Source organism: Bradysia coprophila, unplaced genomic scaffold, assembly GCF_014529535.1.
Source record: "Bradysia coprophila strain Holo2 unplaced genomic scaffold, BU_Bcop_v1 contig_94, whole genome shotgun sequence".
Lineage (NCBI taxonomy): Eukaryota > Metazoa > Arthropoda > Insecta > Diptera > Sciaridae > Bradysia > Bradysia coprophila.
In genome coordinates this window covers 69,880-138,479 of record NW_023504022.1, presented here as the reverse complement: position 1 = coordinate 138,479, position 68,600 = coordinate 69,880, and the positions used below count along the sequence as shown (strand labels likewise).

Sequence of the window (68,600 nt, the reverse complement as noted above, 5' to 3'; positions counted from 1 at the left end):
CTTCACGAAGAAAATTTATATTCACAAACCAGCATCTCAACGTGTATTGACTGACACTATAATCATTATTCCCCAACAAAAATTACAAAACTCACCATAGTAAGAAGCAGCATTGCCTCCATTCGGATAGGGCTGAAACGAATGCATGGGCGATGGGGCATTGATCATAGGACTTCCATGGTGTGCGCCAGGAATATCATTGTAGCCTAGGAAACATATAACATACGGGGTTTTTTAACATTCTTCGTAGACTCAGTCTTCTCATTAAGAAAGTTTTGAAAGCTTTCACTAAAAATGTTCGTTCTTTTTTATCTCAAATGTCTAAATTGCTGGAGATATGAGGAAATTAGAATGTTTAGAAATTAGTTACTCCAACCGTTTTTTTATTTTTACTAATGTGCAGGTTGCGTACGATAAATAAAAAAAGGAAATACACCTTTTATCGTATGCGGCCCCCGAACGAGATTCGAACCCCAGACCTTTCGCTTATGAGTTGAGCGCTCTACGTATGAAATCACTGGCATGAACAAAATATTTATCTCCAATTTCTGAACCGTTGTTTGCAATCAGTCATGTATAACTGTACGTCAATACCATTTAGCTACGGTGACGTCACCAGCGATTGATGTCACGTATGTGGCCGAATTATCAACAACAGATTTCGGGTTTATTGTCGTCTTTTATTTATTCGCGATTCGGTAGGGATTATAAATAATTTGTAAATGAAAACAAATAAGTATTTATATGCGTTGGAGTCACACATCTTGATCTTCTTAATACATGCTTAGCTTTCAACAGAAGCTAATACGGATAGAAAAAGAAGTTATGCAGTTATACTAAACGGATGAAAATTGAATGATTTGCTGATCATTAACATTTTTATATTAAGATCAAAGAAGTTACTTTTTCCGTTTTGACCAAAATCGAATTGCATTTATGACAAATAATGTCGAACCAATATCTTGGTTGAATCAACTGACTCACTCATATGGACGCCCTTAATTTAATTCTATTCAATCACGAAAAACAAGAAAACGTTGTTTTCAGTACTGTCAGTCAGTATATAAACACTAATCAGTGAATACTTTCATCATGATGTTTTTAGTGAATGTTTGCTGCATATCTGAGCATTCAATTTATAATAAATTGACAATGTCTTCATAATATCATATTTGGGACATTACTTGAACGATACCGTATGAATTGAATATTCTCTGCATTACTTGTATAGCGTTGCTGAAATAAATCGATGAACATCAATTCCCCAACGGCCGAACTGGCTAATGCATCACATCACTACGCAGAAATTGTGTCGCAGTGGTCCGAGTTCGATCCCGGGACCGGACAAAAAAAATTAAAATTGTGCCTTCAATTCTTCATGCATGCAGAATTGCAGGCAAGACAGCCGTGATGAAATAGTGCGTTGGGACGGGATAATTTTTTTTAAAGTTTGATGTAAATGCAGGCAAATTGTATTTTTGAAGAGTTGTAGAGCTTTTCAGTAGTCAGAATATCGGTCGGAATGAAAGTTAGTGTCAAATCTTTAGTGAGAAAAAAAAAATTCTAGCCACTACAACCCGAGCAGGTTTATCTCGTTTTCAATTCAGACGTTAGTTACAAAAATCTAACTTTTATAAGAAGCAGAATTACCTCCGTGACGATCAAAGTAATACGAATTCGTGGATGCATTCATCATCGGACTTCCATTTCTGTATACAGTGTGTGCGTATGACCCAGCGCTATTGTAGCCTACAATAAAGACGATAGATTTTTTGTGAGTTATATTAAATAAGAGGATGTACGCAACGAGGTACACAAATGAAAAGTCTTTTCGTTTTGACACAATGACCAAGAGAATCTGCTTAGTCCTGTGCTATCAACAAGGCATAGACTGGTCACTAAATTGTCATAGACGGAAGTAAAAGACTCACCATTGTAACCAGCAACTTCATGAGGACGGGATTGGAACGAATGCATTGTCATCGGACTTCTACGACCGTAGACGTTTTGCGCGTAGGATTCAGAGCTAAATGCTGGAAGGCCAGGACCATTGCCTTCATGATAACGCTGTGGAAGCGAATGCATAGACGGTGGTTCACTCATCATTGGACCTCCATGTGAGAATACGTTCCGTGTGTACGTTCCAGAATCAGATCTCGGAATATCGGGGTAACCTAAAAAATAAATATTTGTCCATTAGAGGCTCCTCGTATTCATGTCAGAGTATTGTGAAGTTGACGTTGTTCGATTTAAATGTTTCTTATTGCAAAACTAACCATTATTGGTAATGGCTCCTTGAGGTCCAAGAATTTGACGTGATTCGGTTGATGAAGTGGTTGGTGGATGATGGCCTCGACCATATGTTTCTCTACGATAGTATTCTGAAAAGTACAAATGATAGATATTGTCAATAATCAAAACAAGATTTCTAATTCCGATTCATTACTTACGAATATTATTCCCATCGTTGCCTGAAACCGCCTCCTCCCCATAGTAATAGCGCCCATATGTAAACGGTGGATTGTCAGAATCCATTTTCCTTTTTTAATTTTTTTTTTTCAATCAAAGACTTTGATGTCTAAGAATTTGGTTTCAGATTGCTGGGACTTTTATATATTACAAAATTACTCATAGATTACGTTGTTAGAATTTTTCTTTTGATATGTTAACTCACGATTACTTTCAAAGCGTATGGCGCGGAACATTGTACAATTTCCCAACCGGGGAGGTTAAGCTTTACTTTTATTACATCAAAACATAGACAATGAGTTATTCGTGGTCTCATCTATTCAATTTATTTATTCTTTTAGCCTACGGTTAGCATTTATTCAATGAGCATTGTCTGTACATTTTCATTGACGAATTAATCGGATTCTCATTCGTTTCTGATTGCAATTTCAATTTGAGGAAGTCGTTGTAATTTTGATCGACGAAATATAAAACTTCCGTGATATTTTTGAGAAATAATGAAGAAGTTCCATTATTTGTCAAAAGGTAAAGCGAGGTATTTTATTCGAGAATTTGAGGTAAAGTTTGGTCCCGTGAAATAATAGTTAACTTAGCCTTATGTCTGAGTAAATCGATTATTTACGATAAAGACGTAATGCCTCATTGTCATTGTCGGTCATTGTGTCGAATAAAGAAAGATGATGACATTACTTTTCTATATTTGTCCAAAAATTAGCGATCATCTTATCTTTCAGCGAGAAATCGATTTAACTAACCAGGAGGAGAATGTCTTAGCGAAAAGTAAGTAATTGAAAGTTTTATGATTCGGAACAGCCACCCACTATATATATATATACAATTGTTCTGCTTTCAACATTTATCTTAACTTTAACTTGTTTCGCAAGCAATACTTCTACAATATAGACTGTATATAGTTCGTGGCTAATAATTATAAAATACACTCAAACAGTTACAATATTGAGCCGGCTGAATTGAATATTTTACACATTTACCTGGATTGTTCTTGAAATATTTTTTGTCGTATATGCCACGGAAAGGGTTCATTACATGTATGTACATTGCACATGTAATAACAACTTTCCGCTTAGGACTGTAATTAAGATAAGCTACGTTAGATGCTAGAATAATTCGGATAGGACTCGCAAACTAATTGGTGTATTTTAAGCAAACCGCTTTGGAAATATCTATGATGCTGTTTTTGTTCATAGAAATAGTACCAAGAATTCAAAGTTTCAGACTAAGACACATAACTTTTTTCGATGAAATACATCGTCGTTCGAATCGACGACAAGTCCTTTATTTCCTTACTTGTGTGTTGAAAACAGTACTGGTTACGTACAAATTAAACAACAAGCATATTATTATCGGGTTTATGTTTAAAGTAGTTTAAAAGATTATTGTAAAATCTTTTACTTCAATTGTTTTAACATGTGTTTTACTATGTATAAAATTGATATTATTGTTTATATTTGTCGTCCCTGTCGATAACAAATGAATAATAACAAACGTCTGTAACAAGTTACCGTTCGATGAACTTTCACTTCGTCTAATGCACTGCTGCGAAATTATGTGCATATTATTAGTGATCGGCGTGTTTTTTGTAACAAGTTCCGTCTAAAGCTTCCATAAACTCAGTCAAGGAGTCTACCATTCCTGGGAAGTATTATCCTATTGGTTTTGACTTTGTAAATTGTTTTTTTTTTTCCCAAATTAAAAGTCCATTAACGAAGTATATAGTGAGAATGAGGTAGGGCTCTAGAGGGGCGCAACGCTAAAGCATTTTTGAAAATAAAAATCTAGTATGCGTTTGAGAAAATCCGTCTAAAGAGTTTTTCATTTCTCAGTGAAAAATATTTCTTTGTGTGTTTTCGCATAAATAGCGTAGTAGTGCAGAAGATATGGCGCCCGGAAATAAAGATTATCGTTCCATAGTGGCAGCTCGCACAAACAGTCGCAGTGGTGCTGATTACATAGGTGAGTTTTTTATAACTTATACTGCTAACTGCTGAAACCTCAGATCTAGCATTGCAAACAATTTATTAACAATCTTTTATGGTAACTTCTCAGGATACAATTATGTTCCGGGATCTGGATCAGACCCACTATCGATTTATCGTACACCATCGAACGGACCCATAATCGATTACAACGGTGGTGAGTTTTCCTATAATTTTCGTATTAGTTTCTTCTTCTGAACAAACTTTTTTTTCCTTTTATTCCTTGTGACTTATCATAAAAATCTTTTTTCTTTCACAGTTACAGCCGCTCCACAATGGCGAAAACGGGGGGTTACTTTTGGCTGGTATAAGCTGTCACCAACATAACGGTTTCAGCCAGCATTTATATTTCCGAAAGAGACTGATCAAGAAAAACCACAGACCCAATACTTTCAGACCAATGGCCAGCTATCTAGCTCCACACATCCAGTGGAAGCCATTGCTACCGATGAGCAAAGAGATGTGGCTATGCGATCGCAAAAGTCGAAAGTGTATGTTCGAGCTTTGTGGAAGTTTATTGACTTCAACCTTACAAAATATTGAATAAGCTTGTAAGCTCTTGAATTTGAATAAAGCGAATTTTTCCGTTAAAAGGCAAGTCAATTTACGTTGGGTATAAAAAATATGTGTACAATGCATACGTGTAGAGTGCAAATTCTAAGGTCGAAAACATAAGAGCAACTTTAGGTAGATGGGATCGACAATTTTCCATTGTAATTTGATATTCACCCCTGACTAAACAATGCAGCATAATTTTCGATCCCATCAATGCAAAATGTGCTTTCGGCCTGAGATTACTCAAAGATGACAGAAATGTTAGCTAACGGAACAACTTTTCAGTGTGAATTAACATTTTGGTCGCTACAAGCAAAATGGACAAATTTCAGATATTCAACCCATTGGTTGCTTTTTAGAATAAGGCAACAATAAGAACGATAATCGTAGATTGATTTTGGATGATTGATTTGGGCATTTACGCTCGATGTACCAGAACATATAGCTTTACAGGCATAAAGCCGAATGCTCGATTTTTAATATCGGCGACGCCTACATATTCTGTTACTTTCTTTCCGTATATGCGTAATATAAAAAAAGAATTGTTGAAAGAATTTAAATAATTAAGACCAACGCACTTCAAGCATGAGAGGTACTCTAAATAGGGTACTGAAATTTGACAGTGTATCAAACACAACTGCAAAACGCTGTATAAAACCGTTTCATACAAAATAGTACTCTATTTGGCAGCTGTCGCCTATGGTCACTTTTGCTTGAAGTGCTTTGTTACGACTCAAATTTGCGTTCATCCGCTCTTTTTATTATTTATAATTTGAAACTACTGATGACATCAGAAGTAGAAATTTTTATGGTGAGTTACGTTTCTTATATTCGCCTAGTCGGTTAGTACTTCATTCTCACTGCACTATTTTCTTGTGTAACAACTTCACATTGATTCATTCCAATGAAATGTCACAGCAGTGAAGTTTGTTCAATAAAAATAGAAGCAGTGACACATGACAAAACATACCAAAATGTAATAGTTAAATAGAAAAATCTATTACATTTTAGTATTAGTTTCAAAACAACCTTTTCCTATAGTCACACAAGAAGTATATCTTGGTCGTCACACACAACTGATAAAAATCAAACTGGTACAAAATGATCGTATTGATCCCAAAATGTCGAATGAAATCGAAAAATATTTTTTTAAAGCTTGTGGTGCGTCAAATTTTGTGGATTTCGAACTTATCTGTTTCGACACGACGACAGGCCCTGCAGTTGATTTTAATTTTTAAATTTCGTTATTCATGAACCGCACCACTCTGCAATATTAAAGTGAAGTGACATGCACTGAAATCACCTAAATGTTTCGCTTAAAGCTTTTGAATCAGCAGGCTTTTTCAGTTATAAGATTCTAGTGACATTAATTTATTGCAATATTTTCGTTCTATTTATTTTGGTTTAATGCAGTTCTCACGGTGAGCTTGAAAAATTTTTTATTCGACCTCCCGTGGACATGGGATATTTTTATGGGAATATGCTCAGGGACCTCCCAGGATGACGAAATGACTATTCCCAAAATATTTCGATGGGAAAATTTTGAGATAGGGCGACCCAAATTTGGAGTCAGGCACACTGGAAAAAATATTCCGTGGAAGTAATACGTAAGTCATTTTTTGGATGCGACATCCACTTCTGTGCAATCAGCGACATCTCTGCTTTCCATAGATACCATATACACCATGTCCCGTATCCCTTGAGTATGATCAATAACGTACTTTATCTATTGAAGTACGAATTCAAGCACATTTTTCGATTGTTCAAGAAAAAATACGCAAAACTTAACAAAACACACCCACACAAACAAAATATACACAAAGCATTAGTCGACACAAGCTTAAAATTAGTTCCGTTGAAGCTGTTGTATAAAATGACTGAAAAACATAACAAAAATCGCGAAAAATTGTGTTTGTTTTGCTTAGAAAAAGCTCCAAAATGTGCTAAACGTTCCTTTGCAAAGATATTTCCAAAAGGTGAACTCGAAGTCCTGATTAATTCGCATTTTAAGTACAACGCTTATGACAAACGCTTGCCGAATGCCATTTGCCAAGGATGTCGGCAAAAATTGTACAGAGTAAAAAAAGGCTCTCTGGCATCGATAAAATGCCCAGATTTGAAACCATTTTACAATGAGAAGTTTCGAATAGCCGAAAAGTCCTGGATGCCCTGTAATTGCAGGATTTGCGAAATTGTACAGACACCTTTGATTCAACCATCCACTGGAGATAAATTTGTTGTTCATCGTCGTAAAATTCGAAAACCGTTCGATTGTGAGTTATACCTTCCGGTTGTTAAAAAAAAATAAAATAAAAACGAAGAACATTGTCCTCCATAGGGATGCATCGGAAGGAAGCAACAAAAAAAGTTTGCAGCAAATGTTATGGCAAACTTAAACAAGGAACAATGCACAAATGCAGCAGATCATCTTTATTGAAAAACGTGACTTCGATTATTAGAAAGACAAAAGTGTCTGATCATGTTGTTTCCGCTTTATTGAAAGATAAAGCAAAAGAAGCTAAGAATGGGAGTTTATCCATATCTGGAACAGTGGGAAGACCTTTAACGCTTTCTTTAAGATCTGCAAAAAAAACAATGCCCAAAGACAATGTTTTGTCAGTGAAAGACATTCAAACATTGCAATCAAATTTGGGACTATCGCAAAGAGATACGCTACAAGTTGCGTCCGTCATCCGTACTACGACCAAAAATAGGAAGGCGATTGAAGTGAATCTTAAACAGAAGCTTAAACTTGGACTACACTCGGTGGACACGTTTTTCACTACCAAACGATTCGATTTTACAAAAATAAAAGCAAACAAAGAAGTTCTGACCAGTCAAGATGCTGTCTACTGCAACAATCTATCTGGATTGATTGAGGCCATAAAACAGAACCGTTGTACCTCTTTTCCTCACCTAAAAATTGGTATCGACGCAGGAGCTGGTTCTCTGAAACTGATTTTGTCAGTTCAATCAAAATTGAACGATTCAACGACTTCGAGCTCTCGGCAGAAGTATGTGGATGGTATCGTATCAAAAAAATTCTTGGACTCAGGTGTTAAAAAAATTTTCGTTATTGGCATTGCTCCATCTGTACAGGAAAACTACAAAAATGTTTCTCTGTTGTGGTCTGCGATCAATATCAATTCGGTCAATGCTACGTTTGCTGTGGATCTGAAACTGGCGGCCTGATGCCTCATAGCAGTACTCACCCATGTACTTATTGCCACGCTTCGAAGGAAAGCTTGGATAAATCTGCCGATCCAAGAACAATTGAAAATATATTTGAAAACTGCGTCTTGTGGCGCGCATCAGGAGGTCAACGTACTGAAGCGAAGAAATTTATGAATTGCGTTGAATCTCCACTATTCACGCGAAATGACACTGATACCCCCATTCTACATATTATACCTCCGCCAGAACTTCATTTACTCTTAGGTGTCGTTAACACTATTTTCAACCATATGCTACGCGAATATGAAGATGAAGCTATGAAATGGGCCTCCCTTTGTCATGTTCAACGTCAAATAACAAATGGAGGAACTGGCTTCAATGGCAATGGATGCAAGACGTTGCTACAGAAGGTTGACATACTACGGTCCAATTGTTCCATTGGTTGCATCAAATTCGTTCAAGTCCTTAGTGACTTTCAACAAGTTGTCAAATCTTGCTTCGGAAACACTTTGGACCCAGACTACATTTCATACATTGAAAAATTTAAACAAAGCTATTTAGACTTGGGAGTAAATGTGACGCCGAAAGTCCATTCGGTATTCTACCATGTTAAAGAATTTTGTTCCCAAAAGCAGGAGGCATTAGGCTTTTATTGTGAGCAATCCGTAGAAGCGACACATTTTGAATTTAATAAAGTATGGAAAAAGTACATGGTCGGTGGTGGTCATCCCAAATTCAGTGAACAATTGTTAAAAGCAGTGTGTGAATTCAATATCCTCCACATGTAACCATATATTTAAAAATGAATTTATTTTTTATTTTGTTAAGTTTTGCGTATTTTTTCTTGAACAAGTCATACTCAAGGGATACGGGACATGGTGTATATGGTATCTATGGAAAGCAGAGATGTCGCTGATTGCACAGAAGTGGATGTCGCATCCAAAAAATGACTTACGTATTACTTCCACGGAATATTTTTTCCAGTGTGCCTAACTCCAAATTTGGGTCGCCCTATCTCAAAATTTTCCCATCGAAATATTTTGGGAATAGTCATTTCGTCATCTTGGGAGGTCCCTGAGCATATTCCCATAAAAATATCCCATGTCCACGGGAGGTCGAATAAAAATTTTTTCAAGCTCACCGTGTTCTATAATCTAAATGTAAAAGGAAGACTATGCAACTTCTAAATACGGGATTATACGCCGCGATAAGGTTCTTTCTACTAAAACATATGTTCGAGTATTCCGAGTATTCGCAGAAATTACGGTTGCGCCATTGTGTTGAAATATTTTTATATTTTATCGGTTCTCAAAACAGTTTGATTCATTTGATAAAACATTTTGTTAGTAAAATTGTGTTGAGTGCTTAACGAGAAACAAGAAAAGCCATTATTTAGAAGAAAGAGGACTTCTAGAAGCAAAATATACTTTCCGTAAGTCTGCTACGATTTTTTGCACCTATTATTAAATATGAAACGCGTCACCGTCTCCTAAGGAGGATGTTAAGGTATTAAATATTTTATCGAGTTAATCGTCTTCTAACCCTTGATATCAAAATTCTGAATAATTTTTTATGCCACTCATCACCATAATATGCACAATTTTGCAAACTTTAGACGCATCTGTAGCATAAAACGTTGTATGCAACTCATGTAGAGGCTAATAAAGTACTTTATCTATCTAGAACGATAATCTCGAGCTTATCTCCCTAGGAAGTTTTTACTTATCTCGATATATCTGTTCTCGACAGATAAAATATGCTATGCACCTATTGCCAGACTGTTAGTTTGACGTGTAGGCATTACTGCCCACGCCTTCGGCTAGGGCAATAATGTCCTACACGTCAAAATACCAATCTTGGCAACAGGGACATAATATATATTATATGTCTCTGTGTAGTAAGACTAACAGAAAAATGATATGCACCTATGTCCAAATGTTTATTTTGAAGAGTTGGATTATGATCCGCGCCTTCGGCTTAGGATCACAATCACCAACTCGTCAAAATAAACATTTGGACACAGGTGCATAATATTTATTGCACCTCGATTGCATAAATCACTAACATACTTCAGGCAACATTCCCAATAGGTCAGCAACAAAACTTGGTTGCATAATTTGAAACAACCAAACCAGTGCTGTTAATGTATACATATCTCTATTGTAAAGTGCTTTTTACGGTAGAGCAAGCGAACTCTAAGTCGCTCGATATTTAAAACTATTTATGCTACTAGAATTTGAAACCGGTATCTCGGTTATCGATGTAGTAAACAAGCAAAAAAAATTGGCTGGTGTAAAACACATCTGAGTTCTAGAAGTAAAAATATCTATTATATTTGATTACGTACACAGTGAGAGTGTTGTAAAAGTGATATATTACTGATGTATAAGTGTTGGATTCATGTGGAAAAATGTGGGCCTAAAGTGGAAAAGTGGGGTGTGGGTGAGGTGAAGCGATGATTGAATTATAAAATATTTATACAACAATCACACCACCCACTCAACAATTATCCACCAGTTTTACATCAGTCGCACCACATTGATACAACAGTTCCACGCTGCTAGTAGACCACCAGAGCTACACATCATATGGAGAAGTGTGGTGATAAAGTGGAAAAATGTGGGTTTAAGTGGAAAAGTGGGGTGTTGGTGAGGTGAAGCGATGGTTGAAATATAAACAATTTATACAACAATCACACCACACACGCAACAATTATCAATCAGTTTTACATCACTCGTACCGCACTGATACAACAGTAATACACCACCAGCACCACAACAAGTGTTTGATGATAGTGGGAAAATGTGGGTTTAAAGTGGAGCAGTGTGGTGTAGGTGATGTAAATTCGATGGTCAGATACTTAAAAATTGATCCAACAACCGTCCCATTCCACACAACAATAATCCCACTGTTTACCATCAGTTACACCACACAAACACAACACTAATACAACCCAACACCTCACTTGTACAACACATGTACATCAGTTTTATAACAAAAATACAACAATAATCCATCAACTCCACCGAAAATTTATCAGATTGCTTATTATCAGAGTGACATATGTCAATGTTAGCAATAGTTGACATATTACATCTATCTCTTCTAGTTTCGCTCCAATTCCTTTCAATTCGCGAATGATATTATCAAATTCCAGAAGGTGTTTCCTGATATCACCGATTCCGTCATATTTCAAAGTGCATAACTGTTTTCGGAGCAACAACTGACCGGCGACGCTATTTCTTTCGAATACTGACTTGAGAGCGTCGTAGATGTCCTTTGCCACCGACTTATCCTTAATGTATTCCAATTGACTGTCCGCAATATGCTGGATTAGTACAGACTTGCATATCTTTTCTTTCTTTAAATGTTTTCTGTAATCGCGATCGTTTGCATTTAGCGTAATTATTTCCAGATCTTCCTCGACGTATTCCATTAAATCCTTCTCTTCCAACACGGCATGCATCCGGTATTTCCAATTGTTATAATTCGTTCCGTCGAACTGAAAACGTTTCACGTTCGCTTCTTTTTCTGCCATACCTTTGCGTTCCTGGGCCGATAACCTCTTAGATTCCGTAGATTTCCTTCAATTGTATTGAAACACAGAGCAGCTTAATTACGAACTGAATTGTATTAAGTGATAAAACAGAATGAAAATCATACGAGAAAATTTAGTTTCCAGGCATACTAAAGTTTAAACATCGAACACTAGATTAGTGTAAATTACCTAATCCAACAGTTTGGTAATATCAAAAGACAGGCTAAGTTCGAAGATGGGCGATTTTGGGTCGACCCCTCCCGAGCTGGGGCCCAATAAGTGCTTTAACGTTTTCCAAAGATGTCTCTGGCCATTTAAAGGCTAAACTTGTAAGTGATACATCAAATAAAAGGTATTTACAATACCTATCGACCAAAAGAAAGTTTATGGAAATTGGATGACCGACTCGTGAGTTAGACCCCTTGGTGTGAACTAGGTACAGGGCGGCAAGCCGTTTTTGATTGTAGGTAGGCCAAATTTGAACGGATTTTGCTTTATTAGATAGGTATCAGGTAGATAGGTACCCGTACCAATCAGGGAAAAAAAAGTTCATGAAATTTGGTTCACCGGAGCGTGAGCTAGGTCTCTTGGAGTGAGCTTATATTTGGCTATTCGGCCGTACAGTGAAGGTGGTGTTTTTTATTAATACCTCGAGTAAACTTTGACCGAATTTCATGATTTGTTTTTGTTTGAAAGGTACTAACGAATGTAAAGCAGCCGTACTACTTTCCACCTCCTAACAAAATGGCCGTCGGCCGCCATTTTGGATTTTTGTAAAATCAATATAAATCGGTGAAAATGATACTTACAAAGAAGAAGAAGAGTGAAAAGTCAAATTCTTTTGCTCCGTAAATTTAATACAAAAAATATAAGTTCAAACCTATGTGAATAAGCCAAATCAACGTAAACCAATTATTTAGTGCATATTTAAGCTCATATATTTGAAATTTCGTCGATTACGCTGTGATTACTTAGGAAATTTCAGCGTAAAGTATTGAACGTGAATACATAACCTCAATTGGTCCGTTTCAATACGATTGATGATGAGATGAAGGTCACGACGGTAACTTTACTTTGTGCTAAGTCACCTGTACCAGTAATGTGTTCGCTATAGTGCAATGAATAAGTCACTATTACCTTTATTGAAAGAATTTTGTCCAATTTCGATCGGTGGAAACCGACTGATCGTAGATCTACTTCTTATAAAAGGTAAATTAATCTCTGTAATTGTAATTTGCTATAAATAACTATAATTTCATACGTAAAACCACCTCAGTTAAAAAAAAAACGAACTGCAATCCCATACATATTTTCTTACGAAAAACCAAACGCAAAACCATTTATTTTTAAATTCTGTTCTGAAGGCCGTACGGCTTTCTTCTGTCAAGCACTGTTTGAATTACTTGTGGTCCACTCTGGCAAAATTAGCATTACGACGTAAGACCAAACGAAAAACCGAAAACTATATTTCTGCTAATTTTGTTTCATTGTTGACTACAAAATGATTCAATCTAAGATGAATCGTATGTTACGAGTGTATTATCAGAATGTTCGTGGACTGAAAACTAAGACGAGAGACTTTAGATCTCAGCTGTTGTTGCAATCGTATGATGTTATAATACTTTGTGAGACGTGGCTGAGAGAAGACGTGTTTTCGTCCGATCAGTTTGATGATCGGTACGTTGTCTATAGAAACGATCGTGACAATAGAGCCGCAGGCAAAAAAGATGGTGGTGGGTGCCTGATAGCGGTGAACAAAAAACTTTTCTCCAAACGTATTTCGAGCTTTGAGCTCCAAAGTGATCTCTGGGTGTCAATTGAACACGTCGATGGCAGTAAGACATATTTCAATGTGAAGTACATTGAGCCCGGCACTGTTCTAGACGAGTATAGAAAACATTTCGAGAAAACTGTTGAGAATATGATGTCATCGAACGTCAATGATTCGTTCGTTATGTATGGAGATTACAACCTAGGTGGAAGCATAACGTGGTGTCATGACCCGTTGAGTGATAACTACTATGCGTCCGATGTAAATGGTTCCATTCCGAATGACCTCCTCGATATGTTATCATTGTGTGATCTGAATCAGCTTAATGTTGTTCGTCAGATAGGTCAGATAGTCCACTAGTCCCAGAGGATGACCACCATCCGGCTCTTGATATGTGTATTAACTTATCACGGTGTAAATTCCTGGCGGAACGTAGACCGCCAAGAGTAAACTTTTTCAAGGCCGATTACGATCATCTGAACAAAGGTCTCATGGAAATTGACTGGCGCAATGAGCTCTTGCACCTCAATGTTGATAATGCGGTTGATAAATTTTATGATCTTCTTCAGCCCTTCATTGAAACGATTCCTAAGACATTTGTTCATGCTGGTGATTACCCGGTTTACTACTCGAATGATCTGATATCACTGATAAAGAGGAAGGAAAGGAGAGGACTGTCCTTCGGTTAAAGCAAGACTCGAGTTTGATTTCGTTAAGCTTCGTAAGGTAGTGAAAGCTGGCATTAAGGTTTGCTTTGACGATTACGTGAAAAGTTGTGAGGAAAAGATTAAGTCGAACTCTAAGTGTTTTTTTGCTTTTACAAAGTCATTGAGGAAGACACTCGTTTTAAGTCGGCTTGAATACTGCTCCACAGTTTGGAATCCCCTCTACGCTAATCACAGTGATCAGATCGAAAGAGTGCAAAAAAAGTTTACGAGATAGTTTTATTATAAATTTCAAATTGCTAATCCACGTCCTGAATACCATGTGCGACTAAAACGCTTAAAAATGCACTCTCTTGAATCTAGACGTCTGGAGAATGACGAGATCATGCTTTATAAATTAGTCCACAATCTTGTTGATACGTCACTCTGCCAGAAACTCTCTTTTCACAACCCCACGAGACAAACGAGACAGAAATCTATATTCTGCCTGCTAATGATGACCACAAACTATCAAAGGAATGCGCCGGTAAATAGAATCCAACTGAACCACAATATCTATTTTGGGGATCTCAACGTTGTTGGTTCGAATCTACGTGCTTACAATAATTTGGTCAGGAATTTTTTTGATTGGTGACCATTTCGCAGACGGACCTGCTATCATTTGGTTATTCTACCCTGTTCTGGTTTTGTTTTAAATTCTGCTACTGTATATTTTCATTGTTACTAGTGTCAAAAAATTTTTAACGTAAATTTAAATTTGATCTTTAATTATGTAAATTATGTTTTTATTCATTGTAATCTGACTGACTTGTTATTGGGCTACGGCCTGTTAGTTGGTCATTAAACGTGAAAATCAGTGGGAAGTGAGTGGTTACGTGTGTGGGGTGTTTCAAGGATCCCAAATATGGATATCTATATATAAATATATATAGCTATATTGAGCTATATAACGGTATAGATAGTTATTTTGAGCTATTTATCAGTAAATTGTTTATTTATAGGTAAATATAGGTGAATATAGGACTGAGGAAATTGTAGGTCAATTTGAAATTTGTGTTACGTTTGAAAGGAACATCGTACGGGGCTTCGTAATTGCGCTATGTGCAATTTTTAAGACGTACAAATTTCATAAGAATTTTACTTTACCGACGTTTACGGGAAGAGTAGGGCTACGGACGAACTAGGGTCACGTGCCCAATAGATGTACGGGTTCGTACGGGGCTCAGTCGCAGCAAACGCTCCGACTGTTCTGACGGCTCGTTTATGTTGTTTTTCTGTTACTTTTCAATAGTTATGGAATAGCGCCGCAGGCAACAAAAAAAGCTTCATCAAAAATCTAAATGTTATTGCGGCATTAGTTAACGATGTGGTTTTCTGAATTTTTTTTTGTAATGATGGCATAGCGCCGCAGGCAACAAAAAAAGCGGGGAAGATTTATAGATATTTAGATAATTTGTTCATGAATAAATAGTTGTACGCGCCGCAGGCCGTTGATTCAATAAGCCAACCGAAAAGCGGGATCGAGGGGCGGCAGCCCCCGTTTAGGGGGGTCAAGGGGGAGTATCCCCCCTTGCAAGTAATTGGTGTGGATTGGCATAAATCTAACAGATATCAAGACATTGCAGATATTTCATACGTATAATTACAGCGACAAAATTAGTCGGGAAAAAGACAATATTTTTATAATTTATTTACATTCTTTACACAAAATAGAACAATTCTGTGTTTACTCATGCGTACTCGTGAGGACATTTGTTTACCGGCAAGTTTTGGGGACATCAAATTTTTTGAGGACGTCCCCGAAAAATACACTAAAGATGTCTTCAGATGTGAGCCGTCCTTATTAAAATATGCATTCACATTAAACCAATGATAACTAATTCAACATACACAGATGGTCGGTTCATTTCACATGAGAGGATGCAAGGGATGCAATCGTTTTTCATGAAGCTTTTTTTTTCGATAAATATGCTCCTCCTGTTGGTATTATAAATGTGCATCATCTCATGAAAGATGCACCATTATTTGCACGAAAATTGTGCATCTTACTTAAGTTGCATGAATGATATCAAAATGTGTACATCTTTCTTGAGACGCATGCATCTTAACACGAAATGTGTGCATCTTACTTGAGACGTATGCACCTTAACTCGAAATGTGTGCATCTTATTTAAGATGCACAGATTTTTCACATGAGACAACCATTTTGTTCAACAAAAATGTTCGGACGGTTGGAATTACAGATGTGCATCTCATAAGAGATGCACTCATTCTTCGTACAAAAATTGTGCATCTTACTTCAGTTGCATGAATTTTGATATTAAAATGTGTGCATCTTTCTTGAGACGCATGCATCTTAACACGAAATGTGTGCATCTTACTTGAGACGTATGCACCTTAACTCGAAATGTGTGCATCTTATTTAAGATGCACAGATTGTTCACATGAGACAACCATTTTGTTCAACAAAAATGTTCGGACTGTTGGAATTACAAATGTGCATCTAATTAGAGATGCACTCATTCTTCGTCCCAAAATTGTGCATCTTACTTCAGTTGCATGAATTTTGATATTAAAATGTGTGCATCTTTCTTGAGACGCATGCATCTTAACACGAAATCGCCACATCTTTCTTGAGACGTATGCACCTTAACTCGAAATGTGTGCATCTTACTTAAGAAAAGATGCACAGAGTTTTCACATGAAACAACCATTTTGTTCAACAAAAATGTTCGGACTGTTGGAATTACAAATGTGCATCTCATTAGAGATGCACTCATTCTTCGTCTCAAAATTGTGCATCTTACTTCAGTTGCATGAATTTTGATATTAAAATGTGTGCATCTTTCTTGAGACGCATGCATCTTAACACGAAATGTGTGCATCTTACTTGAGACGTATGCACCTTAACACGAAATGTGTGCATCTTACTTGAGACGTATGCACCTTAACTCGAAATGTGTGCATCTTATTTAAGATGCACAGATTGTTAACATGAGACAGCGATTTTGTTCAACAAAAATGTTTGGACAGTTGGAATTACAAATGTGCATCTAATTAGAGATGCACTCATTCTTTGTCCCAAAATTGTACATCTTACTTCAGTTGCATGAATTTTGATATTAAAATGTGTGCATCTTTCTTGAGACGCATGCATCTTAACACGAAATCTCCACATCTTTCTTGAGACGTATGCACCTTAACTCGAAATGTGTGCATCTTACTTAAGAAAAGATGCACAGAGTTTTCACATGAAACAACCATTTTGTTCAACAAAAATGTTCGGACTGTTGGAATTACAAATGTGCATCTCATTAGAGATGCACTCATTCTTCGTCTCAAAATTGTGCATCTTACTTCAGTTGCATGAATTTAGATATTAAAATGTGTGCATCTTTCTTGAGACGCATGCATCTTAACACGAAATGTGTGCATCTTACTTGAGACGTATGCACCTTAACTCGAAATGATGCACAGATGATTTAAGATGCACAGATTGTTAACATGAGACAGCGATTTTGTTCAACAAAAATGTTTGGACAGTTGGAATTACGAAGGTGCATCTCATAAGAGATGCACTCATTCTTCGTCCCAAAATTGTGCATCTTACTTAAGTTGCATGAATTTTGATATCAAAATGTGTGCATCTTTCTTGAGACGCATGCATCTTAACACGAAATGTGTGCATCTTACTTAAGAAAAGATGCACAGAGTTTTCACATGATACAACCATTTTGTTCAACAAAAATGTTCGGACTGTTGGAATTACAAATGTGCATCTCATAAGAGATGCACTCATTCTTCGTCCCAAAATTGTGCATCTTACTTCAGTTGCATGAATTTTGATATTAAAATGTGTGCATCTTTCTTGAGACGCATGCATCTTAACACGAAATCTCTGCATCTTTCTTGAGACGTATGCACCTTAACTCGAAATGTGTGCATCTTACTTAAGAAAAGATGCACAGAGTTTCCACATAAGACAACCATTTTGTTCAACAAAAATGTTCGAACTGTTGGAATTACAAATGTACATCTCATGAGAGATGCACTCGTTCTTCTCACAACATTGCGCATCTTACTTAAGTTGCATGAACTTCGGAATGTTAAAACAGTGACGTTGGATTTAAAAAAAATATAGCGCTGATATCAGCGAAATGTACTAGAGATGTGTGTTGAATTATACAAAAATCTATCACATTTCGTGAAAGTAGGTATTCGATTAATTCGTATTTGCCGTCGCACGGTGTAACGTTTGAATTACAAGAGCATTGTTAATCGCAGCAATCCTGCTTTCACAAAAAATTTCGTTTGTTAAAACAACGAGAGTGTTTCACCACATTTATTAAATATTCATTGCGAAGGCGTTTGAGGAAATGGAAAACTTTTTAAAGAGTTGCGGCTTAGAAAAGGCCATTAATAAATTTACTGGTAATTTGTGTGTTACATATTTTGTTATTGTTAAGTGACTTATTTGCTATCAACAGAAAATCAGGTTCAGTTGGATCAAGTAGAGCGACTAACAGAGAATGAGGTTAAAGAGCTTCTGCCAAACGTTGGGGATAGGGTTCGATTCAGGGACGCTGTAGAGATCAAGACATCGAATAAAAGAAGCACAAATGTTGGCGAGAAAAACTCTAATTTTCCATCGAAAAAAATGAAGATGACATCCCGTAAAGAAGACCGTAAAGCTCACATCGTTAAGATTCTAAGAACGGTAACTCTTCATTACTTGAGCTACCCTTCAGACTTAATCCTGAAATTTTTATTTGTACGACACAAATTCCAGGACAAGACTAAAAAACAAAAGTTAGTTGATGCGGCCGATTCTATGTTCAAAGAATATTCTAATGATTGGTTGGAAGAAGTGAGTCCTTTTAAGCCAAGCTAAGATACCAAAATATGTCGAGAATAAAATTTAAAATTGTTATTTTAGAGACGCAATATAAACCCGGACTGGCAGATGATTGACTTCGAAAATGGAGTGATAAACTGCCCATTTTGTCAAACAACGATTACTCCACAAATCAGAAACACTCGCAAATTTTATTGGAACTATACAAACATAAGACGTCACTTGGACTTGGTACATCCAACAGGAGGAGCCGACGATGTTGACGTGAATTCCGTTTTAGAAACCACGCTGGGTGAGACCAATTCGAATTCCGATGATCATGCAGCATTGACTACAAGTGTCGCATCAGTTGGCTCTTCTATGAGAAAATTGAAGGTCTCATTGCATCGCATTGAACCAGCTATGTACAACAATCAACGTACAAACTTTCCATCAATCGCGGCCGTCACCTAATTCAAACGACATTCAATCCGAAAACAATATGGAAACTGAGCCTACTGATGGAAAGGATGAGTTGCTGCAACAGTCAAACGAAATTTTAGTCGCTGCACCTGAGACGAAAAACACGATCCCACAAGACTCACTACCGAATGATGATGTCCAGGTGCCATTGGCCGAGCCGTCTTTTGTAAGCGAATTTCATCATGACACAGATTCAACATTCCATCAGTCGCGGTCGCCGAACGACATTCAATCAGAAAATGATCTCATGGACACCGTACCACCGATCTGTGCTGGCGTATTGTCGATCATTCAATGTCGAGATGAAACCGACGATGGTACGCGTGATATCATCGCCATGGAAGGCGACAAAACGAGAGCGGAAACTAAGAACGATTGTGCTAGTGAACTATCAATCATCCAATGTCGAGACGAAACGGACGACAAAACACGTGATATCCTCGCCATGGAAGGCAGCAAAGCAACAACAAGAACAATCGTAAGCTTGCAGGTCCCGTGCCTTGGTAAGGAAAATCAGTTGCTGCAACAGTCGAACGAAAATTTTGTCGGTGCACTTGGAACGAAGTTTGTTGCGTCAACATTGTCCCGGAATGCAGATGATTCAATGCCAGGAACCCAAAGTCCAACGGAACTAAGAAGCAGTTCCGAATCGATTAAAAATTCGATCACACAAGACTCGCTGCCGAATGTCCAGGTGCCACTACTGAATGTTGATGTGCCATTGGCCGAGCCGTCTTCTGTAAGCGAATTTCATCATGACACAGATTCAACATTCCATCAATCGCGGTCGTCGAACGACATTGAATCAGAAATTGACCTAATGGACACCGTACCACCGTATCTTTCAATGTCGAGATGAAACCGACGATGACACGCGTGATATCCTCGCCATGGAAGGCGACAAAACGAGAGCGAAAACTGAGAACGATTCGAATACTTCCGAACAAGGACCGTCATCATACAGCGATGAAAAGAATAAGTTGTTTCAGCAATCGAATGATAATTTTGTTCCGACATCAATCCCAGAATGGAAAGAAGCGGGTGTCAAGTTTGTGTGGGCTAAAGCAAGTCGCAGAGATAAATATGTGCCGTGCTTCATTATGAATAATGGTGAATGCAAATGGATCACCACAAAAGGTGGACTTTCAAGTAAGTCATTTGTTGCACATGAATTAAACGAAAACATTGACATTGAGCTAAAAAAGGGAAAAATGAAGGACCTGCGAAAATTCAATAAAGATAATAACACTTCGTTTGCTTAAATAAATTAACGTTGCTTGAACGTGCTATCTTTGTTTTTTCTCCCGAACCCAATCCCGATTTATTTTTTAAACTAACAAATTGAAGAACCGAAATTCTATCCAACCCGCTTAGTTTGTTTAAGTACAGCAATCGAAAACCGAAAAAATTTCCAAGTTCCAAGCATCTTACTCTCATCACAGACGACAGAAAGTCTAAAAAAATTTATAAGAAGAACTGTTTTGTTAATTCGAACGAATACTGATGATGCAGACTATGTGACACGAGGTGTAATGTTCTTCGAGAAGAACTAGTTTATAGAATTAAAAATGACCGGAATAAACTCTTTAACCCTGATAATTCCAATTGATCACCCTCATTTAAAAACTGACTCCGGAATTAACTCGTTGCTCAGAAAAATTCGTTAATCTCAACTGACTTTCATAAAATTTCTCACAAGGTTACAAATGCCTTCGTAAACAGTATGAAGAATACTTAAGGGCCACAGACGCGACGCTCTTTATAGATGACAATAAATCAGGTTCAATCACAAAATTTTAAGAAAAAATAACCGTTTACTGATCGAATTTAAAATTTCCAAATGGGTGAACAATTACGAATAAAGAAAATGTTACAACTCCAATTTACAGACAAACATAAACGATTACATAAGATGCGAATGATTTTTCAAATTTTACTTTCGGTGACCCATTTTCGAATTGTTTGATAAGAACGGTTCTTCAAAATGTGATTGACAGCTTGATGGGCTTCAATTTCGTCCTTCTTTGGTACAGTTCCATTCTTTATATGGTCCTTGAATATTTGTGCGATCATTGATTTCTCATCGGCAGTGCCTCTCTTTCTCGAAATTTTGCCTAGAAAAACACGAAATATTTGCTTAGAATAATAAATGATAAATGAATTGAGTGATTGTCGAATAGGTTGGTTCCAAATAACTGTAAACACGAACTTTGACAACCCGAACCACGACGATTTCATCCATAGCAACGTCGCTTGCGAGATGTTTCATACAAATATGGCAACGTCGCCTACGCGATTTACACACAAATATTATTGAGGTTATGGTTCTATGGATGAAATTTGACAATTCATACGGCCTTGGAATAAACCTATTATATTATGGAAAATGGCCGTTTAAATGTCCAAAAATTAAAATTGAAATTAGCGAAATTGATACCTTTCAAACGTGAAATCAATAATACAGTCAAAGGCAGTCAATTTTCAGCATAAATTAGCTTCAGCTGTTTTTCAGCTGATCCATATAAACAATCACAACCGTTTATACGTCTTTATACGGTTTTACCACTATCATGCGCGTGCGTGTAGCAGCTTCAACCGTATGAACAGTTTTGATTGTATGTGTGGATCAGCTGAAAAACAGCTGAAGCAAATTTATGCTGAAAATTGACTGCCTTTGACTGTATAAGTTAAAACTAAGCGAAATTTATGGCTGTTTTCGAAATGACTACGATAGGAGAAACTATTAACCATCCCGATACCTTTTATCATACGAAAAGTGATAAAAAATTGGTAGTATTTGCCCGGTTTGACTTTGCTCTGTTCGCGTTGTGATTTTTGGATGGACGTAGCATTGTTATCAGCGTTTTGAGCAATTTTATCGAGTTCGTCGCCAGGTAGAGCCGCCAGAATTTATTTCGGCATGACCAACAGTATACTCATTATCGACTTGAGTGGAGTTGACGATATTTTCGGAATGCATTTCGTTGTGACCAGAAGCTTCTTCAAATAATGCTGACATTCGCGCAACTTCTCGGTTTAGGTCATTGCCTCGGTATATTTCTTTATGTATCAACAGACTGTGACCCAAATATTTAGCAACGTCGGTGAGAATGTTGTCATTCAGTTCTTTCGTCGCGCAAAATGTAGCAAAGTGTTTTCGGAATTTGGTTCCTCTTAATGTTTTCGGGTTATCAGCTTCACATTGAACGGAGAGCTTTGCCACCGTACTACTGCCCATTAAGTGACTTTTCTTACGGTTGTTGATTGCAGGAAGTGCGAACAATAAATCGTTTTCCTTCGGAACTCCTGCTTTGTCTCGATAATACAAAATAATATCGACGCACTCTTCCAATTCGGGATCAAGCATAATTGGCGCTCTATTTTCAAGTTTACCTCTTACATTCATTCTGCTGTAGCGTTCGACTCGTTCCTTTCCTTCAGCAGTTAATGCCCGAAACAATTGGTCATTCTTGTTTGTGACTCGTCGTCTCTTGGTGTACTCTGACGTTAGTGCATTTTCTAACTCTCCCACTCTACGACGATTAAAAAGTATCAGCGACACCATCGTGACTTCGGAGAGATTAATCCATTTGGCGAATGTGTACTCGTTCTTCAAGTCATCGAAATGTTGTTTTCGTTTTTTGTCGAGGAAGCGTTGGAAATGCTGAATGTCGTCATCGGTTGGTAGATCTTCTTCCTTGTTTCTGATTCTGGTGATTATTGTAGTTCTCGCCAACTTGTTTACCCTTATGGCAGCCCTCGATTGAAACAAAGCCAGGAAGTCATTCGTCTGCTCTTTCAATTCCTTGTTTTGCTTAGAAATACACTCTTCAGACAAAACTCTCCCAACACGTTTTACTTCCGTGACCGATTTTGTGGCATTCCATGGCTTTTGAAACTGTCTGTCGGATGAGCGAAATCCTGAATCTTCGCGAATTGCTTCTAAGACTACATCACAGTACTTCGGATGATAGAGTGAAGCAAAGTCGGTAATGTCTGGTTCGATTCGTTTTAATTGAACCAGCAGTCTGCTAAGCATTCTCAGTCGATCTCGAACAATTTTATGGTGCGGCTCGTACCCAAACTGTTCACACAATTCGTTGCCATAAACCACCAATAGGCAGTCGTATTTGGCCGTATTCGCAATATCATCGTCCAACATGACCGACGTTATATCATGCAAAGATGCAGAAGCTCTCTCGTGTATACGCCCTGCAACCAATCTATTCAACTGAGCTGAAGAACGGTCGCCCTTGATAACCTTCCGTGAACATACATGCTTTGCTATCGACTTCTTAAAATACGTTCCCAAACATTCATAGCACACATCGAGGTCCGAAGCCTTCCGATTATATTTAGCGTTCGACCGTCGACTGGGGATGATTAGATTCTTGTTCAGTTTAGGATTAGAATTATGCTCGGAGTTTCCAATTTTTTTTATTGCGTCGATCCGTAGTTTTCTTTCTTTTGAACCTACAGTAAACGGTAGAAAATTTGTCAATTTTTCTATTAGAAAGATTATTATAAACGGAAAATATTTGGATCTACACAAGATAATGTAACTTGTTACAAGTGATAAATTGGTGAATGTACACAGAATATGCAAAAACCTTCACATAGGTCCTTTGCACGATAATTTTTGCTTTTGCCATATCACGGTGAACTTGAAAAATTTTTGCTGTATGTGATATCATTGGAAAGGTTAAGCATCGGGCTAACGGATACTTTCAATTTTTTGCCCAAAATCACCGAAAAAGGTATGTGAAAAAATGGTTTATCTCAAAAACCAACCGTACAAGCGATTTTAATTTTTATTGGAAAATGATCAGGGTCTTTCAACTTTCAACTAAAAATTTTTTCGAGTTCACCGTGACATATGATCTAAAGAGGTAGGACGGATCAATACTAAATACATTATAGAAAATGCAGTTCACCATCAAACTGTACTCAGACCTCGCACTCAAAAATGGCGTGCCTTATTAAGGAAATAAGGAGGTTTTTTAAAAAAATAAGGAGAAAATAAGGAATTTTTCGGTTGAAATTAAGGAGAAAATAAGGAGCTTGGAAGTAAATTTTTGGGTAAAAATCTTGATGATTTTTTATACGCACACCCCCTGCACGCTTTTTTAGGCTCATAATCAAAAATTACGAAGTTTTTCAAAATATTCCCATACCCATATTCAACGATTTTACACTAATTTAATCCACTTAAATCCACTTAAACGCAATGGGCCACGTTCAGAAACGAAACGTTCATGACATCTGGGTAAACTTTCACGACCAAAGTACATCGTGAGAAATCTAACCTCAAAGTTAATCTTGACAGCGTTAACTCAACGAAACGAATGTTCACTCAGTGAAGAATTTTTCGTTCCTGAACGCGGCCTATGAATTACCATGGTTTAATAGTAAAAGTTAATTTGAAATTATTAACCTTAGCTTACCGCTACTTTCTTATACCATGTCAATTGTTTATTTTGTGGACTGTGAATATTTACGTGTAAATATTAATACAAATAATCCACACAACCCACAAAATAAGACTATGGCTCTTTACAACATTCCATTGGTTGTAGGTCGTGTTTTGAACCTCAGGATAAAACTGTACATTTCTCAATATGCTACATTCCTTAACTTTCTTTTAGGTGAAGTAGAGATTTGAGGTCAGAATTATATCAAATTTGTAAACAACACAATAATTTGATCAAATGAATTTAAGTTTATGTAGGTCTTGTTTTTTTGTGTGATCTACCACCAAATAGTTTGTTGGGAAAGTTTCCCTCTTAGTACATCAGTGAAATAATAAAATAATGATTCTTCCCATAGATGACTTGGAACAGGTAGATTCCATTGACCTTTTCAAGCCTCCAACAGGTCGCACACAAGTGGCGTCCACCAAAATTTTGAAACTTTGGGACCCCCTCCCCCACTGTGCTCTATTGTCGTTAGATTGTTTCTTAGACTGACTTTTTGTAAAGTCGATGCTTTAAATGACCGCGCTTTTTAGCGTGAGACAGAGGCAATTCTTTCCAAACATTCGTCCGTTACCTTCAATTCTACCCTCCCTCCCCTTCTTCAACACCGCTCTTCCCATTGAGTGGGAAGGTAGCAAAATTACTGTAATCCACGTGGATATTTTTCTTCAGTAAAATCGACAACAAGGAACTACATTTCTATGGTTTGTTTACTAGCAGTAGGAGATCGGGTGAAGATTTACGATGACCCTATTGCTCAGTATTCTGCCGCGCAGCGATTTTTTTTTATTATCTGTTATCCAAAAATGTAGTTTTCTCGTCAAAATTATTGAAAAATAAGGAAAAAAAGGAACTTTTTCAAAAATAAGGAGGAATAAGGTGGTTTTTTCAAAAATAAGGAAAATCAGGAAAATAAGGAGTAGTACGACCCCTGTGTACTGTATTTCAGTATAAATGACCAATGACACTAAATTATTTTATTGAAGGATATGTAGAGCCATACTAGTTAAAAATTCGACAAGTACCTATCTGGTATGACAAATATCTATTTCGATTACAAAGAATATTTTAGAATCGCATTCGCTGTGCTTTGATAGCTTCATTGGATGTTTACCACGTTACAGCGAATTTTTCAAAAATCTATCTGAATACTGAAGTGACACAACCATCAGATCTTTGCCGTTGATTGTTTTCGCGATTGACATACTTATAATTTTTTTTTTTTTTTCATAAAATCTGTATTTATTGTCGGAGAAAGCGTCCTCTCCCGCACTAAAACTCCGATAAAAAATATGTTTAAATATTACAATTAAGTTTCATTACAAATCATTTCATTAAAATAATTAAAATAATCAAAAGAAAAAACTAAAAACTAAAGAAACAAGAATTGAATAAAATTTCTTCATTAAATTTTCATATCTTGTGCTCGAGTTAATTCCCGAAAAACATGAAAAAAAAAAAAGAAAACATTAGTATGTCTACGAAAAAACAAAAATTAAAAATTAAAACTAGAGTAAATAAAAATCATCAACTCTTTTTCCAAAAGTTCCTAATATACAAGCCGCATTCCGCCTCTGTATCGATATAGAAATCTTCTGAAGCAAGTAATCTAAAGACTTCTTCTCTCCGGAAGCCTTCTTCATCATCTTTCCTAAAACTACGAGAAACGCTTTCGTTTCTGGGCCACAGCTACCCAAACTTTCGAACGCTATTGGTTTAAACAAGTGATTCTCTTTCAGACCGACATAATGATTATGTTTCCTACGCTCTGCTTGATCAGCGACAGCTCCAGCCTTAGTCGACGAAATAGACAAATAAGACTGAGCTAAGGTATCTCGAACTGTCACGTCCCATATCAGTGACTTTCCTCTACTCCACGGAATTAACGTCATTCCATCTGGCCTCTTCCCATCGTCCCTCGAAATCCCTGGTGGTTGCAAAACATTAGGGACACCGGCTGACGAAAAAGCATGCGAGAAGATATTGTTAACATCATCGTGTCCTGGAATCCATCCTTTACTATTCTTACAAGACAATCCATGACGACCGTATTCGTCCACTAGCTTCCCACAAACACAACGGTGTTCTTCGCATACCTTGCAACCCAATCTAAGTGCCACGGCAATTCTTGCCGTGTTATTGTCTAAAAGTAACCCCAGATTACTTGAAGGTATAACTTGCAACCACTTTGAAGACTCTTTTGTTGATGATGCAAGTAACCTAGCACGGTCCACTGGAGAACTAGAAGCCAATAACTCGTCAAAAACCTTTCGCACACCTACCAAGTCCCATTCCTTTTGAATACTCTTAGATTTTTCGCTCAACAAAGAGTATTCAGAAGGAAGACTCTGCAAAACTGACAAAACGTCACCGTTCAGCACTTTCAAACCAAACTTGCTGAGGATCTCATCCGATAACTTCGAAGACTGATGGACAGACGACAAATACGCCGGATAGGCCAACTCCGAGGATTTCCTAATCCCTAGACCTCCGAACGAAAGAGGAAGAGATGCCTGCTTCCAGGGAACCACTCCAAGCTTCGTGTTCGTAATAATTTCAAGCGTAGTACGAAACATCTCATCTACCCTGTTTAACACCTCGGGTACTAAGAACGACTTACAAGTACGCAGCAGATAGTTGAACCTAGGAGCTGAAAGAGAACTCTTAAAAACACAGAAAGCAGGATGAACGTCCAAAAGCTGTAAACGCTTCGATAACAGCTCAACGCTTTCAACTTTAGTCGAAAACATACCATGGACACCTTCTCCGAAAATGGGAGCTCCAAGCAACTCAAAAGAAACTTTATCTACTTTACGAATGTCTGGTAAAAGACCCGATATTTCCCTATACATTTCATCCTCCTCTTCTACTGATGCATTCACAAAAAACACCTCACACTTCTCGGTGTTCAATTCCATTCCTGAATAATCACAAAACTCTAATATCCTTCTAATATCTGACAGGAGGGCCTCTAACTTGTCACCTATTGTCCCGTCATCGAGATACCAACCATTTAACTTTGAAACTAAAGAATGAGTCATCTTCATTATCCCTATGCAAAAAGCAGGTGGACCTAAAGGATCGCCCTGCTGAACGCCTCTCTTCGACAGAAATATCTCCTCGTCGTAGATCAAATTTGAATAACGACTATAAGCTTGCCTTATCATCGGAGACATCTCTGGACAAATCTCTTCAACTTCAGACAAGAGCAATTTCCTAAACAACATATTGAAAGCGTTCTTAAAATCAAACTTGATTATAGCCATAGCTTTCTCGTGTCCTGCTGTAGCGAAACACCTAACCGCATGGATAAGAGCTTCAGCGCCCCCTTTCACACCAAATCCTATCTGGATCGGAGCTAAAACTTTCGATAACTCATCCCTGACGTGATAACAAACTATCTTTCCTGCTACACGTCTCCAAGTAATACCTACAGCGATCGGCCTAACGTCTATCTTCTTCTTATCAAAAGCTAACAGAGAAGCTCCATAAAAAACCGAAAGAACATCCTTGCATATCTTACCAGACTTTGCCAAATCAGAAAAAGAAGCTATTGCTTTCAATAACTTATTGGCTGACTCCCCGCAAGTAAACGAAGTCAAATCCTTCAGATGGCGAGGACGTAAACCATCGATTCCACTAGAAGAACTCACTGGAAAGTCCCTAATCCCTTCAACAACCTCTTCAACCTGCGTTACCTTAAGTTTAACCGTGTTAGTAAAAGCTTCGACAACTTCCTCATCATGGGGGTGCTTAGACTTTAGCTTCGCTTTCGTCTCCGGAGTCGCTTCTGCAATCGTTTCATTTGAAGACAATACACGAATTGCTCCACGAATATCTCCTTCACCTACTTTCCGAGTTGCCGTCTTGACAATCAAATCCTCCGACACCTTAGACCTCTTATACTGCGTGCCACCATAATTCAAAAGCAACTGTCGAAGCGCCTCTCTTACATCCTTTTTCCCTTGAAAATCTTTCAAATTCGAACGAATATAATTAGTCCCTTTCCCACTAGACTTATTCACTGAATTCAAAACTAGATACGGAAAAGACAACAAGCGCATCCAAGAAGGTAAGTCATTCTTAGAAACTGCATCGTTAACTAAAGACAATAGCTCTTGACAAACTACGATACGAACGGACTTTTGGATTATCCTAGTCACAGGTATAAAACTCTTGCATTTTCCTAAAAGAAGATTAAAATCGTCCATTATAGCTTTAACATCCGAATCTTCAAACGTTCCTGTCAACACAACAGGTGGCCCTAACGTAGCGCCCTGAGTATCGCTAAGTTTCTTCTTCTTACTCACGTGAATCCGCAGACCGACATTATTTTTCGCTATAAATCCACATTTACAAGTAACTCTATCTGAAAGACTATTTTTACCTTCTATTTTCATCTTCGGTTTGATTATTTTTTCCGTGTTGGCCCTTTCCGGAATATTTGGTTGAGAAATTGAGTCTTTGCATTTCCTTGGCAAGCGTTCCCTATTTTTTTGGATTTCTTTTTTAATTGGTGAAACGTTCATAATAGGCGAATCCAAAGAAGATCGTTCGAACATGCATGCAGTACAAATCCATTTTTCGTTATTTGCAGATATTGCATGAAATTCGTCCATTGAAGAAAACACACATTTTGGATGATACCAATGTTGACAATTTTCACAAATTATTCGATCATCGGTGTCAACATTTTCCAAGCAAATACATGTTTTCTCATTTGTGGCATAGGAATTTCCCATTTTCTTTCTTGCTTTTTATTTCCCAAAATTTGTCTGAGACTCAAGTTGGCTCATACGTTACATGATAACAGTTGCACTTTACTGAAAACCGATTTTTTTATTTAAAATAAATCGAAATTTATTAAAATATTTTGTAGCGGTAATTTTTTTATGTCTGTTCGGTTTCAAGGCCTGCTGAAACTTATAATTTTGAATTTAATCAAAAAAAAAATGTTTGAAAAATTACCTTTGGATAACTTTGACAACTCAAGAACGTCGGGCTTATCACTATGCATATCTACGATGTGACGTGCAAATTTGCTCTGCAGTTTGTTGCAGTATGGGCAACAATTTTTCTTGGGTCCTTGATCAGATGTCTGAATAGTCATTTCGAATTTATTGGATGCGCCAGTTCTTATTGCTAATTTTTTCGGGGAAGAGACAACGCCAGGCCCAGATTTAGTTTTCTCTGAAAGTAATTTAATTTTTTAGTCAACATAATTTGTCATTTTTTAGTTATCCATTACCTTCAGAAACTGTTTTCTGTGGTTGTAATACCAAATCCGATTTGACTGTACGGCTATGTGCCAACATCTTGGGCTTACCGATTATGTGTTGTAATTCAATGTATGCCTACAAATTGCATAAATTTTCGTGTTAAAAACTTCCTTTCAGTTTTTATGGAATCAGTATGAGTTTGACCGACACACTTTCAGTTTGCGTCGGTTTTCAAAATTCCGTGACTGTATACTAAAAGTGAAAACAGTGACCTACATTTTCTTCGACAATTCCATCATCATTGGCAATGATGGTGTAATGTTTTTTGTTTTTCTGATAGTGCACTACTTCTTCAAGCACTTCCTCTTCGTCACTCAGCGGGTCATATTCGATGATTGCGTCGAACTCGTCATTTGACCATTGCATCTGAAAATGTTTATTTTTGAAATGTGAGTTAAACAAAAATAAAATGGAGAAACAAAGCGCAATACAGTTGGTGACTCATAAAGAAGTCATTCAATTCGTTTCGTCCGAAAGTACTTTTCCGTGTGATGTATTGAGATTTGTATGCTTGAAAGACAGATGAAACAAAATGAACAACTAATTTCAGAGTCGCAGACTTTAATAGCTAATCTAAGGAAAATTTTGATAAAAAATTGAAAAATAAATTCGATATAGCTGGGTTTCTAATGAAAGGTTTGCAAAAAGTGCGTTTGTCACTTTTGATAGAAAGTCTCATCGAATAAAGTACAAATTGGTAAAAACATTCGATCTGAGCAGACAAGATCGAGCCTAGACTCGAAGTAAAACTTATTAAAAGTCGAAAAGGAGCCTTACAAGTTTTTCAAGTCATGATTTTAACCCCTAGACCATTGTGTATGCATACGAATGGGTGAATGAACTTTTTATTTCTTTTGTGATAATTATTTAAAGAATAGGGTTGGCCCAATATTTCATTATTACGACATGTAGAATTGACCCACAAATTATCACAAAATAAATAGAAAGCTCATTTTTCCAGTCGTATACAATGCGGCGTCGCACCTTCCTCATCCTACTTAATAATTAGAAACCGGATTTTTAAAGAGTATTCAATTCGCTGGCGAAATATTAAAAAGAATAAAATCCTGGATTAGATTTAAGTCTTTTTCGGATTACATATAGGACCAAATTTATTTTTGGATTGAAATCTAATTTTTCGAAAGATTACTTGCATTTAATCTTTCGAAAATAATCTTTCGATGGATTAGATCGAAATCTTGCAAGAGATTTAAATTTTTTTTATTTTGAAATAAAAATTTTTTTTTCAACTTATATTCGAATATCGAATCAGATTTACTTGTTTTATTTATTCTGAAATTGGGAATTTTATTTGTTTAGTTGAAATTAAATGTTTTTTTTTTACTTACTTTGATCAGGATTTGAACTCTTTCACCTCGGTACCTCCGTATCTCCAGTCCTGTACTTTACCACTGAGCTATTGGGTTCTTAATCTTAGCAAGATTTAATTTCGAACCGTTGTTACGGAGATTTTAATCTTTCAAAGATTAAAAAATAATCTTCTGAACGAAACCTTTGTACCGACTGAGGTAACCATCATAGTAAACGAGTTCAAATCCTAATCGAAGGCAACATTTTTTTTCTTCATTTTTTTAATTATTATATTTCATAAAGCTGGATAAGCAACTATAAGGAAGTTGAGCCTGACAAAAGTATTGAAAAGTAGGAAAATATTATAATAAAACGATATTTTGCGCCCCATATTTAATTGTACAATTGATTAAGAAGTATAACAGACCAATTTGCATGGAAGAATTTATTTAATTTTGCAACGATTTTCAACTCAAATTAATATTCCTAAAGAAAAGCAAAAAAAGGTCTCAAACATTTCTGTGCTGTGGTTTTTAGTTTTACTTTGAATCGCTAACATATGACAAAAAATTACACATCTACCACCTACTAGATTCTAATCATAAACTCTAGGTACCATAACAACGTTCTTTGAAAAAAAAAAAAAATCCGTGGCAAAATTGTCTATAGTTAACTTCACTTCTCACTGCTACTATCAATTTTAGCCATTTTAATCCGAAACGTAATCTATCGAAAGATTTAATTTTTGTAATCTTTGAAAAAAGATTGAAATGAAATCTTTAGAAAAATTTAAAATGTTCGTAATCTTTCCAAAGATTAAACATTTAATCTGACTTTTTTCTCTGTGTGACTAATACGTAGAGTTACACTCGAGAGATGGCATGGTGGCGCTGTCATGTTTAAACATGTCTGGGTGCCCATGTAATTTTTAGGAGTGTAACTCTATGGACTAATATATCGGCTACACTTTTGGTTCATAAACTGACAAGGTTAGGGCATTTTTTAAGTTTGCTTAGTTTTCACCTGGGTTCATTGAATTCAATTTAGGTTTCGATCTGATACCGTAATACATCGATTTTAAAAGTATGTTACATTTGGATGGAATAATTCTGTTACGAAATACGGCCTACCTCTTCAATTCGTTCCGCGACATACAAAGGATTTATAGGACTGGTTTCTGCATCTAACATCAATTGCGGACCATCGGTTGGTATAACCAAATTGACATTCTGCAAAGTATCCAAAGTCTTAGTGTTAGCAAATGTAATAGTCTTGGAGTTTACACATAGATGTGTAAATTGTTCAATAAATTCGACAGGTGTGAAGAGCTCGATAAGCCCAAAACTAAACTAAATTAACTCTTAAATGGAATATGACATACCTCGTTGTGAACAACGTGCAAATGTTTTGGACGACGTTCAGTTTCAAAATCCGGACCAAAACCAATTTGTACCACTTCCAAATTCGAGTTATTGATCGTTTGATCTAAATTCAATGGCTTGTTGATTGTCTGTAAAGTTATCGATTTGAAATTGATACATTTGAGGCAATAATCATGACATACAACAATTTGAAATCAATAAACACCCACGGATGGCTTTACGTAAACATTCTCTTTATAAAAACACTAGAATTGAAATTTTAACCGCAATTCATTAACCGCTTCATTATTTGACAAACAGTCAATGGAACTATATTGAAAATAGCTTATAATACTGTCATTGTATGGCTAATGTCAGAGAGTTTTTGACATTGTTCGAAACAAAGAAAATATTTTTCTGTTGTATGTGTGAAATATCAAAATAAATGTTTTATTTGAGTGTTGATTTGAAGATGAACTAGATTTTAAGTATTCACATTGCAAGTGTATATTTTGAGGGGTACGCAACAAAATTCTAAATAAACCATCGAAAATCTGCTAATCAAAATGTCAAATTCACACATAAAGCAGAACATATTACTCTGCTTCCATGTAAAATATAACATTTTTGTCAATACTTACAACAGTCCCAGTCAACGGTTGCAGTAAATTTATTTCATCCTCTTGACTACCATTTAGCCCGTCATACCAATCTAAATCAAGGTCCATTTCAAATTCGTCGCAGTCAACCTAAAATGCACAACCAGTTGATTAAGCATCTTAAATTTTGACAAAGCTTAAATACAACCGGAGATAAAAAGAAACGACAATGCAATCCAAGCTATTCATTAAAGCTGTAATCGCACACCGTTCCGTTTAGCTTCCATTTCAATTGGCAGATCATGTTTAAATACAAAAAAGCGTTAGTAAACGGAGGCAAAACGGAATGGTTTTTGAAGTGCGTGGGTTAGGCCTGTTCATTTTAGAGAAATAGTCTCAAATTCATCTGGCATGGTGTCTATCTGGTCCGGAAGGCTAAAATATTGGACCCGTATTTTTTTAGAATTTTAAAAAATAGTTTAGATCTGGGAGCGAAGCATTTGTTCAAATGTACGAAAGCGTTGGTTAGAAGAGAGGAGAATGATGGTGTATATCTTTTTTACTCTTCTAACCAACGCATTCGTACATTTGAACAAATGCTTGGCTCCCCAGATCTAAACTATTTTTTAAAATTCTAAAAAAAATACGGGTCCAATATTTTAGCCTTCCCGACCAGATAGACACCATGCCACATGAATTTGAGACTATTTCTCTAAAATGAACAGGTCTAGCGTGGGTACACTAAATGCACTACTTAAGTTACGTGTACTACACCACAAGTGTAATCAGTTGGATTATAATCGCTGAAATTTTTGTTTATAATTTTCTTCCGATTGTAACAACAAATACAGCAGACTCTTCAACCTAGGTAAAGTTCGTTTTTTGTAAAAATGGTATTTGGTAAATGATTGGTACATGCTTATGTATTTGAATACATATTCAGTAAGAGCGGAACGCAAAATTTTTTAAAGATTCAAACTAAACGTCCGGGTGAACAAATTTTTTTAATACAATAATTACGTCCAAACATAGACCAACTTCAGTGGTTCGAAATGTGTAATAAACTAAGTACAAAATAATTTTGGATGATTTGATCTAGACCCAGAAAAAGACGTAGAACAAATAATCGACAAACTTTTATTTATTGCAATGCTGACATCGTACCATTGTACCATGGTATCCACGCTTTTCAAAAGGACTTCTGTCCAAAGAAATAAACAAAAAGATTTCAAGGTTCAAATGTACCAATAATTTAAATAAATGTTCAGTTTCATTTTACGTTTCCGATCCACCCACCTTCATAAGAAAACTTCGCGGTAATGTTAACGATAGTATTTGTCTAGATGGACAGTGCAGATTTGATATATTTCGTTTACACTTTACTAACTATTCACATAAATCATATAACTACTTACACTCATATTGTGTTCATCAACACAGTCGACTGTAGATTCGTTTTTCATTGAAATTACTGACGGAAACATTTTCGCAGGACTAAAAACAAAATTAACAAAATGTCACGACTTACTTAAATAGAATAAAGTAATTGGTACTTGGGTTCACTCCAGTAAAAATACGGTAAATATTATTAGAAAATTACGTTCAAATTACTCGTGGGGGACAACCTTGAAGTATCACCAAAATAATAAAACTAGTAAAAAAAAAGTTTTCAACTACCAGTCGAAATAGAAGACGCTTCAATGTTACACTCTGTAAACGGAAGATGATTATGTGACTTCAATGATTTACATTTCATGTAAGAAAGATCTCACATTGTACAAAGACAATATTTTATGACGATTTGGTTTTTGGCGATACTTTACGGGAGTTTGAACAACGAGCAAAAAGCGAGTTTTTAAGCTTATTTGTCAACATTTAGAAACGGCAGCGTGAGGTTTTTTTAAATTTCTGAATCGAATTTTCACCTTCCAGTTCTATTATCTTGTTCAGTAAATACACGAACAAAATCGCAGTTACAGCCTTACTTTTTGAATGATTTATAACAAAAAGGATCGCAGACAAACGGTAAAACAATGAGGTTATAACACTAATAGATTCTTGGGTTTCGATCTATAGATGCCCTCGTCAATCTTTGACTCAAATTTTCACTTTAATATTGTTTACTGAATTGTAGATGTTAAGCAATGATAAAACAGAATTTTAAAACAATACAAAAGTCTTACCTTTTTTATTTAATCCAGCAAGAATATCACACAAACAACATATGTTAATTACTCCGCCACTAAATTTATACACTGCAAAAGCGAAATTTTTTGATACCTTCTACCACTTACGTTTTGTTTATTTTTCTCATACGTTACTGCGATTTATTTGAAATTTTTAGAGATGAAGTGTTATTGTATAAATAATAATAGCAGAGAATGTTAAAAGATGAGAAATGTAAAATTAGAGATAATAACCAAATTATTTTTGACTGTGATGTATATATCATTTTATGATCGTAAATAAATTAAACCTTAAACCTTAAAGATGTACGTTTACAATAATTCCTCTCCTTTACATTAAAAATTTGTGCATCTCTTTTGAGATACACATTTCTAATTTCAAGCCGGTACAATTATGAGGTTTCGTGTGCATCTCAAGAAAGAAAAATTTTACATGCAAGTGTTTCGAGTACTAAGAGACGAACATTTGATTTCGAAATTTGTACATTTCAAGAATGGCACATTTCGTGTTAAGATGCATGCGTCTCAAGAAAGATGCACACATTTTGATATCAAAATTCATGCAACTGAAGTAAGATGCACAATTTTGGGACGAAGAATGAGTGCATCTCTAATGAGATGCACATTTGTAATTCCAACTGTCCAAACATTTTTGTTGAACAAAATGGTTGTCTCATGTGAACAATCTGTGCATCTTAAATAAGATGCACACATATCGAGTTAAGGTGCATACGTCTCAAGAAAGATGTGGAGATTTCATGTTAAGATGCATCCGTCTCAAGAAAGATGCACACATTTTGATATCAAAATTCATGCAACTGAAGTAAGATGCACAATTTTTTGTACGAAGAATGAGTGCATCTCTATAAGATTCTCATTTGTAATACCAACCGTACGAACCGTGTTGAACAAAATGCTCCACTAATGTTAAAACTCTGTGCATCTTAAATAAGATGCACACATTTCGTATCAAGGTACAATCGTTTAAAGGAAGATGCACAGCCGATACTTTATATTAACGTGTGTGCATCAGCGTTTCAAGAATGATCCAATATGATTCATGATTTTTGTTTGTTTTAATTCAAATTTTGAGCCAAAATTCAAATATTTAGAATTGCTATAAATAGTGCTGCTCACATCAGCCGAAACTTATAAATCCAAGTCCTCATAATACTTATGTTATAAACGTGTATGCGTTTACAGAATTTCTTTTACGATAATTCAAATATATTTTAATAATTTTGTACGACTTTCTTCTCAATATTTTTAAATATTCAAAAAGACTGTCAGGAGGCTGTAAGTTTTTTAGAACAGTTTAGACCTTTCATTTACTACAAAAGGAACAAACCTTTCAAGAAATACTTATGCCGCGGAAATATCGTGTTTTTGAAAAAAGGCTACTTAATGCGATTAAAAAATACGGAACTTATTCTGGTAACGACTACTTGTCGACCTTGTCTTACAACATTTACTTTTAGATGAATTAACCACTGTGTTCTTTTGTTCTCAAATTTGGGCTCAATAAATTTTTACTTCCGATACTTGATTGAGTCACTGAGAAATTTTGGTGGCTACAAAATACGGACTACAAATTCGGCTAGATTTTGAAGCATCCGGGTTTTGGGGTGTCCGGATTTTGTGTCGTCCGGATTTTTTTGTCCGTATTTTGAGGCTCCGTATTTTGTGCGTCCTGATTTAGGCCGGGAGCCAATTTCTAATCCACCAATCACTCACTTTTATTTACAAAAGCATAAAACCGAAAAATTAAAACGATGTTAACTCCGTCGTAGCTACTTCTCATTTGTCAACTTTGCTAACAGAAATGAAAAATGTAAAAATTTACCATTTTAAATACTTCATCTAAATTATCCTTAAGTGAAGTATAGGCGTCAATAGGAACTAATACTCCTGGTTCCCATTTCCTTCCCGGCTCCCGGCCTAAATCAGGACGCACAAAATATCGTTTTAATTTTTCGGTTTTATGCTTTTTGGTTTCCCAATAATTCCAATGAAAATTCCGGATTATAGAAAAGATGTCTTTATTGTTTGAGACTCATAAACGAAGTGAAGCTGAATACTACGATCGAACATGAATTGAATTATAACCTGTGAACTAGATTATCGTCTACATTAATTCACTTAATCCAACACACCCCCTTAATTCAATTCAGTCGCACCCCCTTAGCCTTAATACATAACAAACAATTCCACTTCAGTTCATACTTCCGATCTAACTTCCAGATCACACTTCCTATTTCGATCTAACTTCCAGATCACACTTCCTATTCCGATCTAACTTCCAGATCACACTTCCTATTCCAATTTAACTTCCAAATCACGTTTCCATATCCGTATTCCATTCGTATGCCATATTTCCGTCCATATTCTTTGCCATTGTCCATTTTCATTGCCATTGTCCATATTCATTGCCAATTCCATTATCCATTCGTATCGTTCCGAATATGATTTTACAATCCGGTTTTACCTTCGTTTACATCCTTACAATTGTCGCTTTCTGTTGCCATATTTGCCTGCCCTCTCGCTGGTCGATATCTATCGGTATTGGGACATTCGTAACGTTTGTGACCATCTTTGCCGCAGTTGTAACACTTCAATTGGATAACATTCATAGCCACCTGATTAGTCCAACCATTAGAATTTGTATCTGTCCCAGCGATTTTGCATTGTCTTTTATTGTATTCGTCGATTAATCGGCTCTTGACAAAATCCATTGTGAGTGCAACAGGATTCAGCGTTTCCAACGCTGTCACCAATGGGTCGAAGGAACTTGGAAGGGTGACCAATAATTGACAAATTAAATCCATTTCTTCCGGTTTCGCTCCAATCGCCTTTAGCTCACGTACAACTTTCTCGAACTTCAGCAAGTAGTCGTTAATATTTTCGTTCTCAGTGTATTTCATGTTAATCAACTTTCGTCTCAGCAGAATTTGAGCCGAAATGCTTTTCCGCTCGAAAATTCCCTGGAGTGTATCGTAGATCTCCTTCGCCGATTGTTTATCCTTAATGTGTTCCAACTGATCGTCGCCGATATACCTTATGAGGAGAGATTTGCACTTCTTTTCTTCCTTTGCGTGTTTCCGATATTCTTTATCCGTTGAGTGTAACGTAACAAGCTCGAAGTCGTCTTCTATGTACTGCAGCAAGTTACGATCATCCAAGATTGAATTTATTCGAAACTTCCACGTATTGTAGTTCTTTCCGTCAAATTGAAAGTAAATCTTTTGGTTTTCCTTCTCCATTTTCGTACTCTGGGCCCATAACCTTTTGGTTTCCCAATAATTCCAATGAAAATTCCGGATTATAGAAAAGATGTCTTTATTGTTTGAGACTCATAAACGAAGTGAAGCTGAATACTACGATCGAACATGAATTGAATTATAACCTAGATGAACTAGATTATCGTCTACATTAATTCACTTAATCCAACAATGCTTGTGTAAATAAAAGTGAGTGATTGGTGGATTAGAAATTAACTACAACATGGCACGAATACATCGATACTAAATAAATCATGAAAAATGGATTTGTGTAGTGGCGAGTTAAAAGCGAGTTAATTTGTTCGTATTGTGGAGGAAGAGAAACGCGTTGTTCACTCGTCTATATCCAAAACTGGAATGAATTTATTTCACAGTCGTACAGGGTATTTATAACTAAGTTTGGAGGTTACTCTGTTAATTATAATTTAAAGGCAATCTATGATCGCCACCACAATACCTCCCCTCCTATTCTGAAAGATTTAATAGTTCATCTTCGAGTTCCAAACTCATTTCTTCGGCAGTTGGAATGGCATTTCGTTCCATCGGTTCGGGTAACAATGGTGGTGGTAAGTTTTCCGCATCAGATATGTCCAGTTCATTGTCCATCGGTGGATTTGCGGGAGCTGGATTGCGCATGGTGCACCAATCGGGGCATCGCCGGATGTCTGTTGCCTTTCCAAACCTTTTGTGGTTTATGCAAATGGTTCTGGGTATTGGTGTGTCGGCTGCCTTGTTTAAAACACGGCGCATATTGGATAGACGAATTTCGGCGGGACCAGCAGCTTGTATTGCAACGGATGATGAATTTCGAGACGACGATGGTACTGGCTGAGCTTGCATTGCGACGGATGATGAATTTCGAGACGACGATGGTACTGGCTGATTTGAAGGGCCACTTTGATACGGGGCAAAGCGGTGGGCCTGTTGATTTGGTTGTTTTTGTTGTCCAGGCCAAGTCTGCGTGGCTCGAGATGCGGAACGGCGTCTTGTACGGCAGGGCGGCTGCATAGTGCCGGCTTCCATACGAACTAAAGTTCGCTGGATGGCGGTAACATCTTGTTTGAGTTCAGTAATACCGTTTGCAATTTGTTGCAAAAGTTGTTGAACTGAAGTCATTTTACTTTTTTTTATTTTTACGATGTTTAAGGAATAAAGATCGTTATTAGACTGATAAAATTTTGTAGGGCGTATGCCGTATTTATAGGCCAAGTCAGTGAAGGGTTGATCGAATTTAATTCAAATCTAGTAGTTCGTATGAACAAACTAGTAGAGTGATTTATTCGTACAGTGATTTATTCAGTGTACTTTGTAGTTCCTTAGTTAATATATCCGAATCTTTGAAGAAAATCGGAACCTAGAATTATGTGTGAAGTATCTGACGTGTAGAATTGCCACGTAAAGATAGTTCCACGTATTTTAATGTTTTTATCGCACAAACGGTATAGTGGGAAAATTCTATTAGGGGTGTACAGCGATAGTTGAGTCGGCTGGTTTTCAAAAAGAAATTCCGGAAAAACAGAGACTGAACTTTGCGGATCTATCGTTATTTTTATTTGAGTAAATTCGTCTCTCAATGTTGTTAGCATTTTTAGGGTTTTGAGTAGAGGAATTATTTTCGCAGTTGTTGTTCGACTGAAGAACAGCTGTTTAATGTGAATGTTTTGATTATTTCTTGCGTATTTATAGGAAAGTTAGTTGGAATCCTCGGTAACTAAGTTTTCTAAATTGAAAGTTACGCGTTTTTTAATTTTTATTTCTTGGATTACTTTTTCTTCCGAAAGTTGAAAACACGGTTTGAGACGGTCAATACTTATGACTTTTTCAGTTCCTTTGATTTTCAAAGTGAAGTGTTTTTTGTCTCTTTTTACTACTTCAAATGGTCCTTCGTAATTTGGTTGGAGAGGTTTTTTATACCCATCCCTACGAACGAACACATGTGAACAATCTTTAAGATTTTTGTAAACAAAGATTTTTTGTTCATGATGATTTGAGCTCTCTGTGGGTTGAATATCGTTCATATGTCTTTTTAATTTTTCTACAAAAAGAAAAGGATCTTTTGTAGGATTTGCTTCAGCGTTATTGAAGAAATGGTAGGGCAATCGTATTGTTGAACCGTAGACCATTTCTGAGACTGAAGCGTTTAAATTTGGTAGGATAATTGATCGTAATCCTAGCAATATTAACGGAAGGATTTCAACCCAATTGGAATTGTTATGGCATTTTATAGAATTTTTTAATGTTGTGTGCCATCGTTCTACAATTCCATTTGCTTGAGGATGGTATGAAGTCGTTCGAATCCGTTTAGTTCCGAGGAGTTTGTTAAGTTGATCAAAGAGATCGGATTCGAACTGTTTACCTTGATCTGTCGTTATGATTTCTGGTACTCCAAAACGAGAGATCCAATGGTACAGAAGATGTTTTGCAACTGTCTCAGCCGAGGCATCTTTTATTGGAATGGCTTCTGGCCAACGGGTGAAACGGTCGATTATTGTTATACAATAGCGGTATCCTTCGGAAACGTTAAGAGGTCCTACTATGTCTAAATGAATGTGATTGAATCGTTCATTAGGAACCTCAATTGGTTGAATTGGGCTTGAATTGTGACGAGTGATTTTACATTTTTGACATGGAATACAACTCTGACAAAATTTTTTTATATCTTTGGACATTGTAGGCCAAACGAAATCTCTTTTGATTGAGTCTGTTGAAGCCTTTATTCCAGGATGAGAAAATTTGTGGACATTGTCAAAAATTATTTTGCGAAAACTAGGAGGGATAACCGGTCGTAGTTTTCCTGTTGAAATGTCACAATATAATTTGGCGCCTTTGTAGTCTGTTTTAATTACGTGGAGACTAGAATTAAGGTTTTCGCAAAACTTTTTGTCGTTTTGTTGTGCTTGTGACAATTTTTTATAATCGATTGAACTCTCGAAAGATATTGCATAGATCGAGTTAATAGTGGCGATACGTGATAGAGTATCTGCGACTATGTTCTTTTTTCCAGGGACATGACGAATATCAGTGGAAAATTGAGAAATATAATTCAATTGTCGTATTTGTCGTGGTGTCGCTTTATCGGATTTTGAGTTGAAGGCATGTGTTAGGGGTTTGTGATCTGTAAATATGGTAAAATCAGTTCCTTCTAGTGTTGAGCGGAAGTGTTTTATTCCTTCATAAATGGCAAGCAATTCTTTGTCATAAGTTGAGTAACTTGTTTGAGCTTCTGACAATTTTTGTGAGTAGAATGCTAATGGTTGCCATTCATTGTTATTCCATTGAAGAATCACACCTCCTAAAGCGAAATCTGAAGCGTCGACGTGTAAAGAGATTTTAGCTTTTGGATCTGGGTGTGCAAGTAATGTTGCATTGGCTAAATCTGTCTTACATTTTTCGAACGCGTCTATCATATTTTTTGTCCAATTAATTGGCGTTTGGTCTTTTTTTACGTTTCTTTTCATGCAGGAGAAGAGTGGTATTTGTGTTTCTGCTGCATGACGACGGAAGAAATTTATTAAGCCGAGGAATTGTTTTAATTCGTGAACTTTTTGTGGTAACGGGTAGTTCAAAATTGTATCAACTCGAGACTTAATTGGTTTTGTTCCGTGGTTATCAATATGAAACCCAAGGAATTCGATTTCTTTTTGACCAAATATAGATTTGTTTAAGTTGATGACTAAGCCATATTCGTTTAAACGAGCGAAGAGTTTTCGTAAATGTTCTTTATGTTCTTCTTCGTTTTCAGAAGCTATTAAAATATCGTCAAGGTAAATAAAACAAAAATCTAGTCCTTGAAGAATTTCGTGAATAAAACGTTGAAAAGTCTGTGCTGCGTTACATAAACCAAAGGTCATAAATGGGAATTCAAAAAGACCGAATGGTGTAATTATGGCAGTTTTTTGTACATCATCTTCATGCATAGGAATTTGATGATAGGCTCGAACTAGGTCAACCTTACTAAAAATCTTTTTACCGTGCAAAAAATAATTAAAGTCTTGCATGTTTGGTATCGGGTAACGATCAGGTAAGGTGTGAGCATTTAGTCTGCGATAATCGCCGCATGGTCTCCAACCACCTGTTGGTTTAGGTGTTATGTGTAATGGAGTGGCCCATGGGCTATTTGATGGTCTGCAAATACCGAGACGTAACATTTCATCAAATTCCGCTTTTGCTACTTGTAATTTTTCCGGATTTAATCGTCGTGCTTTTGCAAATAAAGGAGGACAATTAGTGACAATCCGGTGTTTGACGTTATTCTTTTTGTTTGTTGTTTTGAATGAATTCATGTCGAGAATATCCGGGAATTCATTTGCTATTTGGTGATAGACAGATATGTTAGATACTGTTGTAACTGATTGACTTGTTGTACTTGGACTTCAATTCCATTAACAGTAAGTGAAGTTAAGTTGTCGATGAGTTTTTTGTTTTTGATGTCAACTAAGAGATCAAATTTTTCGAGAAGGTCAGATCCGATGATTGGTTGTTGCACGTCTGCAATAACAAATATCCAACGAATGTTACGTCGGAGGCCCAAATTGAGGGTGACGGATTTGCTTCCATAAGTTTTAATTTGCGAACCATTAGCGGCATGCAAAGTAAAAGTACATGGAGCATGACTTTTCTCTTTCGATGTTGGTGGAATAACGGAAATATCTGCACCAGTATCTATAAGGAAATTTCTTTTTGAATTCTTTTCTTGTACGTATTAAACAGCCTCAATAAAACAAACACCCACACGCCACGGAGAACAGTGGCAGAGACGATTTTTTGCGACATGCAACAATACGACAAATTGGAACTCATTATTATTTTTGAAAATAATCAGCGCGTAAATTTTGAATTGTGAAACTGTCCAAACTTACCTCGGATTAATGTCAGCAGTTTTGAATGATTTTACCAATTCCCGAAAAATAATAATACAATATTTTCATGGCTCAACCATATATTTAATATTAAAAAACGTTATAAACAAATTAATTCATTGTGCGGCTGCTGAAGTCAAAATTTCGTTTTTTCCTTCTTTCTTTACCAGCAGTTTTTAAACGAAAAGATACGAAACGAGTGATTAGAGTCTTTTTCAAAGAATGACAGTTCGGTATTTCACATTTGTAGCAATTTCCACACTGCAGTATTAGATCCACCCATATCCGAAGCCAATCCATTACACCGTAGTCCAATGTGCCATGCTTTTTTCACTATTGAAAAGATGATGTCGAGAAAAATATTTGCATTCGTGCTGTCACCAGTGAATTCATACGCCACGATTTGCTTATACTTTGAGGAAAGACCAACTAGCATAAACGCTAACGCATGTGTCGCTTCCCCTTCGATCGATGATTTTGCCAGCGGAACTGTAATTTTTCCAATATATGATTGCGTGCCAATATCGAATTGTGTCCCTAATGTAAAAATTATTTTCTAATCATTTATCAGCTACGGCTTAAATTGCTTAAAACATTTAACAGATTTATACAGTGTTAGTAGATCACCTGCTAGTAAGACAAGACAAATCCGTTGTTACAACAGTGAAGAAACGAGACGAGAAGCAAAACACAAAATTGTTTGAATGAATGTACCTTCGACTATAGATACTTCGTCAACGAGTAGAATACATTCTTTCTCGAAATCAGTGAATGAGAATACTTTTTCTTTCAGAAAGACAAAGACGTCTTCCAGGATTCCGGGTTGAAAGTTTATCCCTTGTAATCGGCCCCGTAGCACTCTTATGGGAGGTAAAGGATGACCTTCCTGTTGGACAGCACTGATTATCGCTGTACCAGATTAAATCGACTTTTTTTACATTCTTACCCGATGACATGACATTTTAGATTCTCTATCGGAAGTGCTCTATTCATGCGATTTTTTCTAGTTTCATTTTGTGATATGCGTTGTTATCATTCACACGCATTTGTGTTTATCCAATTAGTATTTTTTCAATCCAAAGTAATTTGGACATCTGTTCATAGAAATAACGTAATTCATTGTGCGGTGCATTATTCTGTGCAATTCGTTCTCAATTTGACTAGGTAATTTTGCTGTTTTGTTTAACGTTTGCGAGGAGAACGAATTTTCCATTTTTGCCGTTGTCATTTTCAGATCCGTAAATTATTCCATCAGGCAGCCTGTTTTGTATGCAGATTTTTTTGATGCAAGGCTTCGCCTTTTTACTTGTAAGTTTGCAATCAATGTTTCTTTGCGATCAGAGCTAATTTTGACTGGTTTAGGGAATGATTTGGTTCTAACCTTTGCGCCGCACATTTGTTTTGCTGTTGAGGATTCCGTGTGGGAATACAAAAGTAAGGAAAATTTCTGTTTTTTAGTTTAAGTTGTTTCCTAATGTTTGCGTTTATATTTACACTAGGAAATTGAAGTTGATTAAAACTTTATCGATTCAATAAACGACGATAAGTTTGAGAAGAAATTCTAGTGTTTACTTTCAATTTGAACGCCACCGGAAGCCGAATCAGCAACATTCTTCAATTTCTTTTACGAGACATCCGTCGACAAAGGCACAAAGCTAATATCGAAAATGGATAAAAAGAACACAAGAGCTCGTCCGATGGTTTATACAACAAGAAGCTGTCGGTTATGTCCGAATGTGGACACAGATGAAATGGTTGCGTGCGATTCATGCGACCTTTGGTATCATTTCCAATGTGTAAACGTCACGAGTGATGTGAGGTATCGTCCTTGGGTCTGCGAGAGCTGCATGATATTTGGAGCAGCGTCACATCGTCCCGAAGGCAACGAAGAAAAAGAACCGAATCCACCTGGTTCGCATAAGTCGTCAAAAAGTTCAATAACAACGAAGCAACGAATCGCCGCACTGAAAAGGCTTGAAGAAGAACAAGCAATTCGATTGGACGTGTTGGCCAAGAAGTATAGAATAATCGGTGCATCTGATGACGAAAGCGATTCGACTAGTCGTGATGATAAGGAACGATGTTCAAAAACGTCGTCAGTGGATAATACACTTAAGTGGGCACGTGACTTACAGGACATATCGAAAGAATTTTCGAAAATCACATTTATGGACGAACATTCAGTATCATCAAGTGATCATGAAAGGGAAGTTGTGAACACACTTTCCAGCGACCAATTAAGAAGTAATTTTCTGGCCTCACAAGTTTCCGGTCAGTCAAAGAATATTTTACGACCATCTGTTCTGTTAGGCGGAAAAGCTGAACGTCAATCGACGAATACCCAGAATGCGTCTAATCATCACCCCGAAACATTCGATTTTCATCATAAGGGTGCTGTGCCTAAAGACCGTACTTTTCGTGGATTATTTGGAGCATTTGGTCATCGTGGACTGGAAAATTCAATGAAAAGGTCTCGCATTGATGACGATACAACGGTTAAGGAGAAAATTAAATTCAATCCTCGAACAAACGATCCTATGAATACACGTCAACCAGCTACAACAAACAGCAAGTTTAGAGAAAGTGAAACCCATGCTCAAGATTCGTTGAAATTCCGTCGCAATTGGAATAATTTTCAACCGCCAAATAATCAGCAATCTTCAATGGATGACATTCAAGATCGTCTTTCAGCTCAATATCATCATCAAGTGAAATCTAACAACGATATTGGCATCGATCCGACGTCATTTGGTGGAATACCAAACTTCAATAATACTAGAATGCCATCCACATTCAATTTCAATCCAAGTCCTGCTCCGCAACTGAATTTTGGAGTACAAGAATCTGGATATGTTTCACTCCCACCAGCACAATTAACCAGAAATCAAATAGCCTCACGACATGTCTTCAAGGAGTTACCAGATTTTGATGGAAAACCAGAGGACTGGCCTCTCTATCTTAGTGCGTTGAAAACTTCTACAGTGGCGTGCGGATATACTGATACGGACAATTTGGGACGATTACAGCGAAGTCTAAAAGGTGACGTGCTGAGCATGTTCGGGTGCCGTTTGGTACATGCTAGAGCAGTACCGGGTGTCATTGAAGCCCTACATTTAATTTTTGGTCGACCCAGTCTCATCATTCATCAGTTATTGAAAAAAATTAATGAAACGCCTTCACCACAAGCTGACGACTTGGGTTCGCTGATAAAGTTTGCCATTGCTGTGCAAAACTTGTGTGCTACGATTGAATCTTCAAATGATTTGGACTATCTACACAATCCGATCTTAATCCAAACAGTTATTGACAAATTGCCAACGCAGATACAGTTGAACTGGGCATACTTCAAAGTTGGTGTTGCAGTAGCAGATTTATCAACACTGGGTAAATGGTTGTACCATTTGGCACAGGTCGCAACTAGTGTCATTAATCCGTCCGCATTAAAGTTCATCGACAAAAGCAAAAATGATAGCAAGAAGAAAAATCCGCAGCAAAATCAGTACTCGAATGCTCATTCGGAAAGTGGTTCAAGCAAAACGTCGAACGACAAGTCAAAGTGTCCAGTTTGTGAAACCGCTTCCCATAAATTGGTGGATTGCAGAAAATTTAAGCAAAATCCCATCGACGAAAGGTGGAATTTGGTACGAAAGTTCAAGAAATGCGGACGTTGCTTCGAAAATCATCATTGGACACGATGCAAATCCAAGAAAAAGTGTGGAAAAGATGGATGTAACGCAAATCATCATGTCTTGCTTCACAACACGGTTGCTAAACCAGTGGCGCAAATTCCGGCAGTAACTGAAACACAAATTGTTCCTCATTCATCCAATGCGCACCGAACCGTGTCAGTTGGTGTAAAGAATCCAGACATTTTTCGTATTGTTCCGGTGATATTGTCGTACAACAACAAATCTATCCGAATCTTTGCATTTTTGGATGACGGCTCAAACTTGACATCACTGGAGGAAAGTGTAGCTAATCACATTGGAGCGCTCGGTACAATCATGCCGTTGTGTGTTTTATGGTCAATGGGAAAATCACATCAAGTCGATACGACTTCGAGGCAAATTACCGTTAATATTTGCGGAACTTTCGACGAAGCGCAACAATACACCCTGAAGCATGTTCGTACGGTGAAAAAACTAAATTTGCCGTCTCAGTCAATAACTCAGAGTTGGCTCAATCACTATCCACATATGAAAGACGTTCCAGTCTCCACGTATACTGATGCACGACCACAGTTAATTATTGGTCTTCAGTATTCGCATTTAATGGTGTCGTTAAACACGAAGGAAGGCGATTTAAATCAACCAATTCTGTGCTGGACTCGTTTGGGTTGGACAGTGCAAGGACCGAACGATCAAGGCGGTCAAAATCAATCCTCAAAATATGGTTTGACAATGTGTGAATGCCAGTCTGACGACCCTGATCTACATCGATTAATGGCGGAATATTTTTCCATTGAGAATTTCGGTGTCAAGGCTACCAATTTGACACTCGAATCAAAGGAATTGACCAGAGCGAGACATTTGATGGAATCAATGATCATTCGACAAGGAAATCGATTTGTATCACCACTGCTCTGGCGTACTGATGATATTCACCTACCGAACAATTATGGAATGGCGCTTAGACGTCTACAATGTGTTGAAACGAAAATGCAAAAAGATTCGGTTTTGGCCGAGAAAATGCGTTTGTACATCGCCGATTTCATCCAAAAAGGCTACATACGACGATTGTTGGATACAGAGCGAAACATTACAACGTCACGCACTTGGTACCTGCCTATTTTCCCCGTATTTAATCCCAAGAAGCCAGAAAAGTTTCGCATCGTTTGGGACGGAGCGGCAAAGGTCAATGGCCATTCGTTGAATTCAAATTTATTGGTGGGACCGGATCTGCTTATGCCACTACCAGACATTCTACGACGTTTTCGTCAACGAAAGATCGCTATCACCGGCGACATAAAGGAAATGTTCCATCAAGTTTTGGTGTGTCCAGCTGATCAAGATTCACAACGATTTCTGTGGCGCGATGGTGACATAAATCGCAATCCGGACGTTTATGTAATGAATGTTATGACGTTTGGCTCATCGTGTTCGCCGTCTATTGCGCAATGGGTAAAAAATAAGAACGCTTCCGATTTCAAGGAGCAATTTCCACGAGCCTACGATGCTATCACACGTTCTCATTATGTGGATGATTTGATTGACAACACGCATACCGAAGAAGAAGCTGTTCAGTTGATTCAAGATGTACAGTTCATACACCGACATGCCGGTTTCGAAATGCGCAATTTTGCATCGAATTCTAAGGACGTTTTACGATCGTTGAACAGTAGCAGTGAAAATGTTGTCAAGACTTTGGACGATAAAATCAATTTGACCACCGAACGTGTGCTGGGGCTCTACTGGAACACAGAACTGGACACCTTTACGTATTGTTTGAAGTTTGTAAAGGTTCATCCAGTCGACACTCATCCACCAACCAAACGACAAATTTTAAGTGCAGTGATGTCAATCTTCGATCCTCTGGGATTTCTGGCACACTTCGTGATTTATGTTAAAATCCTTCTGCAAGATATTTGGCGCGAAAAGATTGACTGGGACGATATGCTTTCGGATGACATGAAAAATCGTTGGAGGTTTTGGCTGCAACATTTGCCACAAGTCGAGAATGTCCATATTCCTCGACTGTATTCGCCAAGAATTTCGCCTGTTTTACCAGAATTGATACAACTTCACGTCTTTGTGGATGCTAGTTTGGAGGCATACGCTGCAGCGGCGTATTTCCGCATCGAAAACAATTCTGGCGTCGACAGCTGTTTGGTTGAAGCTAAATCCAGAGTGGCACCTATCAAACCAATGTCCGTTCCACGTTTGGAGTTACAAGGAGGCATACTTGGTACTAGACTGGCTAGTAGCATAGTGCAGAGTCATGACGGTCTACAAATCGACAAAATTATTATTTGGTGCGACTCAAGGACAGTGCTGGCTTGGATAAATTCCGATTTGCGACGATACAGTCAATTCGTTGCATTTAGAGTGGCCGAAATTTTGGACTCATCTCACAAAATCGACTGGCGTTGGATTCCTAGCAATGAAAATGTTGCCGATGAAGCTACCAAATCCAAGAAAAGTTTAGATTTGGACATGTCGTCGCGCTGGTTTCAAGGACCAGATTTCTTACGCGATCAAGATTCCAATTGGACCTTTGAATTAGAGGAACCAGAATTTAAAACGACAGAAGAATTGCGACCGATGTACCTGCTATCACACATAGAACAACCAGTGCAACAAGTTGTTGAGTTTGAACGATTTTCCAATTGGCGTCGATTGGTCCGAACAGTGGCGTACGTTTTTCGATTTATTAACAACATGAAAACGAAACGAGGACAACGATTAGCTGGTGTTTTTTCGTCTAAGGAACTGTTGTGTGCTGAATCGTTTCTGTATAAGTCAGTTCAACAAAGTGCTTTTGGTGACGAAATTGCCATAATTCAATACAACGTTGGCGCAACGGCTGACAAACAAAAAGAATTTCCTACGGCTAGTGTCATCCGCACTACTTCAGCATATATCGACGATATTGGCGTCATGAGAGTTCGAGGAAGAATTGACGCTGCGACGTCAATTTCGGACACTATGAAGCGACCGATCATTTTAGACCGCCACCATTACGTTACTCATCTGATCGTCGACTTCTATCATCGCAAATACAAACACCTAAATAATCAGACTGTGTTGAATGAGATCCGGCAATTTTTTTACATTCCACGACTTCGTGTGCTTCTCAATCAAGTTCGTCACAACTGTCAGATGTGTAAGAATCGTTTAATGAAGCCAAAGGTACCGGAAATGGCTCCACTTCCAGAGGCGAGATTGGCAGTACATGTTCGACCGTTCACCTACGTTGGAATTGATTATTTCGGCCCGATGAAAGTGGTTTTTGGTCGTGGAACGGTAAAGCGTTGGGGTGTGCTGTTCACTTGTCTCACAACGCGTGCCATTCATCTCGAAATTGCGCATTCGTTGGATACAAGTTCATGCATCATGGCCATCTACAATTTTATTGGACGTCGGGGTCAACCAAAAGTATTTTATTCCGACAATGGAACTAATCTGCACGGTGCACACAATACACTGTCTGAATTGCGCGAAGAATTCAAGAAGCTGAAACAAGATCGAATTCAAGAAGAATTTACAACATCCGACTTTATGTGGACTTTCAATCCGCCAGTTGCGCCTCATATGGGAGGCAGTTGGGAACGAATGATCCAGACTGTGAAAAAGTGTTTGGATGAATCAATGACGTCACGTTATCCTACCGACGAAGTGCTTCAGAGTTTATTTATCGAAGCCGAAAACATCGTCAACTCGAGACCTTTAACCTACGTTGCACTTGATTCGCCGTACGATGAAGTTCTCACACCGAATCATTTTCTCATTGGATCATCGAACGGATACAAACCACCTCACGACTTCAACGACTCGGATTTGTTGCGAAATTCATGGCGAACGGCACAAGCTATGGCCGATAAGTTTTGGTATGTATTCGTGATGGAATATTTGCCTACAATTACACAACGTTCGAAATGGCTCAAGAAGGTGAAACCGTTACAAGTCGATGACGTTGTTTTGATCGTGGATGCTGCTTTCAAACGAAATACTTGGCCGAAGGGATTGGTTGTCGAAACTCACAAGGACAAGAATGGCATCGTACGCAGTGCTAAAATCAGGACAGATTTGGGAACTTTTTTGACCAGACCTGTATCACAGTTGGTGGTGCTTGATGTGCGCAAAGAATCGGTCCAACAGATTGAACTGGATGTTAAGCTGAGATCCACGGGCTCAGTTAACGGGGTGGAGGATGTTGGACAGCACTGATTATCGCTGTACCAGATTAAATCGACTTTTTTTACATTCTTACCCGATGACATGACATTTTAGATTCTCTATCGGAAGTGCTCTATTCATGCGCTTTTTTCTAGTTTCATTTTGTGATATGCGTTGTTATCATTCACACGCATTTGTGTTTATCCAATTAGTATTTTTTCAATCCAAAGTAATTTGGACATCTGTTCATAGAAATAACGTAATTCATTGTGCGGTGCATTATTCTGTGCAATTCGTTCTCAATTTGACTAGGTAATTTTGCTGTTTTGTTTAACGTTTGCGAGGAGAACGAATTTTCCATTTTTGCCGTTGTCATTTTCAGATCCGTAAATTATTCCATCAGGCAGCCTGTTTTGTATGCAGATTTTTTTGATGCAAGGCTTCGCCTTTTTACTTGTAAGTTTGCAATCAATGTTTCTTTGCGATCAGAGCTAATTTTGACTGGTTTAGGGAATGATTTGGTTCTAACCTTTGCGCCGCACATTTGTTTTGCTGTTGAGGATTCCGTGTGGGAATACAAAAGTAAGGAAAATTTCTGTTTTTTAGTTTAAGTTGTTTCCTAATGTTTGCGTTTATATTTACACTAGGAAATTGAAGTTGATTAAAACTTTATCGATTCAATAAACGACGATAAGTTTGAGAAGAAATTCTAGTGTTTACTTTCAATTTGAACGCCACCGGAAGCCGAATCAGCAACACTTCCTTTTTCATGAACGAGTATCCTCCTTTTTTGCAAGCAAATTTATATTTCAAGGATTTTAAAACTGTCTCGTCTGACCAAGCACGAGGGCGTTTCAAGTTGTTCTTCATCATATGAAGTTGGTCTGAATTATAGATTCGGGAAATCGATGTCTCAAGGTTGTTCAACTGAACTTTCAATTTCTTATTTTCTTCTCTCAACACTGTATTTTTTTTGAATAAGGTCAAGTCTGAAAAGACTATTTTTACGAAGTTTACAACGAAAGTTAAGCAAAAAACTACGTAAAGAAAAACTGTCAGTAAAAACACACTGGATTCTTGTGCAGTCTGCGTTTCGTCGTTCGTTAATTGATCATCTCCAGGATCATTATTTGTTTGCAGGACTAAGGAACTATCTCAATATTCGACATTCTGATATTTCAATCCTCCTTCATACATTGTTCCAACTTCATTATCGCCGATCTCACGAACATTAATACCCGAAAAGTAATCAAAGTGATCCTAGTTTGAAAGTGTGTTAAAAAAGAAGTTATGACAAAGGGAAAGCTGACAAAAAATTATATTACCTTGCAAAGCCTCTGTGTTCCGACTGCTCGAAGTGGTAGCGTGACACTCTTTATTTTTGTTAACTTATTGAAGCGGTGCTTGTCCGTTTCGGAGCACCCCTTTACCGCGCACACAACCATAACACAACTAAAACATCAATTCTGAGAGATTTCGAATATTAAGGTACATTGCAATAAAGACGTGATAATTATTAATATTTTACTCACTTTATGTAAGTCATCAAGTTAAAATTCACAAAATAAAATAACATTTAACACGAAAACATATTGAAATCGATTTTTGTTTTAAATTTTAGTCAACTGTCACTTTTGTTATCATTCCGATTTGTCGCAGAATGTCGGTACGACAAATCGTCTCTGCCACTGTTCTCCGTGGCGTGTGTGTGTTTGTTTTATTGAGGCTGTTTAATTGCGCCTTATTTGAATGGCTATTTAGTTTTTTGACTTGTAGTCTCTCGTGAAAGTACAAGGTGGATTATCTTTATTTTTGGGTTCATCATTGGTGCAACGTTTTGCTTTATCCTTATGAGTCTGATGATACCAACAATGATTGGGATTTCGTCTCGTTTGACTGTTCGAACGAGAGGGAGAACGATATCGTTTATCAGAACTGGAGCGAGATCTAGAATAACCGAGTTTCTTTTGAAGAGAATCGATCTTATCTTCCAGCTTGCAGAACTGCTTTTCGAAATCGATTTCAGACTTCTTACCATAAGAAAAGGCTTGGATCGATGTTTTGTCTAAGGTTTCGTATATTTTATCAGCCATGATTACTTGGTGTTCCAACGGTTCGGTGGAACAAGCCAAAATGGACTGAATTTGTTGTGGCAATCGATTAGACCATAACTCATGTAGGAGTTCGTTGCTAACTTTATTACATGATTTGTCTTGCATCTTACGTAGTAAGGTGGAAGGTTTTTCATCATTTATAGAAAGATCGGAAAAAAGTGTTTTAAGCTTTTGGCGATCTGATTCTTTAAATACATCAACTAATCGACAGCCGTAAGGGTATCACTGTCTAGCTTTCCAACAAGGTGGTTATATTTTGTATTATCAGCTCTTATGCCAGCAGAGAGAAACTGGGCTTCAACCTGCAGAAGCCAAAGTTCGGGGTCTGCTTTCCAGAAAGGTGGTATTTTTATCTGGATGGTGTTTATTGCACCCCTTATGTTATTTGCTGGTCCAGGTGGTATAATTCCATCTACCTCTTCTAATGGAATGTCATTACCAGCATCATTACCTTCAGCCATTATTAAGTGGTAAACTCAACAGTTGGGTTTGAAGGGTTTTTGGTTTTTGTCTCCACAGATATTTGATCTGGACAGTAAGACAAAAACTTTGTGTTAAAAGTTTGATTGAATTGTAAAAATCAAATCAAAGTTTTTAACAATTTGTTGCTGACTCGAGGTTTACAAGTAAACGTTCAAAGTCGGGGTCACCAATTTGTGGAGGAAGAGAAACGCGTTGTTCACTCGTCTATATCCAAAACTGGAATGAATTTATTTCACAGTCGTACAGGGTATTTATAACTAAGCTTGGAGGTTACTCTGTTAATTATAATTTAAAGGCAATCTATGATCGCCACCACAGTATAAACAAGCAACGATACTAGTCTCTTATATATCTTACTCGCTGCTCATGATAAATTGCTTGTAAAAGCTTTTATATAGACTACAGAACTGCAGTCTGTATAATCTGTTGGAATCAAAGATTGCGTTTGAACATTTATTCAAAATTAATCCTCCAATATAATCTAATTTTTTTATAGCAAAATTATTTGTATTAGAATGAACAATAATTGTTATTAGATGTGGTCAGATCTTTCTTCGCAAAAAGGTTTACACTAATAGCCGAAGCGCGTCGGCACTACCTTAGATTAGCCTTTTATTTAAATTAACAATGAATTACGGGAAACGTTTATTTGGTAATTATTTATTTAAGATCCGTTCGAAAGTCGCAAAAGATTCTTGAAGGCGTAAATTAAATAAAATCGGTGAAACCCTTTCACTGTTACAATTTGTAAAAGGATGAATTCACTTGAACCAAAGAAAATGTTTCACTGTAACATTTCTTAAATGGAAAAATGATAGCGCAAAAAAAACAATCAAATCATAGAGTTGTTGCTCATATAATTTGTCTAAAATCATCGATAAATGTGTTCAAAAGAACGACATTAAGAGTTGGTGTGATCTTTTGTTTTTCTCTTACGCAGCCTTTCAAATACCAGAAAAGAAATTGAAATCGAATTCGTTGGTCAGGATAGTAAAGAAAAACATAAACGATCTCCAGCTGCCGAACGTACAAGCGTCCAATGGTACAAAACAGGCTGATTTGACCAAACGAATTGAGTCGAAAATTTCGGCAGGAGACGTTCGAGGTGCTGTCAAACTTCTAGTATCAACGGAAGGATTAGTAAAACAAAACGTTTCCACTCTACACCAATTGCAAGCAAAACATCCTGCACCAAGCAGTCAATTGAATTTCCCAGAACCTCCCGAAATATCGATCATTGCAACAGCAAATACGACCACGATAGAAGTTTATGACTCCATACAATCTTTTGCAAATGGTTCAGCATCTGGAATAGACGGAATACGACCTCAACATTTGAAGGATTTGATTACAACATCCAACAGTGACGCTGCTCCAAAGTTATTACAATCAATAACGAACCTGGAAAATCTGATGCTATCAGGAAAAGTTATATCATCGATTTGTCCAATCATTTACGGAGCAACATTATGTGCATTATCAAAGAAGTGCGGTGGACTGAGACCGATCGCTGTTGGTTCTGCCTATCGAAGACTGGCTGCGAAATTAGCATGCAAATTTGTTCGAAATGAAAGCGGTGACTATCTCCGACCAACACAGATAGGCGTCAATACTCCTGGCGGATGCGAAGCAGCAGTACACGCGACCAGAACGTATTTGCTGCTGAACAGGAATTCAAGTAAGATTTTATTGAAAATCGATTTTGAAAACGCTTTTAATTCCGTAGAAAGAGACGTAATGCTCAATGAAATCAAAAAGCACACACCCAGCATTTACCCCTTCATGTGGCAGTGCTACTCGAAACCTTCATTCTTGTTCTTCGGAAACGATATCATTACATCACAAGTAGGTGCTCAGCAAGGAGACCCGTGCGGTCCGTTGGCATTTAGCTTGAGCATACAACCAATCATCGAAGGAATGGCTTCAGAGTTGAATTTATGGTATCTGGACGACGACACTTTGTGTGGAGAACCAGAATTAGTTTTGTCAGACCTCAGAAAACTCATAATCGAATGCAAAAAAATCGGCCTGAATGTGAATATATCAAAATGCGAATTGTTCTTCTGTTCGACACCGGAGGACTCAATAATAGCGAATTTCAACGAAGTAACACCAGAAATAAAAATCGTAACTGAAGATCTGGAATTACTTGGAGCACCTCTGACAGAAACTGCAACGAGAAGAATTCTGGCGAAAAAGAAAATTGAGTTATCGACATTGATTGAACGGCTCAGTAATTTGAAACATCACGTCGCTTTCTATATCCTGAAACACTGCTTCACGATACCGAAATTAACGTACTTACTGAGAACAAGCTGCTGTTTCAATTTTGAAGAACATCTTTATGACATGGACAATATGATTAAGCTTGCTTTAGAAAAAACAATAAATTCTTGTCTAAATGATGGACAGTGGACAATTGCCAGTCTTTCAATACAAAATGGAGGCCTTGGGATCAGAAAAATCAAAGATATCGCACTACCAGCATTTCTAGCTTCCGTCAATTCGGTGGCCGAACTCGTCAACATGATGTTTCCACAAATTTCGGATGAGTCGGTCATTGCAAGTTACACGGATAGCTTACGATTGTGGTCAGCGATATATGACAACAACTTACCAGAAAACAAAATGATACAAAAAGCATGGGACATCATCTCCATTGAAAAAATCGTGAATTCATTAACGCTGTTAACAGAAGAACAAAAAGCACGATACAACGCTTCAATTGCAAAGGAATCTAGTGCCTGGTTAACCGTACTACCATCACGACAAATTAGAAGTTTATTCTACAAAAATACTTTTCGTATCTCGGTTGCATTGCGTTTAGGATGTGACATTTGCATACCACACAAATGCAAATGTGGAGCCCAAGTAGATGAGAATGGAATTCACGGCCTGTCCTGTAAATTTAGTGCTGGAAGACACGCCTGTCACAGCGACATGAACAACATTTTGTGCAGAGGTCTTCGGTCAGCCAATATCCCAGCAAGACTCGAACCTCAAATTTTCAGAGACAGTGGAAAAAGAGCAGATGGCGTTACTTTGGTCCCATGGTACAATGGTAAAATGCTCGTATGGGATGCTACGATAAGAGATACACTCGCGCCTTCATACGTACATTCATCATCGTTAGGAACTGGCAGTGTGGCGCGACGAGGAGCAACAGAAAAATGTAATAACTACAAAAAACTCGTTGAAGATAACTACATTTTTTTACCTTTTTCATGTGAAACACTGGGACCATGGTGCGCGGAGGCTTTGGACTTTGTTGGAAAGTTGGGAAATCTTCTTAAAATGTCAACAGGAGAACTACGATCAAAGCAATACCTGACACAACGCATAAGCCTCGCAATACAAAGAACAAATGCTGCCCGTGTAATGGGAACATTTGTAAACGACGAGCAGTTGGATGAAATATTTTATATTTTATCAAACGATGTTTAATTTTAAAAAAAAATTCCGAATAAAATGTCTTAGTGGTCGTCTAATTAGACAGCACACTATGGATTTTTGAAAAAATCAAATCATCTCATCGCAACAATCCCACGACATCGACGGTCAGCAAATTACCGAAAAAATTTGATATTTTTTACATATGAAAGTTACTTCAGTACAACAGTTGTTACTGCAACTTAAATTTATTTAAACCTTTGCATGTGAAGTTACGAACATGAACTTTTAAAAATTTTAGCGCTCACAAAAAGCGTACCATTTTTGACACCTTTTGATCTAGTACGTTTAACACTACCATTTTGACGTACATCAATCAGAAACATTGTTGATGTTTACAAACCGCAAAATGGTTCAATTGGAATTTTGTAAAAGTTGAATCGAAAATCGAATATTTTAATATGAAATGTTTAGTATTTGATGATCAAATGCTGTGCAATCGATAGGCCTTATCCTTTCGCAGGTAATTTAATTCAAAATCACGCACTGGAACCTGTCCAATGTGTCGGAAGGCGTCAAGGTGTAATCACCAAGAATCCTGCGTTTTAGTTGGAAGAATTTGGGACAGTCACATAAGACATGGATGCCCGTCTCATCTTCCAACCCGCAGGTGCACTTAGATGTATCCGAGAGCCTCATCTTCCTAAGGTGCCTGTTCAGACCACAGTGCCCGGTAATCGCTCCTACCACCCTCGCAATGCGATTTCGGTCCATGCTGACCAGTTCCTTGGACCATTTACTGTTCTGTTCAGAAAGGAAGAATTTCGTATGTCTTCCTCCTTCATATTCTCGCCACTGTTCAGCATGTTCCTCAGGCTACATGTGATGGGGATAATCTAAACTTCGCGTTTGTCATGATGTCTAAATAAGTTACGAATTCAAGCTGACACAGCACTAACAAAGCCACTCTTTTGGGCCAATATATTTTTTAAAAATTTGACCCTCCTGACTTCGTAAAATACCGGTTTCTTTGATTTTTTATTTCAAAAAACAACGCTACTATTGTCTCCCCAAAGCAATGGGTGGGTCGAATTTTTACCTCGATTTTATTTTAATTATTCATCTCAATAAATTTAATCGCGAAGGAGAGAGGATTGATTTTAACATGTTAGCCAGCATATTACAGATAGTGTCTTGTTCACAAGTGAAAGTGACCTGTGCTATTTTTGACCGACGTTTCAAATGTTCCAATGATGAGAAACTGCTGACTTTGTATGGAGAAATGAGGTTTTTCTCACATTATTCGTTTTGAACAACAAATTTGCGGACCGAGCTACAAATTATGATAGGACATTAAACTTTCTAAATATTTATTGTGAAATTTTCCGTGAAATAAAGAGAAAAATTGACGACTCCGCTCTACCTTTTTTTTAGTGCGTCTGGAAATTGAATATAAGTTGTATTGAAAGCAACTGTCATACATTAGTCTAAATTGAGACTATTTTGAAAGAATGCTGAAAAAGTAAACATATCAAAAATGAAGATTAAAAATGGGCAAGAACAGTTATTCCCTTTAAACAATGACACTAAAAAATTGTATTAATCGTTCAGCTGATCAAAATTGTCATTTACACACTCAAAAATACAGTGTGAATACATAATAATAATTTCATTTATTTGTCATAAAGACCCTGAGCTCATCTTCACACAACGTTTTCTTGAAAAGCAAGATCCATTTAATACTGAAGAATCATGCTACAAGTTGTGGAGCCAATCCTACAGGTGGAGACTATTCGGACGCACGTCCCAACAGTCAACCAACATAAGAATGACTAATCGCACGCGGCGTGCGAATAGCCTATAACCGTAGGAAATACTATTCGCATGCGCGTGCGAATAGCCTACAACCGTAAGAAAGACTGTTCGCACGCGCGTGCGAATAGCATCGGCCCTAAAAATACCTATCGATTGAGGTACATATCAAATCGGCGGAAGCGTTTTTGAGAAAAGTTGGAAAATGTGTCAATTCAGTGCGCCAACTTTAATGTAGGTACGGTTACAAGATGGCGTCGTAGAGATTTGGTCTCTTCGGGACAAATGTTCAAAAATGAAAGTTGAGGGGGTCCTAGAACAAAATTGTTATGTCCGAGGTCATTGGACCGATTTTAGATTTTAGGTCACTCGATGTTTCCGGAGCCTGAAGGTGTGGCACCAAAATTTTATTTCACAGTTGAGATCTTTGTGTCGCTTGAATTTCGTGTTTACGTAGACAATATCATCATAAGGCATCGATTCAAAGAAAAAGAATCTGTTTTCATTTGGACCGGCAATAATCTAATCTAATGTAGTTGATGCTGGATCATTTTCCTAAAACAATTTTTCGAAAATAAAAATTTGGATCAGTGATTAATATGATGAAACGGGAAGGAAACAAAGGATCATTAGATCTGTGTTTCATGATCGAGCTCACTCGATCGCCCAAACTGATAAATCTAAAAAAAGCCTGAGGATTCGTAAAACTCTAGGTCCTACTAGCTATCGAATCTTATGCATAAGTATCATATTTCTGATTGGCCGATGCTGTAGGAGACATAACAAAGCTGGAAAATTACCGACCCATAAGCCTATTGTCAACACTCTACAAGTTGTTTATGAAAATCATTACGAAGAGGAACACTAACAAGTTCGACTTCTACCAACCCGTTGAACAAGCTGCTTTCAGATCTGGTTTCAGCACAAACGACCATTTGCAGGTGATGAGAACGCTTATTGAGAAGTGTCGTGAATACAACATCGACATAGTCTTGCTATTCATAGACTTCGAAAAAGCTTTCGATTCAGTGGAAACATGGTCGATATTGGACGCATTAGACGAATGTAGAGTAGACTCAAGGTACTCCAACACAATTCGATATGTGTACAAAAATGCTACTTCATGTATAAAACTTCATAAGAGCACGGAAAAATTCAGAATTGGCCGAGGTGTAAGGCAGGGTGACACCATTTCACCGAAATTATTCACGGCGATTCTGCAGAGTATTTTTAGGAAGTTAAACTGGAGTAAAATGGGAATAAAGATAAGTGGAGAGTACCTGAGCAATCTCCGCTTCGCTGATGACATTGTACCGATAGCAGCGAATCTAGGTCAGGCTCAGCTTATGCTACAACAGTTAAGTGAAGAGGCGAGCAAAGTTGGCCTCAAGATGAACTTATCGAAAACAAAAGTCATGACCAACATCGGGGACGATAGAGAAATCAAAATTGGTGACACTGTCATTGAACGAGTCGACAGCTATGTATATCTAGGACATAAACTGAAGTTAGGTCTGGACAACCAAACTGCAGAAATAAGACGTAGGATTGGTCTTGCATGGGCAGCGTTCGGAAAACTCAGACTAATTTTCAAAAGCAAAATGAATAATAGTCTAAAACGCAAAGTTTTCGACACTTGTGTCCTTCCAGTGCTCACTTATGGAGCGGAAACGTTAACTTTAACAAAAGCATCCGAAGATAAATTGAGAGTGACACAAAGAGCCATGGAACGGAGTATGCTTGGAATAACACTCAGAGACAGAATGACGAATCAATGGATTAGACAACAAACCAGGGTCGTTGATGTCATGGAAAGAATAGCATCTCTGAAATGGAGCTGGGCGGGACATATTGCAAGAAGGACAGACGAACGTTGGACCAAAAAGATCATGAACTGGCGACCATATAAAAGACGAGCTATAGGTAGACCACCAGAGAGATGGACAAACGGAATTAAGAATATTGCAGGTACAAACTGGCAGCAAATGGCAATGGATCGTACGAAATGGAAAGAAGTTGGAGAGGCCTACATCCAGCAGTGGATAGAAACAGGCTGAAAAAGAAGAAGAAGAAGAAGAAGAAGTAGGCCGTTGCACCGTAAGTTATGGGGATCAGCTATGGCAATGGTCATTTAAACTCTTATAAAACTTGTGTAAATACCTATTCACACACCGTTTTGCTGAAAGCCAAGATCCAATCTTTTACGCGCCGTGAAATCATGTTTCACGAATTTGTATCGCGTCCAAATAGTCTACACCTGTAGGTTTGGCTATTCGCACGCACGTCCCAATAGTCCACACCTGTAACAATGGCTATTCGCACGCGCGTCCCAATAGTCAACAAACATAAGAGTGACTATTCGCACGCGGCGTGCGAATAGCCTACGGCTCACAGTGTTCCAAAACGTTACTGCCACATTCATAAATCTATTTTTGACGTCAATACGTCACTTTGCGACCCCTTTATGTACCGAATTACCCTACAGTAACAGTAGACTTTCGAAAAACCAAGAAAAAAATTTCTTGGTTTTTTGGGTTTTGGAGCCCATTTTCCCCGTGAGGGGTTTGTAAATTTTCCTTGTTAAATATAAAAATCTTAAGGACGTTGCAACTTGCATTGAGACACCTCAAGCACACTTCTTATGGTATTTTCTATGTTCCCCTGCCTCTCGCCTTCACTTACTACTGCAGAAATGTTAAAGACAACGATTTTATTTCATGAGGCTTTTTTGATTTTTTTTGGTTATTGATGAAAATGTGGAATAAGAGATCTGTTTTACAGCGATTGGTGAGCAGGTAGGTTCGGGAACATAGAAAATACCATAAGGAGTATGCTTGAGGTGTCTCAATGCAAGTTGCAACGTCCTTAGGAATTTTATATTTAACAAGGAAAATTTACAAACCCCTCACGGGGAAAATGGGCTCCAAAACCCAAAAAACCAACAAAATTTTTTCTTGGTTTTTCGAAAGTCTACTGTTACTGTACGGTAATTCCGGACATAAAGGGGTCGCAAAGTGACGTACTGATGTCAAAAATAGATTTATGAATGTGGCAGTAACGTTTTGGAACACTGTGCGGCTGAAGGAAAGACTATTCGCACGCGCGTGCGAATAGTCACTTCGTATTTTTAGCGGCTATCAACGGTAAGACCTGCACAAAAATTCTATGTACCGTTTTTGAGAAAATTGAGAAAAACCACCCAAAAAACCACTTTTTGGTAATTTGCGGTGGCTCACATGCATGTGGCCGCTCTCAAATGTTTTTATTCGGAAGCGCCGACCTCGAAAACCCTTTAGACACAATTTCACGGCAATCCATTAATTTTACGCGGAATGGCAGTCATTTTTCGTTTCAAAAATTCCGACTTTGAAGCCACCTAGCGGCCAAGCGACATATAAAAATTTTTTTTACCTACATTTCCTGAATCAGCATCAAAAGCTCTACTGAAATCAACCGTAAAATCATTAGGTCCGAGGTACGGCCTCAGTCCTAACCTAGGTCCGAACTCAACTTTTTCCCATCTCGCCACCCCACAAAACACGCCTATCTACTTTTTACATTTTTAGAAACAACGATGCCCTGCGGGCATCGTGTAATAGATGCCGGGACAGTTATGAATTAAGGCGCAGCGCTGCGCTTGCAATAAAGAAGCATCTTTATTGAATTTTCAATGTTAACAAATTAAAAAAAATTATAATCAGTCAACATACAATTCCACTTGAACAATGAATGTATCTAATAGATGAAACATCAGGGCCCATACACAAATGACGTCACGCTAAATTTCAGTGACTTCCTGGTTACGGTGCTTCTCATTCAAAGTACAGTCTTCATCAAAATTACATCACGTTTAGTACCACCGTTTCTAACTAATAAGAAAATGCGTTTTAACGAGAGTATAATACTTGTCCAAGCACAAGTCGGTGGGAACACCGTGTATACAAACAGGGCAAATTTTTGAATACGTTGTCAAAGGAAATTCAATCACTCACTGTTTCGACCCGCCGCACATACTTAAAGTCATTCGAAACAACCTATACACAAAAAACTTGACTCATTCTGTTTCTAACGCGTGGGACTACTACTCCACGAACAACCATCAAACTCCAAACATCACCAAGACTGCAAGCTGGGATGATGTTAGAGAATTTTACAGTAAGAATTTCGGCAGCGCAACGCGTCTTCTACGGAAAATTTCGCCAGAACATACATATTGATCCATCGAAACTAAAAATGAAGGTCTATGTCGCAGCACAAGTTTTTAGTAATACATTTGACAACATTATGCTATATTGCTCGGAACATGGTCAATTGTCTAGAGACTTTCCCCATATTCCACAACTGACAACACCACTTCTTATTGGGCTGTATATATCGGTCATCTAAAGGCTATTTGCTGGTCTCGATAAACATGTGTTTTTTATTGCCGGTCCGTTCGAACGAATCTCTAGTTAAGTTTTCTAGCGCTTAGCCAACTCGCGCCTCTCGTTGATGATCTGGCTTTTTGTCATTTGTAAATGGATACCTAAATGTTGCCCGATAATCGCTCCTCGCTGAGCCATAGACAAATGTTTAGATGGATTCGATATTTGCATTTTAAATGCTGAATATTAAAAAGTGTGAATAGAGCTGATGATATTTTTTAATAAATTAATTTAGTTTCTATACAAAATTAAGATGTATGATTTTGTTGAGTTGTTTGATCATTTTTAAGAAGTTAAAAAATATGTATAAAACTAGTAGACAATACGAAAAATCGAAAAATATATCAAAAAAAGTAGTAAGCGACGTCCAGTCAATTATATTGTCGCGAGTTATCCTTCTCTGATTTCCACTCCGATCTTAAAACGTATTTTCTGTGAAATGGAAATATTTCCACAGTTAACATTTCAAGAGCGACGAGCAAGACTGGTTTTTGCGCTAGAAAACTTGAACAGAAACTGGGACAACGTAATTTTGTCTGACGAGAAAATGTTTTATGCGCATCAAAACAGTGGTAGAATGTGGGGATGGATTAGCCGTCAAGGGCCGGGAGAAATGACATATATTCCTGAACAGCTAGATAGTGTTGGATACACCAAAATTTTAGAAGAGATTCTAATCCCTTCTGTTGAAATCTGTTACGAAAGTATGAAAAATGTGGTTTTCGTGCAAGTAAAATTTTTTCCCAAGTCTAAGTCAAATACTGTAAAATCGTTGTAAGTTGTCCACCACAACAATCGGATTGTAAGTCAATTAAATTGCTCGAGGTTATGAATTAGATATCGTACTGCCGAGAGTCAAATGCATTATCAAGATTTATGTGCATTATCTTTCTTTACATGACGTGAAAAATGAATGTCAATTACCAATTCCTTTTCTTAATTTAATCCAGCTTCGAATCTTAATTTTACAGGGCAGTAATCCATTCTATACTTTTCCATTTGCTCAAAGCTGGTTCAACAACCACCCTGAAATTACGGTGTTGAATCTTCCACCAAGAAGTCCAGACTATGGAGCACGTATGGACAGATACAATACCAGACTGGGAAGCCGTTTTCCCGCGAAATCGCCAGCGTCTCTGGATCCCATGATTGTCCATAACTGGGAGTCACTTCGAGGTAACGCCCAATACTTCGAAAGACTGTATGCCCGTCTGCCTCATCGCTTGCTACAAGTGCTCAGTGCTGTAGTTGGTTGGTTGTTGATATTGTTATTTACAGGTTTTGAGAATAAAATAACGAGAATAAATACTTTTTTAAGTTTACGACTTATGCAAAAGCGCTCATTTTCGGCAAAAATTAAGCATACGGAGCCATTTTAAATTAATTTAACACATTCTTCCTCAGCAAGTAGGGAATTCTGTAAACTACACTATGAACTTGACAAAGATTTAAAAAAAAACTTCCAGATTTAAGTGAAATTAATCAGTGCAGGTTTCAGATCAGACTCTGCGTTGTTGTAGTTTCTTCATATGATGTTCAACAACGAAAATTATGGTATAATGTTCACGTAGAAGTGACGCAAGTATTAAGTAAATCTGAAATTTTAGTTTGTAGCTGAAGTTGAATCAAAGTCCAAAGTTTGAACAATAGCGCAGCCTGTTCAATTCAGCTCCTTTCTCAGGCACATAAGTGGATTGCACTGAAAAATCGACGACACGGGAAACGACGATTCTGAAGAAACGACGAGTTCCTGAAAAAGATATGAAGAGTCGACGATTTTTCATGAAAACTCACCTTTTCTTCAGGAAGTCGAAGTTCCCTTCTACAAAATGTTAAAAAACGGCGATTTCCTGAAGAAAAGGTGAATTCATGAAGAATCGTCGACTATTCACGTCTTTTTCAGGAACTCGCCATTTCTTCATAAAGTCGTCGTTTCTCGTGTCGTCAGTGCAATCAGAAGTGGTGAATTAGATCTTGATGTAATTTCATTACGTTGCGAAACTTTGAACTCGTCCAAAGTTATAACTATCTGTGGATATTGAATTAATTTCATTTATTTCAGTTTCAAAATTACAAATACAAAAAACATCTGCGTAGCTCTAGTGTGACGAAGTCAATTCGAAAGAGCTACGAATTTTTTTTAAAATCAACTGAACAAAAATTCAAGATAAACGAATCGAAACAAATTAAATTTAACTAAAGCAAGGGTGAGGGTGAAGGATGGATATTGCGAGATTCATAATTAAAATTAAAAAACAAAAAACAAACAACAATTAGGAAGTAAAAATTTACAATGCTCGTGCGTAATCAGTCGTAGTTAAAGTTTTCTATTAGGAGTAATACACAACAATAATGAAACATTGAGTTAAGCTCTAACAAGGTCAGATAATCAAAATTAAAAATTAAAATCGTTACGACCTAACAAATAGGTGTTGAGCTCACGTGAGAATCCTTCAAATCGAGGCAAGTATCTGAGGGTCAAAGGCAGAGCGTTGAACAATGTGGGACACGCGTATTGCAAGCTACGCTTACCGTAATTACACTGAATGGGGGGCTTTTTCAGAAGATATGAAAACCTCGTAATGTACCGGTTGTTATTGTCGGAAAAAACAGTCGAATGGTGCTTTACATCGTTCAAGCTGCAGTACACATACTTGCAGACTGCAAACTCGTACATCTTCGAAACTGTGAGCATACGTGGAAACTCGGCACTAAACAGAAGCCTAGTCGAAAAGCGCAACGGAAGCTTGTGAGTAGCTTTAAGGGCTCTTTTGTGCAAGACCTGGAGCTCATCCATCATGCTCTTGTTAGCGGAACCCCACACACCAATACAGTATGTCAACGCAGGGTGCACAGTCGAGTAGTAGATAATCCTGAGGACCTTTTTCGGGAGAAAACGCAACCTCTTAATAACACCAGTGCCGCGCGAGACGGTGCTTTCGACATTGACAATATCTACGATATTGACAACATCTTCGACATTGCCAAGATGTCTCATATGTGGACACGGAGACAGCATATGTTTGTATAATGTATCGACATGCAACTTAGGTGGAGGTTTTCGTGGTGCTGGCTTGTTGTCTTTTCGTTTGTAAGAGCTGCGGTAGCTTTTGTATAAAGCTTTAAACTCATTTATCATGAGTCATATTATAAACTCATGAGTTTTACTCATGCAGTGTAACAGTTAAGTCTTTGAAACTGTAATGATTTTCGTGCCGTGTTCTGGATAACTTCATTTAAAATACAGTTTAAAAGCCAAGCGATGGCTGAAAGTGGCTGCGATGACATTGAATTCGATATTTTGCACACTTGTGGCACAGAACTGCTTAACAAACTCGAACTGAAACTGAAATGTAAGATTCCATTGCCGATACAAAAGATTTTGTCAATGAATGGCCTTGACACAATAAATGTACTGGCCCGAATCGATGATAAATATAAACAACGCATGGAGAACTTCGTGCGAAATGATCTAATCAACGACATGGTTGAAGAACCAGAAACATTAAAGGACTATCTGGGCATTTATCATAAATGCCAAGACCGATTTAAATTTTCCGCTGGCCAGGATATTGTTATGAATATGATAGTGAGATTCTGCAAACAACTATCACCAGACGACGGTGATACAGACAACAAGGAAGCTTCAGCCAACAAGGAAGCTCCAGCCAACAAGGAGGCTCCAGCCGACAAGGAGGCTCCAGCCGAAGGAGGCTCCAGCCGACAAGGAGGCTCCAGCCGACAAGGAGGCTCCAGCCGACAAGGAGGCTCCAGCCGACAAGGAGGCTCCAGCCGACAAGGAGGCTCCAGCCGACAAGGAGGCTCCAGCCGACAAGGAGGCTCCAGCCGACAAGGAGGCTCCAGCCGACAAGGAGGCTCCAGCCGACAAGGAGGTGTAGTGGTCGTGAACTGAGTCACTACCCCTACGTAACAAGTGTCGAAATGTCAAATAACATCGCATTCTCTTAGTACGAACTCTCTCGTTATATTCGGTTAACCGACCGTAATATAACTAGAGCGTATGAGTTACGACGAAGATCTTTATTCACTCGACCACCATAGCGTCAGCATCATTTAAACGAGCTCAATAAATTGTAATTAGTAAGTCGAACAGTGGCCTTTCATTTTACGTATTAGATAGGAGTCCGAGACTTCTACATTGGTGACCCCGACGAACACAGAAAGTTAAATTAAATTCATTGAGTGAAATTGATATTGAAAAAGTGAAACAAAAGTAATTTTTTGCTGACGCCGACCGGAGACATTTTCATTTGCAATTTGGCCGTTAACTTCAATAAAACGTGAACTTTGGCTGATCGAACGCTGCGTTCATCATTTGGCCGTTAGTTTTGGCAGAAAGGATTATCCATTCTGATTTAAAGCTAACGTGAGCTAAATCCTGGTTGATCGCGAAATAAAATCATCGTTTGGAGCTATCACGAGAGAAAACAACGTGGTCGAGGTCATTCAGAGCAAAGTGGATGTGACAAGACATAGTATTTGGCTGGCCGTCGATTTTAAGCATTGTGGCGTGTGCTAGCGGAACATTATCACGTCCGTAAAACTGGTCTGCAAGAAGGACGAAATTCATTGGTACAAAAAACTTCTACGGTCAAGGTCGTTGGTAGCAGACCATTGGAAATACCAGGCTTTGTTGGTTGGAAATCTCCACAGGTACAAATCCTGTGGGGATAAAAGGTACGTGACTT

At 37.6% G+C, this 68,600-nt stretch overlaps 3 protein-coding genes across 3 annotated transcripts; 2 read left to right on the top strand and 1 right to left on the bottom strand.

The window, feature by feature from the left end:
* The first annotated feature begins 18,629 nt into the window (after window positions 1-18,629).
* On the top strand, window positions 18,630-19,505 carry LOC119085469. The gene is made up of 3 exons (XM_037195886.1): window positions 18,630-18,886; window positions 18,959-19,036; window positions 19,106-19,505. Exons 1-3 carry the CDS (start codon window positions 18,827-18,829, stop codon window positions 19,475-19,477), a joined length of 510 nt encoding a protein of 169 aa, XP_037051781.1. The 5' UTR covers window positions 18,630-18,826; the 3' UTR covers window positions 19,478-19,505.
* A 2,856-nt stretch (window positions 19,506-22,361) lies between these two features.
* On the bottom strand, window positions 22,362-30,145 carry LOC119085479. The gene is made up of 2 exons (XM_037195894.1): window positions 29,929-30,145; window positions 22,362-23,959 (listed from the first exon to the last, which is right to left on the bottom strand). The coding sequence occupies exons 1-2, from the start codon at window positions 30,068-30,070 to the stop codon at window positions 22,362-22,364; spliced, it is 1,740 nt and encodes a 579-aa protein (XP_037051789.1). The 5' UTR covers window positions 30,071-30,145.
* Window positions 30,146-45,680: 15,535 nt separating this feature from the next.
* Window positions 45,681-51,719, top strand: LOC119085478. The gene has a single exon (XM_037195893.1). It carries the CDS (start codon window positions 45,681-45,683, stop codon window positions 51,717-51,719), a length of 6,039 nt encoding a protein of 2,012 aa, XP_037051788.1.
* The last annotated feature ends 16,881 nt before the right edge of the window (window positions 51,720-68,600 follow it).

Bases quoted from the DNA above. Each gene is read 5' to 3' on its own strand.
- LOC119085469 (XM_037195886.1), top strand. From the start codon at position 18,827: ATGAAGATGACATCCCGTAAAGAAGACCGTAAAGCTCACATCGTTAAG. The intron at 18,887-18,958 runs GTAACTCTTCAT...CACAAATTCCAG, and splicing joins TCGTTAAGATTCTAAGAACG to GACAAGACTAAAAAACAAAA. The intron at 19,037-19,105 runs GTGAGTCCTTTT...TTGTTATTTTAG, and splicing joins CTAATGATTGGTTGGAAGAA to AGACGCAATATAAACCCGGA.
- LOC119085479 (XM_037195894.1), bottom strand. From the start codon at position 30,070: ATGACTATTCAGACATCTGATCAAGGACCCAAGAAAAATTGTTGCCCA. The intron at 23,960-29,928 runs GTAATTTTTCAA...CGTTTACTGTAG, and splicing joins GTTGTCAAAGTTATCCAAAG to GTTCAAAAGAAAGAAAACTA.
- LOC119085478 (XM_037195893.1), top strand. From the start codon at position 45,681: ATGATATTTGGAGCAGCGTCACATCGTCCCGAAGGCAACGAAGAAAAA.